Raw genomic sequence first — 72089 nt, forward strand, 5'->3', positions numbered from 1 at the left:
CAGAGTATTTTCTTACAGCAGGGATGGCTTTGAGACCTGATAAGATGTTGCCTGCTGAGCGTCTGAACATAGCACCTTGGAGGCTCGGAAGAAAAAGACTGTTCCTGCAAGTTTGTGTTCTCTTTTATTTCATTGTAACTTCCAGCCGCCTATTTACAAAGATCATTACACTCCCCGCTGTCTCCCGCTTCCTCATTATGCTGCATGTTAACTCGTTACTTCTGCTGCATATATTTGCAAAGCTGCATGGGATTTGCAGACTTTTTTAGACGGATAATAAAAAATAAATAAGAAAGACACTTGTACGCCTATTACGGTAAATTACGTATTCCCTACATGTCCTTTTTAATTAAAAAAAAACTTGACTTTTATTACCTTATATTGTCTTATTTTAGCAATATCAGCAAATCATGGTACGTGCCAAATTTATTAGGCATTTCAGACAACTTTTTGCAGTAGTAAGGCTGAAATGCAGCAAATGTCAGTTCCTTTATGTTATTGTCAGCAGATCTTTACCTATGAAAAACTTTTTTAGAAGTAAAGATCTGATTATCTAGATTCTCTTTTTACTGCAATGCTCCTTTTAAGCAGTTTTTTATTTTCTCATTGTCATTTTGTTTTTATTTCATTTTTTGCACATTATTATGGGGGCAGCCATCTTTCATGAATAGTTTTTAACAGCATTTAGTGATATGCTTCACAGCAGGACCAGTGGACATAGACAACAATGGTTCATCAAGAAGATAGAAATGAAAGGATGCACTCACCCGGGGTCTTGATAGCAGAAGACTTAATTACATCAACGGTATATCACGCAGGCGGGTAGGCGCAGAGGAGCAACCTTGCAGCAACAAGCTGTTTCCTGCGCACAAGGCACACTTCTTCAGGCTGATCAGCAGCCTGAAGAAGTGCGCCTTGTGCGCAGGAAACAGCTTGTCGCTGCGAGGTTGCTTTTCTGCGCCTACCCGCCTGCGTGATATACCGTTGATGTAATTACCGTATTTTTCGCTGTATAAGACGCACTTTTTCTTCCCCAAAACTGGGGGGAAAAATTTGGTGCGTCTTATACGGCGAATACACCCCTATCGCGGCGGTCCCTGCGGCCATCAACGGCCGGGACCCGCGGCTAATACAGGACATCACCGATCACGGTGATGCCCTGTATTAACCCTTCAGACGCGGCGATCAAAGCTGACCGCCGCACCTGAAGGGAAAGTGACACTAACCCGGCTGTTCAGGTGAGCTGTTCGGGACCGCCGCGATTTCACCGCGGTGTCCCGAACAGCCCGACTGAATAGCCGGGTTTGTGCTTACAGGACACCGGGAGGGACCTTACCTGCCTCCTCGGTGTCTTCTCCGTTCAGGTATCCCCTGTATGCCGGCGCTCTCCTTCCTCGTCATCACGTCGTCGCGTACGTGCGTCGGCGTGCATAACGACGTGATGGCGGCGACGGAGAGCGAGGATACCCAGCCAGCAGCAGAGACGTTCCAGAGCGACGGGGACACGGCGACAGCGATGGAGCGACATCCAGGGCAGCGGTGACGGGTCCGGAGCGGCGGAGACACGTGAGTATTACCATCTCCTGCAGTGGTCTTCAATCTGCAGACCTCCAGATGTTGCAAAACTACAACTCCCAGCATGCCCGAACAGCCAACGGCTGTCCGGGCATGCTGGGAGTTGTAGTTTTGCAACATCTGGAGGTCCGCAGGTTGAAGACCACTATTGGGTTCAAAATCTTTATTTTTTTAGATTTTGCCCCTAAAAATTGGGTGCGTCTTATACGCCGGTGCGTTCTATAGGACGAAAAATACGGTACCGCATATACTCGAGTATAAACCGAGTTTTTCAACACGATTTTTCGTGCTGAAAACACCCCCCTCGGCTTATACTCGAGTGAACTCTCCACCCGCAGTGGTCTTCAACCTGCGGACCTCCAGAGGTTTCAAAACTACAACTCCCAGCAAGCCCTGCATCGGCTGTCCGGGCTTGCTGGGAGTTGTAGTTTTGAAACCTCCAGAGGTCCGCAGGTTGAAGACCACTGTGGCCTTCGATATCATCCAGCCCCCTCTCACCCCCCTTTAGTTCTGTACAGTACTCACCTCCGCTCGGCGCTGGTCCGGTGCTGCAGGACTGTCCGGTGGGGAGGTCGTCCGGTGGGATAGTGGTTCCGGGCTGCTATCTTCACCGGGGAGGCCTCTTCTAAGCGCTTCGGGCCCGGCCCCAGAATAGTCACGTTGCCTTGACAACGACGCAGAGGTGCGTTCATTGCCAACGTACTTCTGCGTCATTGTCAAGGCAACGCCTCTATTCCGGGCTGGAAGCGCGGAGAAGAGGCGCCACCGGTGAAGATAGCAGCCCGGAACCACTATCCCACCGGACGACCTCCCCACCGGACAGTCCTGCAGGACCGGACCAGCGCCGAGCGGAGGTGAGTACTCAGAACTAAAGGGGGGTGAGAGGGGGCTGGATGATGTTGAAGGCCGCAGTAGTCTTCAACCTGCGGACCTCCAGAGGTTTCAAAACTACAACTCCCAGCAAGCCCGGACAGACGGTGGCTGCCCGGGCTTGCTGGGAGTTGTAGTTTTGAAACCTCTGGAGGTCCGCAGGTTGAAGACCACTGAGGGCGGATGATAAGAGGATGATGAAGGGGGGGTGTGGGATGATGAAGGGGGGGTGTGGGATGATGAAGGGGGGGTGTGGGATGATGACAAGAGGATGATGAAGGGGGGTGGGGATGATGACAAGGGGATGATGAAGGGGGGATGTGTGGGATGATGATAAGGGGATGATGAAGGGGGGATGTGTGGGATGATGACAAGGGGATGATGAAGGGGGGATGTGTGGGATGATGACAAGGGGATGATGAAGGGGGGATGTGTGGGATGATGACAAGGGGATGATTAAGGGGGGATGTGTGGGATGATGACAGGCGGTGATGATGATGAGGATGCTAATGACGGGTCTGGATGATGACGGGGGTCTGGATGATGACAGGGGGGGATGATGTATTTCCCACCCTAGGCTTATACTCGAGTCAATAACTTTTTCCTGGGATTTTGGGTTGAAATTAGGGGTCTCGGCTTATACTCGGGTCGGCTTATACTCGAGTATATACGGTAAGTCTTCTGCTATCAATCCCCCCGGGTGAGTGCATCCTTTCATTTCTATCTTCTTGATAAACATTTCTTGCTACTACCGAGTGAATTGCACCCCCTGAACCACATGGACTGTGTGACTTATTTGCACATTGTTTGCTGGGATCTGTGATTATTGGACAGTGGTGCCGGACGACTATTCTCGCTATTTGTCTATAGACAACAATGGACTGTAGCTGTTCCATTGAAACGAATGGGAAAAGTGTCTGAATATGCTACAAAAACAGGGTAAAGAATTGGCCCAGCAGTAAAAAAAAAAACGAACACCATAGTCCATTCGGTTTGGGTGCCAAAACCCTGTATTCTACAATGAAGGAACCATTTTGTTATGGGGTCCCTTTCTTCCATATTTGCCACTGTATCCCATAGTGTTAATAAGCCACCTGTATAGATAAAGAAGATTGTTGTATAATTGGGGCTTGGAAAAGAAGAAATGTATTTTTGTATTTGTGCCTGACTGAAGGCTGTAGTTCTTACTGAAAATTAAAGACAGGAGAAGTCTGGTTCAAATTTTACTTTTTTGTCCCCGTCTCTGACTGCCACGTAACCAACCCTTAGGTTGCTGACTGGTGAATCCCGGAACAAGGGGTGCGGTGATGTGCTTTCCTTTATCACATCTGTCGATGAAGATAAATGTGAGTACAGTGTAGAGTTGCAGCCTGTATTGCAGGATTGTAAACATTTTGGCTATGTTCACACTGCTGCTGTGCTCTGCTAAAGGGAGCTCCATTACCCGGTCTGTTGGAAGGACAGGAGTTGAGGGGAGGAAAAAAAAACTGCATGCCTGTACTTTTTTGATCACTCAACTCCTGTTAAATTTCAGACACCCGATAAACCCCCTTTATGTCAATGGGATCAGTCGGGACTCGACTGTGTCAGTTTTGCTCTAACCCGTTTAGGGTCCATTCTGAACAAAACAAAAACAGCCAAATGGGTTGGAGCACAATGGCAGTGTGAACCTTGCCTTAGCCCATATATGCCGTGGCTGCCTCTAAGTAAGTGAGGAGCCAGGATTTATGCTACAGATTAAGCAACTTGCCCACTAAGCTGTAATGCCTGCTGTCCATTGGCGTAACTATAGGGGGTGCAGAGAGTGCAATTGCACTCAGGCTGAGGAGCCACAGGGGGTCCATAAGGTCTCTCTTTCCTACTTGAGGAGATCAGTACCATAAATGGAGCATTGTGGTTGGGGACTCTTTTATCGATTTTGCATTGGGACCCCTCATCTTCAAGTTATGCCTCTGCTAGTGTCCAATGGGGACTGTTGGACAGATCCTGTGTCATTGTGCAGTGACTGAGTAGCATAACTAACATTGGAAATTAAAATACAGCCTAGAAAGAAACAGAAACAAAAATGCCGGGGTGCTCCCTAGTGTAGTATTATAAGGGGGTAGAAAATGACCCCGTCACCACACCTATGGTGTCGCACTAACCTTTTTAAGTTGTGCAATTGGGTAGGCACATGTGGTGCCTTGGGGGGTGTATGGCAGTTGGGGTGTTGCTGTGAGGTATATCACGGTTATAATTAACTCTTGTCAGTCGTGACGCCAGGGTGAGGGTTAAATACTGTATGGCTTGCCCTATCGCCACCCTTCCCAAGAGCGATAGGTAGATGCAGAATAAAGTATTGTCCACAACCAGAGCTTTGCTGAAAACTTGCGTAAACTTTACTGAAGATTTTCTGTAACATACGAACATGAGCAACAGTCTTTGTAACAGAGTCTATGAACAGCTCAGCTTAGATTGACAGTTGGCTGGGACTTGAGTAAGTTCCTCAGCTTGTAGGGATTTAGTATGCGCAGATCCGCTGTATTTAGGGTTATGTTTAGGTCCAGGGTCCTTGCCGATATTTGCGGGGAAATTTAGAACTCACTAACTGATTCAGCCGAGGTCGCAAGGCTTTGGCCTAGTAATTGTTGTTGAAAGTTGCGGAGGTCCTACCTTATTCAGTGACAGCAACCCAAGAGAGAGAATAATGGCCGCAGCTCCCTTATATGGGCAGGGGCTGGCCGTTCCAGAATTGGTCCAGGCCATCTGTCAATCAGCCTCACAAAGTATTGTGGGTATCACATGGCCTATGAACCTCCAAAGGTCCTTCGCGTTAACCATAGAGACTAAACCTCGTCACATGACCCGCAGGTCCTGCAATGCTAGAGCAAGGTAAGTACACTTTTTATATACATTTATTTACATTTACCTAAATAATATATTAACTATTTAAGGGGTGACTAGGGGAGGACTAGACCTGAGGACCCCACGGTTCCTAGGAACTCGGACTTTGGAGACCCTTACCGTACAAAACTCTATGGTAGGCTGATACAGTCTTCTGCTCAATGGCCTCTATCCGCATTCCCGAGGGTATGAAATATAAAATTGTAGTAAGCAGAAGAGGAAAAAACGGGGTCTTGATAGAGCGCTACTGCTTATACAAGAATACTCAAAATGCCACAGATGGACAGGACAATTTATTTACAAACAATTGCTGGACAACGCCTTTGTGAATAAATTGTCCTGTGCATCTGTGGCGTATAGAGAATTCTTCCACAATACAGGCTAGGTATCAAATTTTGAAGATGTTGTTGTTGTTGTTTTTGTTGTTTTAACCCCTTAAGGACGGACCAATTTTTTACCTCAATGACCAGGCTCTTTTTTTTTTATTTGACATGTATCTCTTTAAATAGTAATAACTTTAGAATGCTTTTTCTGAGCAGAGCGATTCTGAGATAGTTTTTTTGTGACATATTGTACTTGATATAAGTGGTGCATTTTTGTTGACACATGAAGCATTTTTTGTGAAAAACTGGAACATTTCTGGCGTTTTTTTTTTCATGGTGTATACTGTGCGGTAAAAGTGATGTTATATTTATTCTGTGGGTCAGTACGATTATGGTGATACCCATTTTATATGGCTTTCTATGTTCTTTTTCGTTTTCTGAGCAAAATTATTTTTCTGCCATTCATTTTCCAACAGCCGTAACTTTTTTATTTTTCGTCCGGCGCCATTGAGTAAGGGCTTATTTTTTGCGGGATGAGCTGTAATTTTTATTGGTATCATTTTTGTGCTACATGCTACCTTTTGATCTTTTTATTCCGCTATTTGTGCCAAAACTGGAAAATGTCGCGCTTTTTTTGATGTTTTTTTTTTTTTTTTTACGGCGTTCCCCGTGCAGGATAATTTACATTTTTGTTTTATAGTGCACATCATTAGGGACGTGGCAATACCTATTATGTATTTGATTTGTGTTTTTGATCTTTTTTGGTGATAATACAGGGCTTTTATTGGGAAAGGGGCATTTTTTTTATTTTAGTTTTTACACTTTTATTGAAGAACTTTTTATTTTATGTTTTACACTTTTTACAGGTTATACTATGCTGCAATACATTTGTACTGCAGCACATCAGGATCGATCACGGCATCTAGGGGCTTAATGCTGCCGGGACCGTCGCGATCGCGGCTCCGGCAGCTGCGGCGGGACTCCGGCCGTGATTAACAGCCGGGTCCCGTTGCCGATCTCCTGCGCTGCCCGCGCAGTGCCGGAGATCGCTAAGACGTATGCTTTTGTCCAATTGCGCGAACGTGTCGGATGCTTGGACGTATGCATACATCCTATAGCGGGAAGGAGTTAAGATATGATAGAACTGAAGTGCTGTAGCTCCAGTGTTCTAGAAAACAATTTAAAAATGACAAGAAATTGATACTGTTGTAAAATAATTGGATAATGATTTGACTTTTCACTATAAAAAGCATAACCTTTATTTGCCAAAACCTCTTTCTTTCTTTTTAATTGGTTGCTATGGGTTATCGCACTTAGTGTAGCAGTACAACAATGTTTATAAATGTCTCATTATGCTGCTAATCTGTTTTCCTTGGATGCCCAATGTCCCTGCCCTGGGCAATGCCAGCCCTTTCAAATGAGCTCCAGTCTAGAATGAGCTACTCTAACAATGTATTTGCTTAATAACTGGATAGCCGGTCAATTGCAAAATACACTTTCCTGCATAGCAATGTGGATTTAATATTTAATGTAATATACACATAAATACAGCTAAACTCTCAGCTTCTTCCATAGCCTCTTATTTAATACTATTGAATTGTGTTCTTTGTTACACAGCAGCATACATTATTATTCTTGTTTTTTTTTACAGTAAATCGACTCTAATGCTGGCGGGGTAATTGTTTGGATTCAGCAGACCTCTTTATATAAAATGTAGCCAGGAAAAAAAAAATCTCAATGATGTGTTTTATATATTTTTCATATAAATTTACTATTGATCCCTTCATTACAGATAGGGCTGATTCTCATTTGCCATTCAAAATTCAATTTGCACTCTCTGAATAGGTCATAAACTTTCCTAAAGTTCTGCTTTGGCACATACTCTCTAACATATAAATATGTTCTAAATTTTGTTAATAACATGTGAAGAAACAGGAATCAATATTTTAATGACTTTCTAAATCCTACCTAATGAGCTCCAAGCAATGCTAAACAGTAGTTATTTCCCTCTAGAACAATGAAGGTTACAGGATATACGTCCATCACATTATACAGTAATCCATGCAAACCTCTCAAAAACACTCAATACTTTAGCAAAAGGCTCTGCAGTGTCTTACTGGGCTTAAAGAAAAAAATGCTACGCAAACAGAGAAAAATTACTTCTACAGCAAACCAGGGTAAATTGACTCCATGTGTGCCAGGAGGGTCCTTATCGGTTGCTTCAGGTTTAAAGTATACCTGTCGCAAACAAAAACTTTTGATATAATGTAGATAATACCATTATATGTATATTTGTAGTATACATTGATTATAAAATGTGTATATTTTTGGGTAAAAAAATGCTGTCCCTGCAGCTATTGCCTGTGTGTCTCTATGAGGAGTCCAAATACAGGAAGTGAGTGCAGGAGAAGAAGGGCTCTGCGCAGGCTCCTGGCTTGTCCTCGGTGTACAGAGCCCTGCTTGTCCTCGGTGTACAGAACCTTGCTTGTCCTCGGTGTACAGAGCACTGCTTGTCCTTGGTGTACAGAGCCCTGCTTGTCCTCGGTGTACAGAGGCCTGCTTGTCCTCGGTGTACAGAGCCCTGCTTGTCCTCAGTGTACAGAGCCCTGCTTGTCCTCAGTGTACAGAGCCCTGCTTGTCCTCACTGTACAGAGCCCCGCTTGTCCTCAGTGTACAGAGCCCAGCTTGTCCTCAATGTACAGAGCCCCCCTTGTCCTCAGTGTACAGAGCCCTGCTTGTCCTCAGTGTACAGAGCCCCGCTTGTCCTCAGTGTACAGAGTCCTGCTGTTCCTCAGTGTACAGAGCCCTGTAACAGTGGTTTCCAAACTGTGACCCTCCAGATATTGCAAAACTACAACTCCCAGCATGCCCAGACTGCCTTTGGCTGTCTGGGCATGCTGGGAGTTGCAGTTTTGCCTTCCTAGTGGTTACCACAGTAAAGATTGTTTTACTTTCACTCCACCCCCCCCCCCCACTGTCGATTCCCTACCTGATCCTGCAGGCTCCAGCGAAGATCCCAGGTCCCCAGGCATCTTCTCCTGCAGGTACGGCCTCCATCTTCTTCCCAGATCCCCTCGACATACAGGGGCGGGCAGAACGGGGGTTGCCATGGCAACCCCCTGTCCTGCGCTGCCATTGGTCAGAACTCTGTTCTGACTAATGGCAGGGGATAGGAGGAGATCGCAGCTTTGCGACCTCACTCCTATCCCTTAGGCTGATCGGGGCTGTTGCTGACAGCTCCGATCAGCCCTATTTTCCGGGTGATCGGGTCACCAGAGACCCGATCAGCCCGGAATTGGAGAAAATCGCATGTCTGAATTGACATGCGATTTTCTCCGATCGACAACATGGGGGGGTCTCAGGACCCCCCTGGGCGATGTGCCGGGGTGCCTGCTGAATGATTTCAGCAGGCATCCGGCTCCTGTCCCCAACCGGCTAGCGGTGAGGACCGGATTTCCCACGGGCGTATGGATACGCCCTCGGTCCTTAAGGACTCGGAATGCAGGGCGTATCCATACGCCCTGTGTCCTGAAGAGGTTAAAGGGGTATTTCAGGCAAAAACTTTTTTTTATATATATATATATATATCAACTGGCTCCGGAAAGTTAAACAGATTTGTAAATTACTTCTATTAAAAAATCTTAATCCTTCCAATAGTTATTAGCTTCTGAAGTTTTTTGTCTAACTGCTCAATGATGATGTCACGTCCCGGGAGCTGTGCATGATGGGAGAATATCCCCATAGGAGCTGGACAGTGAGTCATCAGAGAGCAGTTAACAGAAAACAACAGCTCAACAAACAACAGCTCTCCTTCAGACGCTAATAACTATTGGAAGGATTAAGATTTTTCAATAGAAGTAATTTACAAATCTGTTTAACTTTCCAGAGCCAGTTGATATATAAAAAAAAGTTTTGGCCTGTAATACCTCTTTAACTTTAGTACCAGAAAACAATGGTACAAAATGTATACAATAATTGCAATTTACTAGTGTTTTATGTGGTTTTTGTAAATCGTTTTTGTGGATTTTTTAGTATTTATAGACTGCAGACTTTTTGCAGGGAAACTTTTTCAATTTCACTGGTTAGATATGGTTGCAGTTCCCAGGAATACTTTGATTTGTATGCAGCATAAAGGACTGCAGCTGTAGATCAATTTAAACCTGCAGTCACCATACAAAATGGCTCCATTTATCCCTAGTCTAAAGCTCAGTGTTAATTTCTTCTTTCAGGTCTTACAATATGGGGAAAAATGTACAAAAACACACCAAAAGCTGCCCATATATATTAGATGTGAGACAAATCCATGATTGGCCAACAGTTTTCTCTGCCAGACACCTATAAATACAAAAGGATGAGGCATGTAGAAATCCAACTACCAGATCCTTCTCTTCCCTGTTGTCATCTGTTTGGGATAGTCAGAAAGCCATCATAAACATTAGATGGTTATACGGTCCCAACAAAATATCAATACTTGTCAGCCGTATTTCTCCCTACAAAAAGTGATGGCAGCAAAGGGCAGCATTAATGATCAAGCAACCATTCCCGTAGCCTTCCCCGTTTTAGTTACGGAACTGTTTAAAGGGGGAAGTCCAGGGAACTGAACTTATCTCCTATTCTCTGCAGTCAGACTCCCCACGATCTCCTGTACGGGGCCCATTCTCCCACCCTTGGAGCAGAGAGGTCCCCGCCTTCCTGGATGAACGTAAGTAACAGCCCGCTCACCTGAGGCTGAGGTGGGACATCGCTGCGGCGAGTGATTGGCTGAGCGGGTCATCATTTGCCTTTGTCCAGGAAGGTGGGGACCGCTCTGCTCTGAGGATGGACCCATTACAAGAGATCGTGGGGGGAGCACCAAGGGTTTGATCTCCCGCAATCATTCATTCATTCCCCATCCGTGGGCAGGGGATAAGTGTCTTAAAAGTTCAGTTTCCAAAACTATCCCTTTAATGGGCTCTGTAAATAAGTGCCGGTCTACAATATCAGCGCTTGTTTTCACAGCAGTTCAGGCTGTCAAATAGGGCCTTTATGCAGAATATGCATCTTGGCCAGGAACCTCAAGCTAGATTTTATAACAATGCTTATTCCTTTCAGAAATCAATTCTATTGTCCCAATGTCTGTAGAGGTTCCTTTTACATGAGCCAACTATCGGCTGAATGAGCATTGGTAAAAGCACCTGTACCCAATAATCGGCCCATGTAAAATGGCCAGTGGTAAATTGATGAATGAAAAAACACTCATTTGTCCTCTGATCAGATCTTTTGTATGCCTATTTACATTATCATTATTGGCCACAAATCCCCTCAAGTGGGCAATGGATGGGCGGCTATCAGTGATTAAACGGCAAATACCACAGCCTTTAATGTATTGAGCCACGTGATAGCTTATTAATCTGGTACCGATCCATAGGTACATGTCATTGTGCAGCCCTTGACCTGTGTAAAAAGGGCCATAAAGGGTATTCCCATCCTAACTAATGTAGTTAAACTTGTTAACTTGTATGGCACATCAAGTTAAATATCTGTGCAAATATATTCATTTAGAAAATGTGCCTCCTTTTTCTTATCTAATTCTGTGCATTTCTCCGCTAGTTAGAAGCTCATGGTCAAGGCTACAGACCACTCTAGAAGAAGTGGTTGGGTTGGCTTTCAGAGTGCTGAAGAAGTGATCTGTAACCTGGACAACTAACTGTCTAGAAGGGGAAGGAAAGGAGCAGGAATATCAAAAAGAGTTAAATTTGTTAAACTTGACATGTCCTGCAAGTTCAACTATGCTAGTTGGGATGGGAATAATCCTTTAACCCAGTTCCGCCAACCAGCTTGTGTTATTCTTTTACTACTAGATGTATATTCAAGTTTTACCATAACTGTGAGTTTTATCAAAGTTTTTCATGAGATTGTGTGATAAAAGATTACTTTTATGAATATTAATCTAACATTTCTCTGGAGTTTCTTGCATTTTTCTTTCTTTATACATCCATCTGTTTCCAAGTAACTCATTTGCAAATGTTAAGTATAAACTCTTATGCACTTAAGTTATTTATAGCTTTAAGAGTTAGTTACAAAAAAAAAAACTTTGTTACTCTTATTAATGAGACATTAAAGGGGTTATCCAGAAATTGAAAAACAAGCTGAATTCTTAGAAAAAAAAAACAAAAAAAAACCCTGTCCTCAGGTTGGGTTTGGTATTACAACTTAGCTCCATTCATTTCAATGGAACTGAGCTGCAGAACCACACTAAACCTGGAGACAGACGTGGCGTTTTTGGAAGAAATCATTTCTGTTTTTCTATTCCTGGATAACCCCTTTAAGAATCTACTATCACCAGTGTTTCATATAACCCTCCTTGGAGCTATGGCCTCTCCTGAAGTGACTGTTTTAGTAACTACTTTTATTCCCCTATTTAATCATTCTAGAGAGTCTTTTCTTATAGTCCTGTGTTGTTTTGTCACAGTTATTCTTACTAGAAATGTATGACTATATTGTCAACTGGGTGTTACCAAGTGGCGGTGTGTTCTTACATTGTCTGAGCATATCCAATCAAAACTGAAAGAGACTGTGCAGAGACACGTTCAGGGCTCAAGTCCTGCAGGAACTCATGGGAACAGAGTTCCTGCACTTTTTCCACAGCAGGAACGCAGTTCCCATTAGCAGGTGTCCTGCAGGACCAGCCCTTAAAGGGGTACTCTGCCTTTAGACATCACATCCCCTATCCAAAGTATAGGGTATAAGATGTCTGATCGCGGGGGTCCTGCTGCTGGGGACCCCTGCAATCTCTGCTGCGGCACCCCAGACATCCGTTGCACGGAGCAAGCTTCGCTCCATGACGGATGACTAGTGATGTGGGCAGAGGCTCATGACGTCACAGTAATGCCCCATCAATAAAATTCTATGGAAGGGGGTGTGATGGCCATCCCGCCCCCTCCCATAGACTTGCATTGAGGGGCTGTGACGTAACGAGCCTCCAGCGCTACACCCAACGCTCTAAACGAACGCCGAGTGCCGCAGGGAGAATGTGGTGGTCCCCAGCAGTGGATAGGATATAAGATGTCTATAATGGAAATCTTGGGTGAGTTCCCACACTTTTTTTCCCAGGACTTGACCCCTGAACACGTCCCCAGCTGGTAACACCCAAATGTCTATTTCGGCTTCTAAAGCTGTAAATCATATGATTAGCCTGATGACAGATCTGTGGATATAGCTCTGGTATACAGTATATTATACTGTTCTTTAACCCCTTAACGACACCGCACGTGAATGTACATCCTGGGGAGCTGGTACTTAACACACACCAGGACGTACATTTACGTCCTATACATTACCGCGAGCATCGGAGCTATCAGCAGCAGGGACCTGCCGGTAATGGCGGACATCTGCGATCGCGGCATCTGCAGCATTGCGGACACTAAAATGGATGATCGGATTGCCCGCAGCGCTGCCGCGGCGATCCGATCATCCAGAACAGCAGATGGAGGTCCGCTCACCTGCATCTGCTGCCTTCCACTGGTCTGCGATTAAGCAGACGAGAGCAGAAGATGACCGATAATACTGAACAGTGCTATGTCCTATGCATAGCACTGAACAGTATTAGCAATCAAATGATTGTTATAAATAGTCAATAACAAAAACTTTTTATATAATGTAGATAATACCATTATAAGTATGTTTGTCATATACATTGGTTAAAAAAAATTGTATATTTTTGGGTAAAACAAAATGCTGTCCCTGCAGCTATTGCCTGTGTGTCTCTGTGAAGAGTCCAAGTACAGGAAGGAAGGGCAGAACAAGCAGAGGTCTGTGAAGGCTCCTGGCTTATCAATCATCCTGATCTCTAAGCCGGGACTGTGTCATAGAGCCTAAGTGCACAGACTAGTCCCTATGGGTACTATTAAAGTGTAAAAGTAAAAGTAAAAGAAAAAGTTTACAAAAAAGTTTAAAAAAAATTGAAAAACCCCCTCCCCCAATAAAAACGTAAATTGTCCCATTTTCCCTATTTCACCCCCAAAAAGTGTAAAAAAAATATATTTTATATACATATTTGGTATCACCGCGTGATTAAATATCCAAACTATTAAAATAAAATGATAATGATACCTTACGGCGAACGGCGTGAATGTTAAAAAAAAAAACGTCCAAAATAGCTGCTTTTTTATAACATTGTATTCCAAAAAAAATGTATAAAAAATGTATTAAAAGTTTATATGATAGCAATAAAAATTACAGATCACGGTGCAAAAAATGAGTCCTCAAATGAGCCCTTAACTTTTTCATTTTTATACGGAAAAATGAAAAAGTTAAAGGTCTTCAAAATAGGGGGATTATAAACGTACTAATTTGGTTAAAAAGTTTGTGATTTTTTTTAAGCACAACAGTAATAGAAAAGTTTGTTATCATGGGTATCATTTTAATCCTATTGACCCAAAGAATAAATAATACATGTCATTTTTACCGTAAATTGTACGGCGTGAAAACGAAACCTTCCAAAATTAGCAAAATTGCGGTTTTCTTTTTAATTTCCCCATACAAATAGTATATTTTTTTGGTTGCGCCATACATTTTATGGTAAAGTGAGTGATGCATTACAACGGACAACTGGTCACACAAAAAACAAGCCCTCATACTAGTCTGTGGATGAAAATATAAAAGAGTCCTTAAGTCCCAAATGGGCTGAGTCCTTAAGGGGTTAACTCTAATTTTAAATATTTAAGATTTGATTTTTCCTTCCTTTTTCACCACCATATGTTAGCTGTAGCATAAATATTTTAATTCTAAAACTTCTGCGTAAAATCTTTATACAGTATTTTTGTAAGATGATTCTATATTTAGGTGTCAAGCAATAACACATGGCTCGATAACGTAACTAATGTATAAGTGCACCATGCGCTCTCATTTGAGGCAGCACTGTTTGACAGTTGTGTTATATTTGCAGCAAGTGCGGAATTAAACTGAAGTATATTTTCCATGAATGTGGGAACCCACTGTAGCTATACCCCAAAATGAGCAGTACATTTTTTTTTATTAAAGTGTACCTGTCAATAACAAAAACTTTTTATATAATGTAGATAATACCATTATAAGTATGTTTGTCATATACATTGGTTAAAAAAAACTTGTATATTTTTGGGTAAAAAAAAAAAAAAATGCTGTCCCTGCAGCTATTGCCTGTGTGTCTCTGTGAAGAGTCCAAGTACAGGACGGAAGGGCAGAACAAGCAGAGGTCTGTGAAGGCTCCTGGCTTATCAATCATCCTGATCTGTAAGCAGGGAGTGTGTCATAGAGCCTAAGTGCACAGAGCCCTGCTTGTCCTAAGTGCAGAGAGCCCTGCTTGTTCTCAGTGTACAGAGCCCTGCTTGTTCACAGTTTACAGAGCCCTGCTTGTCCTCAGTTTACAGAGCCCTGCTTGTCATCAGTGTACAGAGCCCTGCTTATCCTCAGTGTACAGAGCCCTGCTTGTCCTCAGTGCAGAGAGCCCTGCTTGTCCTCAGTGGACAGAGCCCTGCTTGTCCTCAGTGTACAGAGCCCTGCTTGTCCTAAGTGCACAGTGCTTGCTTGTCCTCAGTGTACAGAGCCCTGCTTGTCATCAGTGTACAGAGCCCTGCTTGTCCTCAGTGTACAGAGCCCTGCTTTTCCTCAGTTTACAGAGCCCTGCTTGTCCTAAGTGTAGAGAGCCCTGCTAGTCCTCAGTGTACAGAGCCCTGCTTGTTCTCAGTGTACAGGGCCCTGCTTGACTACAGTATACAGAGCCCTGCTTGTCCTCAGTGTACAGAGCCCTGCTTGTCCTCAGTGTACAGAGCCCTGCTTGTTCTCAGTGTACAGAGCCCTGCTTGTCCTCAGTGTACAGAGCTCTGCTTGTCCTCAGTGTAAAGAGTCCTGCTTGTCCTCAGTGTACAGAGCCCTGCTTGTCCACACTGCACAGAGCCCTGCTTGTCCTCAGAGTACAGAGACCTGCTTGTCCACATTGTACAGAGTACTGCTTGTCCTCAGTGCACAGAGCCCTGCTTGTCCACCATGTACAAAGCCCTGCTTGTCCTCAGTGTACAGCGTCCTGCTTGTCCTCAGTGTACAGAGCCCTGCTTGTCCTCAGGGCACAGAGCTCTGCTTGTCCACAGTGTACAGAGCCCTGCTTGTCCTCACTGCACAGAGCCCTGCTTGTCCTCAGTATACAGAGCCCCGCTTGTCCTCAGTGCACAGAGCCCTGCTTGTCCTCCGTTAACAGAGTCCTGCTTGTCCACAGTGTACAGAGCCCTGCTTGTCCACAGTGTACGGAGCCCTGCTTGTCCTCACTGCACAGAACCCTGCTTGTCCACATTGTACAGATTCCTGCTTGTCCTCAGTGTACAGAGCCCTGCTTGTCCTCAGTGTACAGAGTCCTGCTTGTCCTCAGTGTACAGAGCCCTGCTTGTCCTCAGTGTACAGAGCCCTGTTTGTTCTCAGTGTACAGGGCCCTGCTTGACTACAGTATACAGAGCCCTGCTTGTCCTCAGTGTACAGAGCCCTGCTTGTCCTCAGTGTACAGAGCCCTGCTTGTCCTCAGTGTACAGAGCCCTGCTTGTCCTCAGTGTACAGAGTCCTGCTTGTCCTCAGTGTACAGAGCCCTGCTTGTCCTCAGTGTACAGAGCCCTGTTTGTCCTCAGTGCACAGAGCCCTGCTTGTCCTCAGTGTACAGAGCCCTGCTTGTACTCAGTGTACAGAGCCCTGCTTATCCTCAGTGTAAAGAGTCCTGCTTGTCCTCAGTGCACAGAGCCCTGCTTGTCCTCAGTGCACAGAGCCCTGCTTGTCCTCAGTGTACAGAGCCCTGCTTGTCCTCAGTGCAGAGAGCCCTGCTTGTCCTCAGTGTGCAGAGCTCTGCTGGTCCTCAGTTTACAGAGCCCTTCTTGTCCTCAGTGCAGAGAGCCCTGCTTGTCCTCAGTGTACAGAGCCCTGCTTGTCCTCAGTGTATAGAGCCCTGCTTGTCATCAGTTTACAGAGCCCTGCTTGTCCTCAGTGTACAGAGCTCTGCTTGTCCTCAGTTTACAGAGTCCTGCTTGTCCTCAGTGTACAAGGCCCTACTTGCCCTCAGTGCATTGAGCCCTGCTTGTCCTAAGTGTACAGAGCCCTGCGTGTCCTCCGTGTACAGAGTCCTGCTTGTGTTCAGTGTACAGAACCCTGCTTGTGTTCAGTGTACAGAGCCCTGCTTCTCCTCAGTGCACAGAGCCCTGATTGTCCTCAGAGCACAGAGCCCTGCTTGTTCTCTGTGTACAGAGCCCTGCTTGTCCTCAGTGTACAGAGCCCTGCTTATCCTCAGTGTACAGAGCCCTGCTTGTCCTCAGTGTACAGAGCCCTGCTTGTCCTCAGTGCACAGAGCCCTGCTTGTCCTCAGTGTACAGAGCCCTGCTTGTCCTCAGTGCAGAGAGCCCTGCTTGTCCTCAGTGTACAGAGCCCTGCTTGTCCTCAGTGTACAGAGCTCTGCTTGTCCTCAGTTTACAGAGTCCTGCTTGTCCTCAGTGTACATAGCCCTGCTTGTCCTCAGTGTACAGAGCCCTGCTTGTCCTCAGTGCAGAGAGCCCTGTTTGTCCTCAGTGTACAGAGCCCTGCTTGTCCTCAGTGTATAGAGCCCTGCTAGTCCTCAGTGTACAGAGCTCTGCTTGTCCTCAGTTTACAGAGTCCTGCTTGTTCTCAGTGTACAGAGCCCTGCTTGCCCTCAGTGTACAGATCCCTGCTTGTCCTCAGTGTACAGAGCCCTGCTTGTCCTCAGTGCACAGAGCTCTGCTTGTCCTCAGTGCACAGAGCCCTGCTTGTTCTCTGTGTACAGAGCCCTGCTTGTCCTCAGTGTACAGAGCCCTGCTTATACTCAGTGTATAGAGCCCTGCTTGTCCTCAGTGTACAGAGCCCTGCTTGTCCTCAGTGTACAGAGCTCTGCTTGTCCTCAGTTTACAGAGTCCTGCTTGTCCTCAGTGTACATAGCCCTGCTTCTCCTCAGTGCACAGAGCCCTGATTGTCCTCAGTGCACAGAGCTCTGCTTGTCCTCAGTGCACAGAGCCCTGCTTGTTCTCTGTGTACAGAGCCCTGCTTGTCCTCAGTGTACAGAGCCCTGCTTATCCTCAGTGTATAGAGCCCTGCTTGTCCTCAGTGTACAGAGCCCTGCTTGTCCTCAGTGCACAGAGCCCTGCTTGTCCTCAGTGTACAGAGCCCTGCTTGTCCTCAGTGTACAGAGCTCTGCTTGTCCTCAGTTTACAGAGTCCTGCTTGTCCTCAGTGTACATAGCCCTGCTTGTCCTCAGTGTACAGAGCCCTGCTTGTCCTCAGTGCAGAGAGCCCTGCTTGTCCTCAGTGTACAGAGCCCTGCTTGTCCTCAGTGTATAGAGCCCTGCTAGTCCTCAGTGTACAGAGCTCTGCTTGTCCTCAGTTTACAGAGTCCTGCTTGTTCTCAGTGTACAGAGCCCTGCTTGCCCTCAGTGTACAGAGCCCTGCTTGTCCTCAGTGTACAGAGCCCTGCTTGTCCTCAGTGTACAGAGCCCTGCTTGTCCTCAGTGCACAGAGCCCTGCTTGTCCTCCCTCACTTCCTGTATTTGGACTCATAGGCAATAGCTGCAGGGACAAAAATGTACACATTTTTTTTACCCATGAGTATTACAAATATACATATAATGGTATTAAATACATTTTATAAAATGTTTTTGATAATAACAGGTACACTTCAAAATTAAAAGTCTTACATAGAAGTTAGAAACGTTGTCCTAGTACATTTGATGGGTAAGAAGGTCCAGGATACTTTACCCTCTATGAGCCAGCATTTAATTAACTTTGTAAGTTACTATTGAAATTTCTACTACTGCATATGCTTTGGCCAATCACATAAAGTTACTGTGACAACCAGCACTTCTTGATTTCATCACTCAGTCTGAAAATTTTAACTCTGCGACTTCTGACACTCACTGACTGACTGTTTTAGAGCCTTGTGTCTGCCTTTAACATTTAACAGTAATGTGATTCCACTTAGCTCAAATGTCTTCCTTAAAGGGGTACTCCGGTGCTTACACATCTTATCCCCTATCCAAAGGATAGGGGATAAGATGCCTGATCGCGGGAGTCCCGCAGCTGGGGACGTCCGCGATCATGCACGCGGCCCCCCCGTTTGTAATCAGTCCCCGGAGCTTATTCGCTCCGGGTCTGATTACGATCGACCGCAGAGTCGGTGGCGCGTGATGTCACACCCGCACCCCCGTGTGATGTCACGCTCCACCCCTCAATGCAAGCTTACGGGAGGGGGCGTGATAGCTATCACGCCCCCTCCCGTAGGCTTGCATTGAGGGGCGGAGCGTGATGCCACACGGGGCGGAGGCGTTACGTCACACGCCGCCGACCCTGCGGTTGCCGGTAATCAGTCCCGGAGCGAACACGCTCCAGGAACTGATTACAAACTGGGAGCCGCGTGCATGATCGTGGGCGTCCCCAGCGGCGAGACTCCTGCGATCAGGCATCTTATCCCCTATCCTTTGGATAGGGGATAAGATGTGTAAGCACCGGGGTACCCCTTTAACTTGGATTCCCATCTGATGATGTTCATGTGAGGATGAGAGAAGTTTGACTTATATCGAAGAAATAAATACCCTTCCTCAATGTGACATAATACAAAAAGATTTAAAGATGATAATTGTAATATTGGTACCCTCCATTTTAAGTTTATTAATGAAATGAGCAGTCTCTTGGTAGTGAAAATGTTCTGTGGTAGCCCTTGGGGGGTGTATGGTAGTTTGGGTGTTGTTTAGGTAGATGAGGGGTTAAGGTTAACCCTATAGTTCGTGACGCCAGGCTGAGGGCTAGTATGCTGAGGTAATTCTCCGGCCTATCCCAGTAACGATAGGTGCATGCATAAAACGACTGAAGGTCCACAAGGTATTTGAACTTGAACTTGAATAAAATTTACTTAAATGCTTGCCGTACTTCCAATGAACAGTAACAGTCTCATGCAAACAGTCTCTATATAGTTCAGTGACTGACAGTGGTTGCGGACCTTGAATAGTAATACAAGTCTCTGAATTTAGGGTAATTTGCGAAGATCCGCGGATTTAGGGGATAGATAAGGTCAGGTGATCTTGCAGAGTACTTAGGGATTGATACACTAGATAATACCATTATAAGTATGTTTGTCATATACATTGGTTAAAAAAAACTTGTATATTTTTGGGTAAAAAAAAAAAAAATGCTGTCCCTGCAGCTATTGCCTGTGTGTCTCTATGAAGAGTCCAAGTACAGGACGGAAGGGCAGAACAAGCAGAGGTCTGTGAAGGCTCCTGGCTTATCAATCATCCTGATCTGTAAGCAGGGAGTGTGTCATAGAGCCTAAGTGCACAGAGCCCTGCTTGTCCTAAGTGCAGAGAGCCCTGCTTGTTCTCAGTGTACAGAGCCCTGCTTGTTCTCAGTTTACAGAGCCCTGCTTGTCCTCAGTGTACAGAGCCCTGCTTGTCATCAGTGTACAGAGCCCTGCTTATCCTCAGTGTACAGAGCCCTGCTTGTCCTCAGTGCAGAGAGCCCTGCTTGTCCTCAGTGTACAGAGCCCTGCTTATTCTCAGTGTACAGAGCCCTGCTTGTCCTAAGTGCACAGTGCCCTGCTTGTCCTCAGTGTACAGAGCCCTGCTTGTCATCAGTGTACAGAGCCCTGCTTGTCCTCAGTGTACAGAGCCCTGCTTGTCCTCAGTTTACAGAGCCCTGCTTGTCCTAAGTGTAGAGAGCCCTGCTAGTCCTCAGTGTACAGAGCCCTGTTTGTTCTCAGTGTACAGAGCCCTGCTTGACTACAGTATACAGAGCCCTGCTTGTCCTCAGTGTACAGAGCCCTGCTTGTCCTCAGTGTACAGAGCCCTGCTTGTCCTCAGTGTACAGAGCCCTGCTTGTCCACACTGCACAGAGCCCTGCTTGTCCTCAGAGTACAGAGACCTGCTTGTCCACACTGTACAGAGTGCTGCTTGTCCTCAGTGCACAGAGCCCTGCTTGTCCACCATGTACAAAGCCCTGCTTGTCCTCAGTGTACAGAGTCCTGCTTGTCCTCAGTGTACAGAGCCCTGCTTGTCCTCAGGGCACAGAGCTCTGCTTGTCCACAGTGTACAGAGCCCTGCTTGTCCTCACTGCACAGAGCCCTGCTTTTCCTGAGTGTACAGAGCCCCGCTTGTCCTCAGTGCACAGAGCCCTGCTTGTACTCCGTTAACAGAGTCCTGCTTGTCCACAGTGTACAGAGCCCTGCTTGTCCACAGTGTACAGAGCCCTGCTTGTCCTCACTGCACAGAGCCCTGCTTGTCCACATTGTACAGATTCCTGCTTGTCCTCAGTGTACAGAGCCCTGCTTGTCCTCAGTGTACAGAAAGCTGCTTGTCCTCAGTGTACAGAGCCCTGCTTGTCCTCAGTGCACAGAGCCCTGCTTGTCCTCAGTGTACAGAGCCCTGCTTGTCCTCAGTGTACAGAGCCCTGCTTATCCTCAGTGTAAAGAGTCCTGCTTGTCCTCAGTGCACAGAGCCCTGCTTGTCCTCAGTGCACAGAGCCCTGCTTGTCCTCAGTGTACAGAGCCCTGCTTGTCCTCAGTGCAGAGAGCCCTGCTTGTCCTCAGTGTACAGAGCTCTGCTGGTCCTCAGTTTACAGAGCCCTTCTTGTCCTCAGTGCAGAGAGCCCTGCTTGTCCTCAGTGTACAGAGCCCTGCTTGTCCTCAGTGTATAGAGCCCTGCTTGTCATCAGTTTACAGAGTCCTGCTTGTCCTCAGTGTACAAGGCCCTGCTTGCCCTCAGTGCATTGAGCCCTGCTTGTCCTAAGTGTACAGAGCCCTGCGTGTCCTCCATGTACAGAGTCCTGCTTGTGTTCAGTGTACAGAATCCTGCTTGTGTTCAGTGTACAGAGCCCTGCTTCTCCTCAGTGCACAGAGCCCTGATTGTCCTCAGTGCACAGAGCTCTGCTTTCCTCAGTGCACAGAGCCCTGCTTGTCCTCTGTGTACAGAGCCCTGCTTGTCCTCAGTGTACAGAGCCCTGCTTGTCCTCAGTGTATAGAGCCCTGCTTGTCCTCAGTGTACAGAGCCCTGCTTGTCCTCAGTGCACAGAGCCCTGCTTGTCCTCAGTGTACAGAGCCCTGCTTGTCCTCTGTGTACAGAGCCCTGCTTGTCCTCAGTGTACAGAGCCCTGCTTATCCTCAGTGTATAGAGCCCTGCTTGTCCTCAGTGTACAGAGCCCTGCTTGTCCTCAGTGCACAGAGCCCTGCTTGTCCTCAGTGTACAGAGCCCTGCTTGTCCTCAGTGCAGAGAGCCCTGCTTGTCCTCAGTGTACAGAGCCCTGCTTGTCCTCAGTGTACAGAGCTCTGCATGTCCTCAGTTTACAGAGTCCTGCTTGTTCTCAGTGTACAGAGCCCTGCTTGCCCTCAGTGTACAGAGCCCTGCTTGTCCTCAGTGTACAGAGCCCTGCTTGTCCTCAGTGTACAGAGCCCTGCTTGTCCTCAGTGCACAGAGCCCTGCTTGTCCTCGGTGTACAGAGCCCTGCTTGTCCTCAGTGAACAGAGCCCTGCTTGTACTCAGTGTACAGAGCCCTGCTTGTCCTCAGTGTACAGAGCCCTGCTTGTCCTCAGTGTACAGAGCCCTGCTTGTCCTTAGTGTAAAGAGCCCTGCTTGTCCTCAGTGAACAGAGCCCTGCTTGTCCTCAGTGAACAGAGCCCTGCTTGTCCTCAGTGTACAGAGCCCTGCTTGTCCTCAGTGTACAGAGCCCTGCTTGTCCTCAGTGCACAGAGCCCTGCTTGTCCTCCCTCACTTCCTGTATTTGGACTCATAGGCAATAGCTGCAGGGACAAAAATGTACAAATTTTTTTTACCCATGATTATTACAAATATACATATAATGGTATTAAATACATTTTATAAAAAGTTTTTGATAATGACAGGTACACTTCAAAATTAAAAGTCTTACATAGAAGTTAGAAACGTTGTCCTAGTACATTTGATGGGTAAGAAGGTCCAGGATACTTTACCCTCTATGAGCCAGCATTTAATTAACTTTGTAAGTTACTATTGAAATTTCTACTACTGCATATGCTTTGGCCAATCACATAAAGTTACTGTGACAACCAGCACTTCTTGATTTCATCACTCGGTCTGAAAATTTTAACTCTGCGACTTCTGACACTCACTGACTGACTGTTTTAGAGCCTTGTGTCTGCCTTTAACATTTAACAGTAATGTGATTCCACTTAGCTCAAATGTCTTCCTTAAAGGGGTACTCCGGTGCTTACACATCTTATCCCCTATCCAAAGGATAGGGGATAAGATGCCTGATCGCGGGAGTCCCGCAGCTGGTGACGTCCGCGATCATGCACGCGGCCCCCCCATTTGTAATCAGTCCCCGGAGCATATTCGTTCCGGGTCTGATTACGATCGACCGCAGAGCCGGCGGCGTGTGATGTCACGCCCGCACCCCCGTGTGATGTCACGCTCCACCCCTCAATGCAAGCTTACGGGAGGGGGCGTGATAGCTATCACGCCCCCTCCCGTAGGCTTGCATTGAGGGGCGGAGCGTGATGCCACACGGGGCGGAGGCGTGACGTCACACGCCGCCGACCCTGCGGTTGCCGGTAATCAGTCCCGGAGCGAACACGCTCCAGGAACTGATTACAAACGGGGAGCCGCGTGCATGATCGTGGGCGTCCCCAGCGGCGGGACTCCTGCGATCAGGCATCTTATCCCCTATCCTTTGGATAGGGGATAAGATGTGTAAGCACCGGGGTACCCCTTTAACTTGGATTCCCATCTGATGATGTTCATGTGAGGATGAGAGAAGTTTGACTTATATCGAAGAAATAAATACCCTTCCTCATTGTGACATAATACAAAAAGATTTAAAGATGATAATTGTAATATTGGTACCCTCCATTTTAAGTTTATTAATGAAATGAGCAGTCTCTTGGTAGTGAAAATGTTCTGTGGTAGCCCTTGGGGGGTGTATGGTAGTTGGGGTGTTGTTTATGTAGATGAGGGGTTAAGGTTAACCCTATAGTTCGTGACGCCAGGCTGAGGGCTAGTATGCTGAGGTAATTCTCCGGCCTATCCCAGTAACGATAGGTGCATGCATAAAACGACTGAAGGCCCACAAGGTATTTGAACTTGAACTTGAATAAACTTTACTTAAATGCTTGCGGTACATCCAATGAACAGTAACAGTCTCATGCAAACAGTCTCTATATAGTTCAGTGACTGACAGTGGTTGCGGACCTTGAATAATAATACAAGTCTCTGAATTTAGGGTAATTTGCGAAGATCCGTCCGGATTTAGGGGATAGATAAGGTCCGGTGATCTTGCAGAGTACTTAGGGATTGATACACTCACGATTCTGAATAGATCAGCCGTTTCCGCAAGGCTCGGGCCTAACTCACTGCGGAAGATAGCTGCGCAGATCCTGCTCGTTTGAGAACCCGGGAACAAGAGAGATGCTTACTGCTTGGCTGCACAGGAACAAGAGAGAGAATCATGGCCGACGCTCCCTTATATGGGCAGGGGCGGGTTATTTTTATTGGTCCGAATATCTGTCCCTCACCATCACAAAGCATGGTGGGTGCAATATGTCACAGGGACCTCCAAAGGTCCTTAAGCAAAAAAACATAGAGTTTACCTAATCACGTGACCTGCAGGTCCTGCTATGCTCCAGACAGGTAATTAACTAGTTATATACATTAGTACTATTATATTTACATAAATCCTGAATAAACTATTAGTTTAATGACTATCTAGATGAGAGGTGACAAGGGGCAGACCAGACAAAAAGGACCCGACATCCTAGGGACTCTCGCTATGGGGACCTATACACAGGTACCATATAGGATTTGATAGCGGGACACCACAGTTCCATATCTGGAAGACTATGAACTGACATAAAGTACCTTAGATATTTGAGGTCTAATCTATCTCTAAAGTCCCAGATTCTAAGAAAGCCTTTATTCACCAAGAGATAGAGGTGGGTGCTAATTATAGAAGAAAATCAGGGTTCTTAAAGGGGTACTCCATTGCTAGACATCTTATCTCCTATCCAAAGGACAGTGGATAAGATGTCTGATTGCGGGGTTCTGGCCACCGTGCAGACATCCGGTGAAATTTTGTTCAGAACGCTGGGCTCGGGAGGCCGTGGCCGTGACTTCACGCCACTCCCCCTTGTGATGTCATGTCACACCCTCTTCATTCATGTTTATGGGAGGGGGCGTGATGGTGGTCCTGCCCCCTGCCATAGACATGAATGGAGGGGGTGTGGCATAACATCACAAGGGGGTGTGGTGTGACGCCACAAATGAGTATATTTGATACCCCTCATTTATGAAATAGTTGTATTCTAGACTCACCTTTTTCTTCTGTTGGGTAAGCACTTTCCCACGTAGGCCAGTTTCTCCATTTTTCATTATATTTAAATAATTTTGACATATTTTATGGCCAGTTTCTGTAAAGCACCTTTGATTTAGGATTCAGTTCTATTAACACTTGCATAAGACAGAATCAATTAGGGAAGGAGGTCAAGGCACATCTGCACACATCCTTGATTATGATGTCTTGGTTATATCTATGGCTTCATCTATCTTCTGCTTACTTGTGCCATTATCATTTGACCTTTTGACTTCTCTTTTGCCTACTGTCATTGCTCTCTCTTTCCTCTTATCAGACACTATCCTGGGCAGTGTTGTTCACAGAAAATAGAAAGATTCATAGCAAAGATCAAAACTGAACAGGACAGTACGTGATTTAGTTATTCATAACCTTTTTGGAAGATTCTCATCTTGCACATTTTCTCAGCACCCAGTAGTAAAATGGAAGGGACCAACCAAACATTTGGTCTCCTCTTTCTTTATCCCCCCCATAGTATTACATACGATGTTTCTATGTTACATTCGTTCTTGGTCCTTGTAACTGCATTCATACCTCCCGGAATTAGATAAAGTGAAGCTTTTTTAGCTTTGTGCTTCAAGTTAGTCTGTGCCAAATAATTGCGGTATTGATGTCCTACTAACCTAAATAGCAATTGTAGAGTTGGCCTCCCAACTCTCTGTGCCCCAGAATTACTGATGTCACCTCAAAGTGTCTCTTAGTGAGATTTATCAAGAGGGAAGGAAACTGTCTCAGATTAGTGACCCAGACTCTCGTGTTGCATGTCCATGACTCTGGTTTGGATAATATGAGACAATATTCTTCCTGCCGAATGAAAGCTAATTTACATATATTTTCCCATGAGCCGTTGCCTGCATGTTCTCATACACCATTTAGGACTCTGTAATGGGAAACAGTCGTCGGCTTACATGATAATTTTGTTTCAATAGTTTTAACTTAACATGGCCATTAACATTACATCTCTTTATCGATCTACCATCTATTTCTCAGTGATTATCTGAATATTGTTCTAGTTTATGTAGATAAAGGAGAACTCCACCCAAATTAAATTACCTTTATATAGCTGCACATGATAAAGTTATATAACTTTGCAATGTACACGTGTAATCTTTGCTGAGCACATACCCTGATTCATAGCTTTTCCTCCAGGCAGGAAGACCAGTAGTGCTTTGTTGAGTGTAGACGATATGTCACTTTGCAATGTCACACTCCCTTCTCCCCAGCTCTCAGAGAGCCCAGAGCACTACAGTGTGTGATCATCTGTGACTGGCTGAGGTGCACACACCTCCCTCATATATATTCACTGCTTCTATACCCATGTGACCTGCTCAGCTCTCTGAAGACAGCTCCTCTTGCTGCTCACACAGAAAACAAGTGCAGGGGCTGATGGTCTGTGTAGTTTTCTGCAGCTCTCAGCTCCCTGCACAAACCAAGTACCTGTTTTTTTAAAGGCTGTTTATGGGGGGCTATGGGGGTTCGATTTTGAAACAAATCAGCTGGCATGCCTTGTGGAGTAATGGTGAGCACATCTACACATTATTTTTTTCTTATTATGTAAATTTTTATGTTTATCACCTTTGGCTAGATATCTCCTTTAACAATGCTTCCATACCATGATACATAAGCATATGGCATATATATACCATACAAAATCAGATTGCCAGCTAAATCTTGACTGATTAATTCATCCTGTGTCTCTAGCGTTCTTAAATACTGTCACTTTAACCGAAAAAGATGAGATTTTTGTTGTTTTTTTCTTCTGTAACCAGAATAACAATGGGGACAAATACAAAACATCTTGATGACTGATAATGAGAAACATGGCTGATATTTAGATCTCAAGCCCTCTGACATCAATATATCCTCAGAACAAATCTCGAAACCAAATGAGGAAAATGTTAGACATCAACTCATGGATCAGATTATTTCACTTCAATTAGAAATGACAAAGGGATTTTAATTATTTTTCCTCTACTAAGTACATCAAAACAATCCAGCAGAACAATGGAAATACTTTGTGTATTTATTAAAGCCACAAAACTTGTCAACTCTGTTAATAATTAAGAAGCCTTTTGGGGAGCGTATTGTTGCCCTTAGATAGACATCCCACCACGAAACTCATTCCCCCATGCCATATGGGTGGCAGACACCTCCCCCAACGCATTCCAGGACACGGTAAAAAAAAACGCAAAAGCATTGCAATATTATAAAACAGTCTAATGACCTCAGCCGGATCGAAAATAAAGAAACTTTTATATGTTAGTAAAAGCAAACTTTTACAAAAAAAATCTAAATCCTTTAAAATTTAATTGCCCCCTACAGGATACACTTTTCAATATATTTTCCTACATCTTTTCAGAGCGTACTTGGAAGAAGAAGAGACATTTTCCCTTATCACTTAACCCTACTGACATGTTTAAGAATCCTACTGGTATAAAGAATAAAAATTGTAATGCATTTTATAAAAGCTTTCTTAAAAAAAAAAAAAAAGTAATTAATCCCAGAGAATGATCTAATACTAGCAGGACGTGATTGGCCTTTTCACATTAATAACTTTCGGCTGAAGCATAGGTATGGAACTGTAGAAATTAATTTGAAATATCATTTTAGGCAAAGGGATACATAATTTACTTTGCTTGGCTCCACAGACATCAGGTGGAAAGCGGTGGTGATGAATATTTTAACATACAAAACGTTATTGTGAGCCGCGTGTGGCATAAATATAACACCTGCCAAATGTAATAATTCACTAGTGTTAAATCACTGTATAGAAAGGGGTACTCTGCCCACAGACATCTTATAAGATGTCTGATCGTGGGGGTTCCGTCACTGGGCGTCTGTGACGCACCCAGCATTCCAAACAGTATGTTTAGAATGCTGGCTTTCTGTGGCCAAAGACGTGCTGTTAGACCACGCCCCCTCCATTCATGTCTATGAAGGGGGCGTGACGGCTGTCACGCCCCCTCCCATAGACATGAAAGGAGGGGACGTCACATCACATCACACCACGCCCCCTCGGGACGTCACAACCCCTCCATTCATGTCTATAGTCTCTATTCTTGTCTCCGGCCACGGAAACCCAGCATTCTAAACATACTGTTTTGAATGCCGGGTGCTGCACAGAGATCGCTGGGGGTCCCTTTGGATAGGGGATATGATGTCTGTGGACGGAGTACCCCTTTGCAACATATTGTTCTTTAAAGGGGTACTCCGCCCCTAGACATCTTATCCCCTATCCAAAGGATAGAGGAAAAGATGTCAGATCGCTGGGGTCCCCCTGCTGGGGACCCCCGGGATCACTGCTGCAGTACCCCGCTATCATTACTGCACAGAGCGAGTTCGCTCTGTGTGTAATGACTAGCGATACAGGGGATGGAGCAGCGTGACGTAATGGCTTCGCCCCTCATAACATAACCGCCCACCCCTTAATGCAAGTCTATGGCAGGGGGCATGAAGACAGCCACGCCCCCTCCCATAGACTTGAATTGAGGGGGCGGGCCATGACGTCACGACGGGGCAGAGCCGTGATGTCCCAATGCTCCAGCCCCTGTATTGCCCATCGTTATGCGCAGAAAGAACTCGATCTGTGCAGTAATGATAGCGCGGTGCCGCAACGATGATCCCGGAGGGCCCCCACAGCGGGACCCCGCGATCTGACATCTTATCCTCTATCCTTTGGATAGGGGATAAGATGTCTAGGGGCGAAGTACCCCTGTAACTACTTGCTGTACTCTACTCCCTGTTGGCATCTCACTGGTCTTTGATTCCAGCTGTTCCATGGTAAGCAGTCCAGCCTGATCACCATAGATGACTTTTGTGTATCCTACCTGCTTCTCAAGACATTGTCTAAACCTAATTTAAGGACCTAATTTTTACTATAAGCTTACTTGAGGGATCAGGTTACATGCTATAAATCAATAATAATTATAAGTAGAAAAAAAAGAAGAAACACTAGTGCATAAGGATACTACACAAAATAATTAATGGACAACTGCAGCGTTATTACACTTATTACACTTATCCCCTATCCACTGGATAGGGGATAAGTTTTTGATTGCGGGGCCTCCGACCGCTGGGACCCCCCACGATCTCCTTTTTGCCACACTATGCCCGCCCATCTTCTGCATATTGAATATATGCAAAGAACTTAATTTGCCTACTAGCAACAAGGGCAGTATCTAGAAACAGGATTTTAGTAAGTATAACATAATTGTATTCAGGTTCATCTGCACTATAACCCAGTCTATTAGGTTTTGTGTAGGTGAACAGCCTGTCAGTTTCCTTTTTAAGGCTTGTCCTGTATATAAATGGAAATGCAAAAAGGAGCTTGAGGGCATCCATGCTGAATATGTACAGTAAGCATTGCCTGTCTAGTCAACAAAGTTCTTTTTCAAAAGACTTTGATATTTTGATTCTTTGACCTGATAATTATGACCTGGATTCTGTTTAGTTCCCCTTCTACAACCTTATTCTTTCGTATTGCATTTGCCTGATTATTGCCAATCACCTGCCCAGTGATCTGACCTTTTGATTAACAAACTATGAATCCATTCTCCAATTCTGCTTTGAGGTTGAATAGCATTTACAAGAAGTGTAAATCACAGTCAACACCGCAATCGACCACTTAGTTCTGTTAATTCTACTTTGACACCTAATAAACTTTCATTTCAAATTCATTAACTTGGCCCTGAGGCCAGCAAAACTTCAAGATGCAAACTAAAAAAGCTCCAAAAGTAAGACTTATTTGTTGATTGTGTAGTGAAATGCATGTCTTGGTTGGTTTATGTCTAGTAGAACCCCTTAGGGTACACAGAGGTTGTAGGTGTATCATGGCTCTGGTGCATAAGGTTGACCAATGACCCACAATGATCCATATAATCATCTTGAGCTGCCTATGAAGATGTGACAGAACCCAGAACATGGATAGACCCCTAAACAGCCTTTCCATTACCCTCTCCACAAGTTTGAACTTTGCATTCACATTTATACAATAGCTATTGAATGAGGGAATAAAAAAGAAAAACGGGGAGCTCCCTTGGGTAGTATATCAATAGGTGTGCATCCCACCACCACTCCAAAGTAATATACTGACCTGGTAGAGTTCTGCTAACAATAGGCACAACTCTATGGAGGGCTTGAAGAATAAACCATGAACGAGCTGCAGCACTCAGACCCAATCCCTTACCTTATTGGAGCAGATTAACAGCCCATGGATGCAAACTAAAAAAGCTCGAAAAGTAAGACTTATTTGTTGATTGTGTAGTGACATGCATGTCTTGGTTGGTTTATGTCTAGTAGAACCCCTTAGGGTACACAGAGGTTGTAGGTGTATCATGGCTCTGGTGCATAAGGTTGCCCAATGACCCACAATGATCCATATCATCATCTTGAGCTGCCTACGAAGATATGAAAGAACCCAGAACATGGGTAGACCCCTAAACAGACTTTCCATTACCCTCTCCACAAGTTTGAACTTTGCATTCACATTTATACGATAGCTATTGAATGCGGGAATAAAAAAGAAAACAGGGAGCTCCCTTGTGTCACATCTCAATAGGTGTGCATCCCACCACCACTCCAAAGTAATATACTGACCTGGTAGAGTTCTGCTAACAATAGCCACAACTCTATGGAGGGCTTGAAGAATAAACCGTGAACGAGCTGCAGCACTCAGACCTAATCCCTTACCTTATTGGAGCCGATCAACAGCACATGGATAAATGGTAAGAAGCAAAAAATAGGTCTTCGAGGTGCTGCTCAAAACTGGCATAACCACAACCACATGCAATGCACAGGACGACAGTGATTTTACTAGGTATATAGCTGGATAATGCATTTTGGCACAAAATGCGTCCCCTTCGTGACATCATGCCACGCCAGTCATATCAATGTGAGGGAGCGTGATGGCTGTAGACATGAATGGAGGAGGCGTGGGGTGACATCACGAGGGGCCATGGTGTCACATCTCAATAGGTGTGCATCCCACCACCACTCCAAAGTAATATACTGACCTGGTAGAGTTCTGCTAACAATAGGCACAACTCTATGGAGGGCTTGAAGAATAAACCGTGAACGAGCTGCAGCACTCAGACCTAATCCCTTACCTTATTGCTCAAATAATGCCACGCCAGTCATATCTATGTGAGGGAGCGTGATGGCTGTAGACATGAATGGAGGAGGTGTGGGGTGACATCACGAGGGGCCATGGTGTCACATCTCCAGTCTTGGAAACGGACTGAAGCAGCACCTGGCACAGAATGCTGAGTGCTGTACGGAGATCATGCGGGGAGAGGGAGTTTCCCTTCGACAAGACCCCTGCAGTCAGACATCGGATAAGGGATAAGCTGTCTATGGGCAGAGTACCCCTTTAATTCAATTTTTGTCTCTTAGAATTTATCTATTTTATACGGAAGGGAATTGGCGCTGCATGTCAGGTATATTGATATTGTATGATAGTACATTACTGACATTACCTGATTGTGCTGGCACAGTAATATTATTACTGTAGGTATTTGGTCCACATCTCCTGTACCAATGGCATCTAGTGACGTCGCATCTATGGCCCAAGTTATCTGCAGCGAAGGTGCCCTAGTTGGACAATGCAATAAAATTACAGAACAAAAAGAACATTAACTCCTAAACAAAATGACTTTTCCTTAGATACAACCTGTAGACTGACAAGCAGCAACAATTGATGGATTCATTAAACCATGGCTTAATTCCAAGTCAATAAAAATCGAAACCGGATACCAATCAAATAAGGAGTAGTATTTGCCGAAGCATTATTCTCATTTCAAACACACACAAAAACAAATAAGGCTCCAAATTTTTTAGGAGAACATTCAAAGGTGCGGACATGAATTATTTACAGCTTCCCTATTGCAAAACATTAAATAAAATTGTGGCGCTCCGCTGTGAAGTCTGCTTTAGCTTTAATTATAGCTTGGAATTACCCATCTGTGTGTGGTAACATTGCACTTGAAAAGGATATTCTTCTTGGGCAATGAATTCCCTGTTGAGAAAAATCATTCCTAAAATCCCAGGCCTTGCAGGCTCAGCTTTATAAGAGAAGCATTGGAGGCATTATCAGGGGATGCGAGAATCCAACGACGCATGTCGTATTTTATATAGTTTTACGAAGCCACATAGTGTTTTTTGGCAACGGGTGGAGGGTTTCTTGCCAAAATTAATAAAGTAAATTATTAAAAATAAATCAGTTTTTGTTTTACAAAAGAGATGGATTGTTTTGCCAGTGTTAGACACTATTGTTTTTTGGTCGGTAAAATGGTCTGACTTATGTAAATTTAGGCCCAAAATAACATCACAGGATGTAATCTTTGTGTCTACACTTCAGCGAATGATTCAAGGCAGAAAGCGAATGTAGTTGCAAATGTGTAACTGTATATTGTTTATCATTCTCAATAGTTTATTTAATGCAGTATTTCTCAACTCTAAGTCCTCAAGACTCCCCAAACAGGACATGGTATGAGGATATCCTATGCAAAGGACACCTGTGACCTGTGGTGATGCCTGATGCACTGACCAGCATCATATCACCAAGAAATGCTAAGAAAATACTGAAAAGATGAGCTTGAAGGACTAGAGATGGGAAACTTTAACTTAAAGGGGTACTCCCGTGAAAAAAAGAACCTGTGTATGGTGTCAAAAAGTAATTCAACTTACTTATAGAATGTTCTTAGCCATAGTGCAGAGATCTCTCCATATCAGCTTGTAGCTGTGATGTCACATCACGCTCTCTGAGAAAGAGCTCCCATGCCTCCCCCCCCCATTCCCCCTGGTCTGCTAGGAAGAGACCACTGATGTGAAGAGGAAAGTTCATATTGCTACTCTTTAGATTTTAAGGCAGCAGGAATTCTTTCTTATATAAGACAGCAGTGAACCTGTTCTGACAAAAACTATTGTGACTGAGAAAGGCTTGCTACTGCCTTAAAAGCTAATGAACAGTAATATGAGCCCCCCCTTCACATCATCTTATGTCCTAAGCACACAGGAGGGGAGAGTAGATTGCATTCAGAGAGTATAACATGATGTTAAAGCTACAAGCCAGACTAAACAAAAACAAATTCATCCCTCATGAGTCTCAGGGCACTCGAACAATCTATACCAATACCCCTTGGAGGTCAAACCCCCCTCGGGGACTAATACCTGTTACTAGGGTCTTACTAAATACAGTCTTTATTGATATGCACTAAAATTATAAAATGAATAGAGTTTATTACACAGTGTGTTAAAATGATCAGAGTACTCTTATGCAATGGCTAGCTATTAAGAATATGTTAATGGCCAAATTGACACCCTCCTGACCGTAGCTATTTGTTAGTCAGAATATCACACTCACTTCAAATCTGCTTGCTCAATTGTTGCTGCAATATTTGGAGAGGCACTGACAGGGGTCCATGCACTTGCTCACGTTCACATACATTCATTGATTGTTCATGAATCTCTCACACCCCATATATTAGGGGATGGTGGGGGGGGGAGGTTTCACCCTTCACAACGCCGTGCCTGAGCCTCTCTCGTCCTTTATTAGATGTTCCTAATGCTTGGTACTATTAGTGGGTGCAATTATGGCTTATTTCTTTTAATTTTTATGCTGCTGCAAAGAGTGCCTGTCTAAAATCACCAGCCTCCTGACCAACAAATAGCTACGGTCAGGAGGGTGTCAATTTGGCCATTAATATATTCTTAATAGCTAGCCATTGCATAAGAGTACTCTGATCATTTTAACACAATGTTTAATAAATTCTATTCCCTTTATAATTTTAGTGCATATCAATAAACACTGTTTTTAGTGAGATCCTAGTAACGGGTATTAGTCCCCAAGGGGGGTTTGCCCTCCAAGGGGTATTGGTATAGACAGTAATAACATTATATTAGTAAGTGTCTTTATTATACATGTTGACACCGTACACAGGTTGTTTTTCGCTGGACAACCACTTTAAAGGGTGGAAAACTTTTGTTTTTAAATCAACTGGTGCCAGAAAGTTAAACAGATTTGTAAATTAAATATAGAAGAGATGTAGAAAATCAATCTGCACTCACCGGTCTTCTTCAGCAATAAGTGTCTTTAATGCAAATACTCACATACAAAAATAGCAGTGGGGGAGAGAGGGATCAATACAGGGGGGGTATTAACCTCCGGTGACAGAATCTGTTTCACTCGTTAGACGAGCTTCATCTGGCCATGATAGTCTGGAGCGTATGTTCTTATACAGGTGATCGGCTAGTCCTGATTGCTCAGGACAGCCTCCCTGTTCTGACGTACTAGATGGGAAGGATTCTGTCTCTCACCATTGGCTGTAAGTCGTCATTTTAGGTATATGTCAGTAGAACTTAGCATTCACATTTCAAATACAAAAACTATAATATAAATAAGTGAAGACAAAGATGTGTATTTTAAAAACAAGGCTCATAGTCTACCTTCTCATTCAGGCCAAGAGGACCTGCTGCTGACGTATGGATGATCCAGTATGTCTCTCTTTGAAGCAAATACCGGTCCAGGTTTATTCCAGGTCTACACTTAACCTTCTCTATGCCGGCAAATCTAAGTTGGTCTGTTTTGCCCCTGTGGGCTTCAACCACATGGGCGACTTTCATGGTCCGGAATGAGTACCAATGTTCTCTAATCCTGGCGTTAAGTTGTCTTATCGTCTTCCCAATGTAATAAAACCCACAGTGGCAAAAGACCACATAGACCACATATTTTGTTCTGCACGTAATTAAGTCTGACACTGTATGAGTAACAGAACCCATACTCATGGTTTTAAATTCTGCATTATACTTACAAAAATGTACAGGATTTGCATGCATAATTCCCTTTTGGGGTAGACTTCTCTAACCAAGTGAGAACCATGAAAGGAGCTCCCCGTCTTATCGCCCATGTGGTTGAAGCCCACCGGGGCAAAACAGACCAACTTAGATTTGCCGGCATAGAGAAGGTTAAGTGTAGACCTAGAATAAACCTGGACCGTTATTTGCTTCAAAGAGAGACATACTGGATCATCCTTACGTCAGCAGCAGGTCCTCTTGGCCTGAATGAGAAGGTAGACTATGCGCCTTGTTTTTAAAATACACGTGTTTGTCTTGCACTTATTTATATTATAGTTTTTGTATTTTAAATGTGAATGCTAAGTTCTACTGACGTATACCTAAAATGGCGACTTACAGCCAATGGTGAGAGACAGAATCCTTCCCACCTAGTACGTCAGAACAGGGAGGCTGTCCTAAGCAATCAGGACTAGCCGATCACCTGTATAAGAACATACGCTCCAGACTGTCATGGCCAGATGAAGCTCGTCTAACGAGTGAAACAGATTCTGTCGCCGGAGGTTAATACCCCCCCCTGTATCGATCCCTCTCTCCCCCACTGCTATTTTTGTATGTGAGTATTCTGCATTAAAGACACTTATTGTTGAAGAATACCGGTGAGTGCCGATTGATTTTCTACGTCTCTTCTATATTGGATTATTGTACTTTCTCATATCAGTCAGAGCACCCCGACTTTCTCAATAGACTGTTTTTCCTGAATCAAATATCCTGGTCCATCATATCCAGTTGGTCAGTCGAAGCAGTGCCGGACACATTCTCCATTTTGCTAGATTTGTATATTATTTCTATTAAAAAAAATCTTAATCCTTCCAGTACTTTTTGGGGGCTGTATGCTACAGAGAAAATGCTCTTCTTTTTGGATTTCTATTATGTCATGACCACAGTGCTCTCTGTTGACCTCTGTTGTCCATTTTATGAACTGTCCAGAGCAGAAGAAAATCCCCATAGCAAACATATGCTGTTCTGGACAGTTCCTAAAATGGACAGCAGAGGTCAGCAGAGAGCACTGTGGTCATGACATAATAGAAATCCAAAAAGAAGAGCATACCCCCCGTAAGAAACACACCGACGTCGGGTTATGGATAACTGTCTTTACTGAGCAGGTGCAAATTGTACAACACACACAGTATGGAGCAGAGTATAAGGGATGCAGTGTAACCCTTGGGAGCCCTGTTGCCTTTCTGGGACTTATGGTTGTCACGATGCCGGCTGGCAGGTAGTGGACCCTCTGTGCCAGAGAGGGATTGGCGTGGACCGTGCTAGTGGACCGGTTCTAAGCCACTACTGGTTTTCACCAGAGCCCGCCGCAAAGCGGGATGGTCTTGCTGCGGCGGTAGTGACCAGGTCGTATCCACTAGCAACGGCTCACCTCTCTGGCTGCTGAAGATAGGCGCGGTACAAGGGAGTAGGCAGAAGCAAGGTCGGACGTAGCAGAAGGTCGGGGCAGGCAGCAAGGATCGTAGTCAGGGGCAACGGCAGAAGGTCTGGAAACACTGGCAAGGGACACACAAGGAACGCTTTCACTGGCACTAAGGCAACAAGATCCGGCAAGGGAGTGCAAGGGAAGTGAGGTAATATAGGGAGTGCACAGGTGATAACTCTAATTGGAACCACTGCGCCAATCAGCGGCGCAGTGGCCCTTTAAATCGCAGAGACCCGGCGCGCGCGCGCCCTAGGGAGCGGGGCCGCGCGCGCCGGGACAGAACAGACGGGGAGCGAGTCAGGTAGGAGAGCCGGGGTGCGCATCGCGAGCGGGCGCTACCCGCATCGCGAATCGCATCCCGGCTAGCAGCAGGATCGCAGCGCCCCGGGTCAGAGGACGTGACCGGGGCGCTGCAGCGGAGGAGGTGAAGCGAGCGCTCCGGGGAGGAGCGGGAACCCGGAGCGCTCGGCGTAACAGTACCCCCCCCCTTGGGTCTCCCCCTCTTCTTGGAGCCTGAGAACCTGAGGAGCAGACTTTTGTCAAGGATGTTGTCCTCAGGTTCCCAGGATCTCTCTTCAGGACCACAACCCTCCCAGTCTACTAAAAAAAAATTTTTTCCTCTGACCTTTTTGGCAGCCAAAATCTCCTTGACCGAGAAGACGTCCGAGGAGCCGGAAACAGGAGTGGGAGGAACAGATTTGGGAGAAAAACGGTTGAGGATGAGTGGTTTGAGAAGAGAGACGTGAAAGGCATTAGGAATACGAAGAGAAGGAGGAAGAAGAAGTTTATAAGAGACAGGATTAATTTGACACAGAATTTTGAAAGGACCAAGATAGCGTGGTCCCAACTTGTAGCTAGGGACACGGAAGCGGACATATTTAGCGGAGAGCCATACCTTGTCTCCAGGGGAAAAAACGGGGGGAGCTCTTCTTTTCTTATCCGCGAACCTCTTCATGCGTGAAGAAGCCTGTAAGAGAGAATTTTGGGTCTCTCTCCATATAATGGAAAGGTCACGAGAAATTTCATCCACAGCGGGCAGACCAGAGGGCAAGGGGGTAGGGAGGGGGGGAAGAGGGTGACGGCCGTACACCACGAAAAATGGGGATTTGGAGGAAGATTCAGAGACCCTGAAGTTATACGAGAATTCGGCCCATGGAAGGAGATCTGCCCAGTCATCCTGGCGAGAGGAAACAAAATGTCGCAAATAATCACCCAGGATCTGGTTAATTCTTTCTACTTGTCCATTGGACTGGGGATGATATGCAGAGGAAAAATTTAATTTAATCTTGAGTTGTTTACAGAGAGCTCTCCAGAATTTAGACACGAATTGGACCCCTCTATCCGAGACAATCTGCGTAGGCAACCCGTGAAGACGAAAAATGTGTACAAAAAATTGTTTAGCCAACTGAGGCGCAGAAGGAAGACCAGGAAGAGGAATGAAATGTGCCATTTTGGAGAATCGATCAACGACCACCCAAATAACGGTGTTGCCACGGGAAGGGGGTAAATCAGTAATAAAATCCATACCAATCAGAGACCAAGGCTGTTCGGGGACAGGCAGAGGATGAAGAAAACCAGCGGGCTTCTGGCGAGGAGTCTTATCCCGGGCACAGATAGTGCAGGCTCGCACAAAGTCCCCAACATCCGTCTCCAGAGTTGGCCACCAATAGAAGCGGGAGATGAGTTGCACAGATTTCTTGATGCCCGCATGACCTGCGAGATGGGAGGAGTGACCCCATTTGAGGATTCCGAGGCGTTGGCGTGGAGAAACAAAGGTCTTTCCTGGAGGAGTCTGTCTGATGGAGGCAGGAGAAGTGGAGATCAGGCAGTCAGGTGGAATGATGTGTTGCGGAGGGAGATCAACTTCTGAGGCATCCGAGGAACGAGAGAGAGCATCGGCTCTAATGTTCTTATCGGCAGGACGAAAGTGGATCTCAAAATTAAATCGGGCAAAGAACAGAGACCACCGGGCCTGGCGAGGATTCAGCCGTTGGGCCGACTGGAGGTAGGAGAGGTTCTTGTGGTCGGTGTAGATAATAACAGGAAATCTTGATCCCTCCAGCAGATGCCTCCATTCCTCAAGTGCTAATTTAATGGCTAGAAGTTCTCGATCCCCGATGGAGTAGTTCCTCTCCGCTGGAGAGAAGGTCCTAGAGAAAAAACCACAAGTGACAGCATGCCCGGAAGGATTTTTTTGTAGAAGAACAGCTCCAGCTCCTACTGAGGAGGCATCAACCTCCAATAGGAAGGGTTTGGAAGGGTCAGGTCTGGAGAGCACGGGAGCCGAAGAAAAGGCAGACTTGAGTTGTTTAAAGGAGTCTTCTGCTTGAGGAGGCCAGGACTTGGGATCAGCATTTTTCTTGGTTAAAGCCACGATAGGAGCCACAATGGTAGAAAAATGTGGAATAAATTGCCTGTAATAATTGGCGAACCCCAAAAAGCGTTGGATAGCACGGAGTCCGGAGGGGCGTGGCCAATTTAAGACGGCAGAGAGTTTGTCTGGATCCATCTGTAGTCCCTGGCCAGAGACCAAATATCCTAGAAAAGGAAGAGATTGGCATTCAAACAGACATTTCTCAATTTTGGCATAGAGTTGGTTGTCACGAAGTCTCTGAAGAACCATACGGACATGCCGGCGGTGTTCCTCTAGATTGGCAGAAAAAATTAGGATATCGTCCAGATATACCACAACACAGGAGTATAATAGATCACGAAAAATTTCATTGACAAAGTCTTGGAAGACGGCAGGGGCATTGCACAGTCCAAAGGGCATGACCAGATACTCAAAGTGTCCATCTCTGGTGTTAAATGCCGTTTTCCACTCGTCCCCCTCTCTGATGCGGATGAGGTTATAGGCGCCTCTTAAGTCCAATTTAGTGAAGATGTGGGCACCTTGGAGGCGATCAAAGAGTTCAGAGATGAGGGGTAAGGGGTAGCGGTTCTTAACCGTGATTTTATTAAGACCGCGGTAGTCAATGCAAGGACGTAGGGAGCCATCTTTTTTGGAGACAAAGAAGAATCCGGCTCCGGCAGGAGAGGAGGATTTACGGATAAAGCCCCTTTTTAGATTCTCCTGGACGTATTCGGACATGGCAAGAGTCTCTGGGGCAGAGAGAGGATAAATTCTGCCCCGGGGTGGAGTAGTACCCGGGAGGAGGTCGATAGGGCAATCATAAGGCCTGTGAGGAGGTAGAGTCTCAGCTTGTTTTTTGCAGAAAACATCCGCGAAGTCCATATAGGCCTTGGGGAGACCGGTTACTGGAGGAACCACAGAGTTACGGCAAGGGTTACTGGGAACCGGTTTTAGACAGTTCTTGGAACAAGAGGACCCCCAACTCTTGATCTCCCCAGTGGACCAATCCAGGGTTGGGGAATGAAGTTGAAGCCAGGGAAGTCCAAGGAGAATCTCCGAGGTGCAATTGGGGAGGACCAAAAGTTCAATCCTCTCATGATGAGATCCGATGCTCATAAGAAGGGGCTCCGTGCGGAAACGTATGGTACAGTCCAATCTTTCATTATTTACACAATTGATGTAGAGGGGTCTGGCGAGACTGGTCACTGGGATGTTGAACCTGTTGACGAGAGAGGCCAAAATAAAATTTCCTGCAGAACCAGAGTCCAAGAAGGCCACTGTAGAGAAGGAGAAGGCAGAAGCAGACATCCGCACAGGCACAGTAAGACGTGGAGAAGCAGAGTAGACATCAAGGACTGTCTCACCTTTGTGCGGAGTCAGCGTACGTCTTTCCAGGCGGGGAGGACGGATAGGACAATCCCTCAGGAAGTGTTCGGTACTAGCACAGTACAGGCAGAGGTTCTCCATACGGCGTCGTGTCCTCTCTTGAGGTGTCAGGCGAGACCGGTCGACCTGCATAGCCTCCACGGCGGGAGGCACAGGAACAGATTGCAGGGGACCAGAGGAGAGAGGAGCCGAGGAGACGAAACGCCTCGTGCGAACAGAGTCCATATCTTGGCGGAGTTCCTGACGCCTTTCAGAAAAACGCATGTCAATGCGAGTGGCTAGGTGAATAAGTTCATGTAGATTAGCAGGAATTTCTCGTGCGGCCAGAACATCTTTAATGTTGCTGGATAGGCCTTTTTTGAAGGTCGCGCAGAGGGCCTCATTATTCCAGGACAATTCTGAAGCAAGTGTACGGAATTGTACGGCATACTCGCCAACGGAAGAATTACCCTGGACCAGGTTCAACAGGGCAGTCTCAGCAGAAGAGGCTCGGGCAGGTTCCTCAAAGACACTTCGGATTTCCGAGAAGAAGGAGTGTACTGAGGCAGTGACGGGGTCATTGCGGTCCCAGAGCGGTGTGGCCCATGACAGGGCTTTTCCGGACAGAAGACTGACTACGAACGCCACCTTAGACCTTTCAGTGGGAAACAGGTCCGACATCATCTCCAGATGCAGGGAACATTGGGAAAGGAAGCCACGGCAAAACTTAGAGTCCCCATCAAACTTATCCGGCAAGGATAAGCGTATCCCAGGAGCGGCCACTCGCTGCGGAGGAGGTGCAGGAGCTGGCGGAGGAGATGACTGCTGAAGCTGTGGTAGCAACTGTTGTAGCATAACGGTCAGTTGAGACAGCTGTTGGCCTTGTTGCGCAATCTGTTGTGACTGCTGGGCGACCACCGTGGTGAGGTCAGCGACAACTGGCAGAGGAACTTCAGCGGGATCCATGGCCGGATCTACTGTCACGATGCCGGCTGGCAGGTAGTGGACCCTCTGTGCCAGAGAGGGATTGGCGTGGACCGTGCTAGTGGACCGGTTCTAAGCCACTACTGGTTTTCACCAGAGCCCGCCGCAAAGCGGGATGGTCTTGCTGCGGCGGTAGTGACCAGGTCGTATCCACTAGCAACGGCTCACCTCTCTGGCTGCTGAAGATAGGCGCGGTACAAGGGAGTAGGCAGAAGCAAGGTCGGACGTAGCAGAAGGTCGGGGCAGGCAGCAAGGATCGTAGTCAGGGGCAACGGCAGAAGGTCTGGAAACACTGGCAAGGGACACACAAGGAACGCTTTCACTGGCACTAAGGCAACAAGATCCGGCAAGGGAGTGCAAGGGAAGTGAGGTAATATAGGGAGTGCACAGGTGATAACTCTAATTGGAACCACTGCGCCAATCAGCGGCGCAGTGGCCCTTTAAATCGCAGAGACCCGGCGCGCGCGCGCCCTAGGGAGCGGGGCCGCGCGCGCCGGGACAGAACAGACGGGGAGCGAGTCAGGTAGGAGAGCCGGGGTGCGCATCGCGAGCGGGCGCTACCCGCATCGCGAATCGCATCCCGGCTAGCAGCAGGATCGCAGCGCCCCGGGTCAGAGGACGTGACCGGGGCGCTGCAGCGGAGGAGGTGAAGCGAGCGCTCCGGGGAGGAGCGGGAACCCGGAGCGCTCGGCGTAACAATGGTACTTTTCACCCACTTGAAGTACAGAGATTCGAGATTTGAGACTTGAAGATATCCCATGCTGACTAGGGTTCTGAGAAAGTCCAATTATAAACACCGCCAGAGCTTGACTCACCACTGTACGGGCAACTCTTGCAGAATGGCGGGGCTGACTTGAGAAGATATTTTCTTTAGGCTTCCCTCCACACATGTCTTCCACCTCTTTTCCACACTGTAGCTCAGCATAAACTCTGATCTTAGACTGGGAAAACTCCTCCCCCCTACGCTATATACTGGGCAATTTAGGGGTTTTCATTGGGCAGGCAGGGTCACCTGGTTAACACTGCATCTCTTGCTTAAAGGTACAGTACATAAATAACATAATAAATATAACAAATATAATGAATACAATAAAGTGCATGAACATAATGAACATAGTAAACATTTTAACAGTGGGCCCCACACAGGAGCAGCAGGCATGCCCGAGGAGATCCGCAGCTCTCCGGACAGCCTTTGCTGCTGGACACCACACTGCCGTAGGATATACATATACTCTAGACCAGTGGTCTCCAAACCTTGGTCCTCCAGATTGAGCAAAAACTACAACTCCCAGCAAGCTTGGAGTTGTAGTTTTGCAACATCTAGAGGGCCACAGTATGGAGACCACCACTCTCTAGACCAGTGGTCTTCAACCTGCGGACCTCCAGGTGTTGCAGAACTACAACTCCCAGCATGCCCGGACAGCCGTTGGCTGTCCGGGCATGCTGGGAGTTGTAGTTTTGCAACATCTGCAGGTCCGCAGGTTGGAGACCACTGCTCTAGACTATTGCTGGCTGATAGAAAACTGCCCATGGGCGGTAATGAAGGAGTTAAACGTACAGGGCTGGGGTTCTACGACTTTGCAGTCAGAAGTTACTCAGTTACTTTTCTTTTCTGTTTTTGCTATTTCACAGTTGTTACAAAACCTGGAGCCAAAAAAAAATCTTCTCATTTGCAATTAATTTACTGACATTGCTCAATAAAAAAAAAAAATGTCAGGTCTCACGTTGGCTTCCTCGCTAAACAACACGTAATCTCTAACACATTTCTTGGTAGGAGCAAATGACATTCCGCAAGGAAAATAATCCAAGAAACCTAATCAAAATAACAGGACTTAACACTGTTGTTTTTGGGACTATAAACTGTTTGGATATTTAGAATAATGATATTTTCAGCTTCCTTCTCTATTATGAAATCGAGTATTTTTAAGTCTCTGATGGGGTCAGCATTATTTATTGTAATAACTCATTTCTAAGTACATGAATGCAGTGGAAGACCCCCCCGGTGCTTAAATATTAGTATATTAAATGCATATACTTATGTGTCTATGTGCGCCCGGATTGATACGTCTGATGGTTTTGAATCGTAATATTTTTGGTCGAATTTTTGTTTGTTTTAGATTTTTCCAAGCTTTTCGATGACATCATTTTCTTCATGCCTCTGATTTGATACGTTTTTTATTCCCCCCGGCTATGGAATCATAGTTAAATAAATACATACTCTCCGAAAGTTCAATCAAAATAATGTGCAGTTAGATGACACATGAAAGCCACAAAAGATGTGCGAAGCTATCATTAGCCTCCAGCAGATACCAACTCCATGACAGTGACTGGCAACTTCTGCGTAAACTATTTAAACAATATTATTTTTTTTTTTCTGTTTCTACCTTTTTTTTTTCAATCCGTTCAGAAATAGAGTCTTGTAAATAAGGTACGTTCTTTATTCCAGACCACGGTTTATGAATAGTGACATTGGCAGCCCCGGTGGTTTGGGAAGATCTGTGCTTTACAGGGAACGTTTGGAGATGCATCAAGACGTTTAGGCTTATCCTGCAATCCTCCAGCCACATCAGTAGGCCTTTGTACTTCTCTTTGATGTTATTTATACAAGTCGCACAAGATGATTTCAGATGAATTTTTTTTTTCCACATTGTATCAATGTCAGTATAGTCTCGCCTAGGAAGAAGTGTCATGGAATCAGACAGCTCGCCGTAGATGCAGTTCTATTGAAATGAATGTTAAAAGTAATGAAAAATCCAAACATCCAATCAGTAAACTGATTATAGGGCTGCCCTTTATTGTTTATTGCACAGCGCCATTGTTACGCAGAGCGCTCCGGGTCCCCGCTCCTCCCCGGAGCGCTCGCAACATCTTCGCTACGGCAGCGCCCCGGTCAGATCCACTGACCGGGTGCGCTGCGATACCGCCTCCAGCCGGGATGCGATTCGCGATGCGGGTGGCGCCCGCTCGCGATGCGCACCCCGGCTTCCGTACCTGACTCGCTCTCCCTCGTTCCTGTCCCGGCGCGCGCGCCGGGTCTCTGCGATTTAAAGGGCCACTGCGCCACTGATTGGCGCAGTGGTTCCAATTAGTGTTTTCACCTGTGCACTCCCTATGTATACCTCACTTCCCCTGCACTCCCTCGCCGGATCTTGTTGCCATTGTGCCAGTGAAAGCGTTCCCTTGTGTGTTCTTAGCCTGTGTTCCAGACCTCCTGCCGTTGCCCCTGACTACGATCCTTGCTGCCTGCCCCGACCTTCTGCTACGTCCGACCTTGCTTCTGTCTACTCCCTTGTACCGCGCCTATCTTCAGCAGTCAGAGAGGTTGAGCCGTTGCTAGTGGATACGACCTGGTCACTACCGCCGCAGCAAGACCATCCCGCTTTGCGGCGGGCTCTGGTGAACACCAGTAGTGACTTAGAACCGGTCCACTAGCACGGTCCACGCCAATCCCTCTCTGGCACAAAGGATCCACCTCCTGCCAGCCGGCATCGTGACAGTAGATCCGGCCATGGATCCCGCTGAAGTACCTCTGCCAGTTGTCGCTGACCTCACCACGGTGGTCGCCCAGCAGTCACAACAGATAGCGCAACAAGGCCACCAGCTGTCTCAACTGACCGTGATGCTACAGCAGCTACTACCACAGCTTCAGCAATCATCTCCTCCGCCAGCTCATGCACCTCCTCCGCAGCGAGTGGCCGCTTCAGGCCTACGACTATCCTTGCCGGATAAATTTGATGGGGACTCTAAGTTTTGCCGTGGCTTTCTTTCACAATGTTCCCTGCACTTGGAGATGATGTCGGACCAGTTTCCTACTGAAAGGTCTAAGGTGGCTTTCGTAGTCAGCCTTCTGTCTGGAAAAGCTCTGTCATGGGCCACACCGCTCTGGGACCGCAATGACCCCGTCACTGCCTCTGTACACTCCTTCTCGGAAATTCGTAGTGTCTTTGAGGAACCTGCCCGAGCCTCTTCTGCTGAGACTGCCCTGCTGAACCTGGTCCAGGGTAATTCTTCCGTTGGCGAGTACGCCATACAATTCCGTACTCTTGCTTCTGAACTATCCTGGAATAATGAGGCCCTCTGCGCGACCTTTAAAAAAAGGCCTATCCAGCAACATTAAAGATGTTCTGGCCGCACGAGAAATTCCTGCTAATCTACATGAACTCATTCATCTTGCCACTCGCATTGACATGCGTTTTTCCGAAAGGCGTCAGGAGCTCCGCCAGGATATGGACTTTGTTCGCACGAGGCGTTTTTTCTCCCCGGCTCCTCTCTCCTCTGGTCCTCTGCAATCCGTTCCTGTGCCTCCCGCCGTGGAGGCTATGCAAGTTGACCGGTCAAGAGAGGACACGACGCCGCATGGAGAATCTCTGCCTGTACTGTGCCGGTACCGAACACTTCCTGAAGGATTATCCTATCCGTCCTCCTCGCCTGGAAAGACGCACGCAGACTCCGCACAAAAGTGAGACAGTCCTTGATGTCAACTCTGCTTCTCCACGTCTTACTGTGCCTGTGCGGATATCTGCATCTACCTTCTCCTTCTCTACTATGGCCTTCTTGGATTCCGGATCTGCAGGAAACTTTATTTTGGCCTCTCTCATCAACAGGTTCAACATCCCGGTAACCAGTCTCGCCAGACCCCTCTACATCAATTGTGTTAACAATGAAAGATTGGACTGTACCATACGTTACCGCACGGAGCCCCTTCTAATGTGCATCGGACCTCATCAAGAAAAAATTGAGTTCTTGGTCCTCCCCAATTGCACTTCCGAAATTCTCCTTGGACTACCGTGGCTCCAACGCCATTCCCCAACCCTGGATTGGTCCACAGGGGAGATCAAGAGCTGGGGTATCTCTTGTTTCAAGGACTGCCTTAAACCGGTTCCCAGTACTCCCTGCCGTGACCCTGTGGTTCCCCCTGTAACCGGTCTCCCTAAGGCCTATATGGACTTTGCTGATGTGTTTTGCAAAAAACAAGCTGAGACTCTACCTCCTCACAGGCCTTATGACTGTCCTATTGACCTCCTCCCGGGCACTACTCCACCCCGGGGCAGAATTTATCCTCTGTCCGCCCCAGAGACTCTTGCTATGTCTGAGTACATCCAGGAAAATTTAAAAAAGGGGTTTATCCGCAAATCCTCCTCTCCTGCCGGAGCTGGATTTTTCTTTGTGTCCAAAAAAGATGGCTCCCTACGTCCTTGCATTGACTACCGCGGTCTTAATAAAATCACGGTAAAGAACCGCTACCCTCTACCTCTTATCTCTGAACTCTTTGATCGCCTCCAAGGTGCCCACATCTTTACCAAACTGGACTTAAGAGGTGCTTATAATCTCATCCGCATCAGGGAGGGGGATGAATGGAAAACTGCATTTAACACTAGAGATGGACACTTTGAGTATCTGGTCATGCCCTTTGGCCTGTGCAACGCCCCTGCCGTCTTCCAAGACTTTGTTAATGAAATTTTTCGTGATCTCTTATATTCCTGTGTTGTTGTGTATCTGGACGATATTCTGATTTTTTCTGCCAACCTAGAAGAACACCGCCAGCATGTCCGCATGGTTCTTCAGAGACTTCGTGACAATCAACTTTATGCCAAAATGGAGAAATGTCTGTTTGAATGTCAATCTCTTCCTTTCCTAGGATACTTGGTCTCTGGCCAGGGACTACAAATGGATCCAGACAAACTCTCTGCCGTCTTAGATTGGCCACGCCCCTCCGGACTCCGTGCTATCCAACGTTTTTTGGGGTTCGCCAATTATTACAGACAATTTATTCCACATTTTTCCACCATTGTGGCTCCTATCGTGGCTTTAACCAAAAAGAATGCCAATCCTAAGTCATGGCCTCCTCAAGCAGAAGACGCCTTTAAACGGCTCAAGTCTGCCTTTTCTTCTGCTCCCGTGCTCTCCAGACCTGACCCATCTAAACCCTTCCTATTGGAGGTTGATGCCTCCTCAGTAGGAGCTGGAGCGGTTCTTCTACAAAAAGATTCTTCCGGGCATGCTGTTACCTGTCGTTTTTTTTCTAGGACCTTCTCTCCGGCGGAGAGGAACTACTCCATCGGGGATCGAGAGCTACTGGCCATTAAATTAGCACTTGAGGAATGGAGGCATCTGCTGGAGGGATCAAAATTTCCAGTTATTATTTACACCGATCACAAGAATCTCTCCTATCTCCAGTCTGCCCAACGGCTGAACCCTCGCCAGGCCAGGTGGTCTCTGTTCTTTGCCCGGTTTAATTTTGAAATTCACTTTCGCCCTGCCGATAAGAACATTAGGGCCGATGCTCTCTCTCGTTCCTCGGATGCCTCGGAAGTAGAGCTCTCTCCGCAACACATCATTCCTCCTGACTGCCTGATCTCCACTTCTCCAGCCTCCATCAGGCAAACTCCTCCAGGGAAGACCTTCGTCTCTCCACGCCAACGCCTCGGAATCCTCAAATGGGGTCACTCCTCCCATCTCGCAGGCCATGCGGGCATCAAAAAATCCGTGCAACTCATCTCTCGTTTCTATTGGTGGCCGACTCTGGAGACGGATGTTGTTGATTTTGTGCGGGCCTGCACTGTCTGTGCCCGGGATAAGACTCCTCGCCAGAAGCCCGCTGGTCTTCTTCATCCTCTGCCTGTCCCCGAACAGCCTTGGTCTCTGATTGGTATGGACTTTATTACAGACTTACCCCCATCCCGTGGCAACACTGTTGTTTGGGTGGTCGTTGATCGATTTTCCAAGATGGCACATTTTATTCATCTTCCTGGTCTTCCTTCAGCGCCTCAGTTGGCAAAACAATTTTTTGTACACATTTTTCGTCTTCACGGGTTGCCCACGCAGATCGTCTCGGATAGAGGCGTCCAATTCGTGTCAAAATTCTGGAGGGCTCTCTGTAAACAACTCAAGATTAAATTAAACTTTTCTTCTGCTTATCATCCTCAATCCAATGGGCAAGTAGAAAGAATTAACCAGGTCCTGGGTGATTATTTACGGCATTTTGTTTCCTCCCGCCAGGATGACTGGGCAGATCTTCTACCATGGGCCGAATTCTCGTATAACTTCAGAGTCTCTGAATCTTCTTTCAAATCCCCATTTTTCGTGGTGTACGGCCGTCACCCTCTTCCCCCCCTCCCTACTCCCTTGCCCTCTGGTTTGCCCGCTGTGGATGAAATAACTCGTGATCTTTCCACCATATGGAAAGAGACCCAAAATTCTCTCTTACAGGCTTCATCACGCATGAAGAAGTTTGCTGATAAGAAAAGAAGAGCTCCCCCCATTTTTTCTCCCGGAGACAAGGTATGGCTCTCCGCTAAATATGTCCGCTTCCGTGTTCCCAGCTACAAATTGGGACCACGCTATCTTGGTCCTTTCAAAATTTTGTGACAGATTAATCCTGTCTCTTACAAACTTCTTCTTCCTCCTTCTCTTCGTATTCCTAATGCCTTTCATGTCTCTCTTCTTAAACCACTCATCATCAACCGCTTCTCTCCCAAACTCATTTCTCCTACTCCTGTCTCCGGTTCTTCTGATATCTTCACCGTTAAGGAGATACTGGCCTCCAAAAAGGTCAGAGGTAAAACTTTTTTTTTAGTGGACTGGGAGGGCTGTGGTCCTGAAGAGAGATCCTGGGAACCTGAGGACAATATCCTAGATAAAAGTCTGGTCCTCAGGTTCTCAGGCTCTAAGAAGAGGGGGAGACCCAAGGGGGGGGGTACTGTTACGCCGAGTGCTCCGGGTCCCCGCTCCTCCCCGGAGCACTCGCAACATCTTCGCTACGGCAGCGCCCCGGTCAGATCCACTGACCGGGTGCGCTGCGATACCGCCTCCAGCCGGGATGCGATTCGCGATGCGGGTGGCGCCCGCTCGCGATGCGCACCCCGGCTTCCGTACCTGACTCGCTCTCCCTCGTTCCTGTCCCGGCGCGCGCGGCCCCGCTCCCTAGGGCGCGCGCGCGCCGGGTCTCTGCGATTTAAAGGGCCACTGCGCCACTGATTGGCGCAGTGGTTCCAATTAGTGTTTTCACCTGTGCACTCCCTATGTATACCTCACTTCCCCTGCACTCCCTCGCCGGATCTTGTTGCCATTGTGCCAGTGAAAGCGTTCCCTTGTGTGTTCTTAGCCTGTGTTCCAGACCTCCTGCCGTTGCCCCTGACTACGATCCTTGCTGCCTGCCCCGACCTTCTGCTGCGTCCGACCTTGCTTCTGTCTACTCCCTTGTACCGCGCCTATCTTCAGCAGTCAGAGAGGTTGAGCCGTTGCTAGTGGATACGACCTGGTCACTACCGCCGCAGCAAGACCATCCCGCTTTGCGGCGGGCTCTGGTGAACACCAGTAGTGACTTAGAACCGGTCCACTAGCACGGTCCACGCCAATCCCTCTCTGGCACAGAGGATCCACCTCCTGCCAGCCGGCATCGTGACAGCCATACATTTAGTTGTGGCTGTGTATGGTACTGCTGCTCAGTCCTCGCATACCTATCATTCAATAAAAATAAAAAAAAAGACACAAGGTTCACACGGCTTAGCTTACCTAGCATGGTTTTGCTGTTGATTTTCATTTTTCTCACTTTGTCCCTGTTTTAGCCAGTCTGCGACAAACATGTGCAGTTCGTTTTGTTACAAATAGATTTTCATATGAAAATTTACTCATTCAGACAGTCAGGTCCCCCCCAAAGCTACGAACAAAAAGTATTCATGTACTAGCAGAGTATTCAACATTGCCCAACATTGTCTTCCTATGCAAACCTTGTGGGAGAGGAAAAGCAACAATGATGTTCTTGTCCTCGTATCCCGTCCTTATATCTCAACCTCATATCCTGACCTCATATCTCGTCCTTGTATCCCAACCTCATATCCTGACCTCATATCTAGTCCTTGTATCCCAACCTCATATCCTGACCTCATATCTCGTCCTTGTATCTCAACCTCATACCCTGACCTCATATCTAGTCCTTGTATCCCAACCTCATATCCTGACCTCATATCTCGTCCTTGTATCCCAACCTCATATCTCATCCTCATATCCTGTCCTCATATCTAGAGATGAGCGAACTTACAGTAAATTCGATTCGTCACGAACTTCTTGGCTCGGCAGTTGATGACTTTTCCTGCATAAATTAGTTCAGCTTTCAGGTGCTCCGGTGGGCTGGAAAAGGTGGATACAGTCCTAGGAAAGAGTCTCCTAGGACTGTATCCACCTTTCCCAGCCCACAGGAGCACCTGAAAGCTGAACTCATTTATGCAGGATAAGTCATCAACTGCCGAGCCGAGAAGTTTGTGACGAATCGAATTTACTGTAAGTTTGCTCATCTCTAGTCATATCCCATTAACATATCTCAACCTCATATGCCGATCTTATATCTTGTATCCATACTTCAAATCCAGTCCTTATATCTCGAGCTCATATCCTGTCCTCATATCCCGTCCTCCTATCTCGTCCTTGTATCCGTACCTCATATCCCGTTCTTATATCCCATCAACTTGCTAAGAGTTGTAGTTTAGCAAAAGCTGGAGGCACACTGGTAAGGAAACACTGTGATAGATTGTAGCAATGGTGAGGGATTTTATACAAAGGTAGCAGCTGCAAGCAATATGGCGTTAGTGTGACATTAAGATACCTCTCAGAGCTGGGTAGGGGCAATTAAAAAATTTGTATGTAGGCGACAATTTATACACACATCACCATTCAACATTTGCCAGGTGCTCTCCAACTGACCCAACCAATGTGTACAGTGACCTGGAGGTGAGCGGTGATGCTGTATGCAGCGCTGCTCACTCACTTTATTTTCTGAGCTGGGCGCTGTGCACCTGACCCAGCAAGTGTATACAGTGGCCCTGAGGTGAGCAGTGATGCTGTATGCATTGCCTTTCACTCACTAGATAGAAACATAGAATGTGTCGGCAGATAAGAATCATTTGGACCATCTAGTCTGCCCAATAATCTGAATACTATGAATAGTCCCGGGCCCTATCTTATATGAAGGATACCTTATGCTTATCCCATGCATGTTTAAACCCCTTCACTGTATTTGCAGCGACCACTTCTGCAGGAAGGCTATTCCATGCATCCACTACTCTCTCAGTAAAGTAATACTTCCTGATATTATTTTTAAACCTTTGCCCCTCTAATTTAAAACTATGTCCTCTTGTGGTAGTTTTTCTTCTTTTAAATATGCTCTCCTCCTTTACCATGTTGATTCCCTTTATGTATTTAAAAGTCTCTATCATATCCCCTCTGTCTTGACTGGGCTCTCTGCCCCTGGCTGGGTGAATGTGTGCGGTGGCCCATAGTGCAGTGATGCTGCATTCATCGCCTCTCACTTTCCCCATATGCTCGACTGGGTATTCTCCACACTGTGCTGGCAAAGTCAATTGAATGCTGCTTAGTGTACAGAAGCTGAGAGTCCGGTTTTTGACAGGAGACCCTTCTCCTGTATGTACTTTCTATGTTGTGCTCTGCTAATAGCGGTGGCTTATGGCTAGTACCCTGAAGTCAGGGTAACAGCAATGTACTCTTCTTGCACAAGGATCCTCTGTTGTTGTAGATATGAAAGAGTTTCCTTGGAGGAACATGGGGTCTGTACTGTCCCTCTGTATACTGTATACTGTCCCACTGTATATTTTTGTCAGAACACAAGTTTGTCATGCTCCATTGGCCTTTTTTTATGTTCAGAGCTACCCTGACTTACATGCATTGTATGTGCAAAAGTCCCTGCAATATATATAATCACTTGATAGGATGTTCATATTAGGCTTATGGACACCATATTTGACTTCTCCGTGTCTGGCTTACTTGATTGACCATCCATCTTGGTTTCTTAAAGAGTACCTCATCAAACAATATTTTCTAAACTAACTCAGATCATATTCCCTAACAACTCCTACCACCTCTCCTGCCCTTAAAAAAAATTCTGAGCTTTAAAAAGCTGTGTATCACACCTCTCCCCTTGCTCCCATTGTGTGAGCTCCCGGCAGGAGAAAGTGGGTGTTCCGCAGCAGGCACAAGGTCACTAAAGCCTGTGAGAGCTGTGCCTCACCATGTCTCGCGTGCACTTCCTGAGCTTGGTCTCCTGCCAGGCCAGGAGGAGACCAAACTAACTGTTGTTGTTGACTTGTGGCAGGGAATTGAACAGAGCCACCTAGTGGCCGTTTTTTCAATCACATTAAAAACAGATAAAAGTTTGAGAATTTTAACAGCAAGTGTCTTATTATTACACAAGGAACAATATATTAAAAGTTTAATTTGGTGACAGGTACTCTTTTACCTTTTCTCTCCCATTAAACCAAATTCCATGCGTTGCTATGGTTTTGCATCTGCTCGTAGACTCCCTGACCAATGTTTGTCCAGTGTTCCTTGTGGTTTCTTTAATCTACGCCTCGTAGAGTCATCCCATCTGTTCCAAAGACGTCTCCGTTGTGACCAAAAATTCCTATCTGAGCGTTACATAACGTTGATAGTTCTAACATATTTAACAGCCCTCTGACTTTTAGGTCTAGCATTACTTCTAATGTGTTGCGAATGATGAAGAGTATGTTCTTCAACATCCCTGGGAAATAGTATTTTAATTACAAGCCGATACATACGTGACTAGATATTACACTTAAATAGAGGCTGTAAAAAGAAAAATGTAGGCCCCGAAATGTGCATTTTAATTAATCACCACCAAGATCTTATTTCACTCGTGTGTGGAGTCCATATGGCTCCGTTTAGCAGATGAATCAGGCATACAGTGAAGTTCTTGTTCCACATGTCTCTTCATTGTCGTTAACAAGTGGAACCTCCCAATGTTGTACGAAAGGAAATGGTACAATTCCTCTGCTGTATGATGAATCCAGAGTAATTACGATCCTTCTGTGAATATACAGTACTGTATCTATCTCCATTACTCTCATAATTCTGTCTAGTCAAGATTGTTAATCAGCGAGTGTTCCCCACAATGCCCCCATTTGATGTATTAGTTACAGTATAGAATCTTAATCATGGCTTTCATCTAGGCCGAGAGCTTCGAAGGATCAGTAGTCAGCCCTACATGGCTGATAGTAGTAAAAAAAACGTCATCATCATGTACTTCAATGTGAGGATGCCGCTGCTGCTGTTCCTACCTCTTTCAGGCATAACACTGGCAAAGGGAGTGAAGTGTTTGACACCTGTAAACAGGTGTTTGCTGTTGGAAAGCCATGGCAAGCTGGTGGCAAGCTGGCTGCATAGCTTGTCCCAATAAAAATTTTATTTAGCTTACTTCTTGGAAGCTGAAAAAAAATTCCCCCATTCTGGCTTTATACGGAGAGTCTAAAAGTGTGGCTATCCAGTACTTTTCCCTTCATGTGCACAATATGTCAGTGTCAACAGGCAGTGGTGGACTAGTGGTAACTGTAGTCATTGGACAGCAGACATTAGTAAACTAGTGGTAGCTGTAGACACTAAGCAGCAGGCATTGGTGGACTAGGGGTAGCTGTAGGCACTAAACAGCAGGCATTGGGGGACAAGTGGTAGCTGTAGCCACTAAACAGCAGGCAGTGGTGGACTATTGGTAGCTGTAGCCACTAAACAGCAGGCAGTGGTTACTAGGGGTAGCTGTAGCCAATAAACAGCAGGCATTGGTGGACTAGTGGTAGCTGTAGCCACTGGGGAGCTGGCATTAGTGGATCAGTGGTAGCAGCAGCCAGGCCTTGTGATGTTGATTCATGTAGATATGTAAAGTTGTAATTTATAAACTCTGTCCCTGGCTATGCCTTACTTTCTGTTTGCAGAGCTGCAACAGGATTGGTTTCTCAAAATAGTAAAGAAATAGTTTCTGTAAACATTGAAAAGTTGTAAAAAGTCCCCCTTTTGGGAATTGCAACAGAATTGATGTTTCAAAAGAAGAAGCCGAAAGAAGAAATATCTTTTTTTATAAAAATCTGAAAAAATCATCCCTTGGTATAGGATCATGGCAGGTTGTGTATATGTAGGCCTATCTGGCAGTAGAAGCAGCAAGGGTCACAGACCGGTGGTAGTATAAGTAGCCAGCAGACAGCAGGCAGTGGTAGACTGGTGGTAGTTGTAGTATCCAGAGGACAGCAGACAGTGGTGGACTGGTGGTAGTTGTAGTATCCAGAGGACAGCAGACAGTGGTGGACTGGTGGTAGTTGTAGTAGCCAACAGACAGCAGGGGAAGTGGACTGGATCTTTTGCTTGCTGCATGCTTACTGGCAGAGGACATGGCAGGGGTTCTCTTTCCTCTACACCATCCTTTTCCAATCATAAAGATTATGAAGAGGTTTTCTGTTTTTTGGGGTGATTTGTCACTCACCAATTAGTCCAGTGGTAGTGAAATCGCTAGTCAACTTTCCCTTTTTGTTAAATCCAGCTACCATTGCTCTGTTTTTGCTAAAACCCAGAAGAAACAGGTAACATGGCATAAAAAAACTTTTTGTTTTTTAAAGCCAGCTAAAAATGCTCTATATTTGGTTAAACCTAGAAAATACAAGTAAAACACAGGTCAAATCACTGCACAACTACACAATGCTTCGCTCAAATTGCTTTGTCTTGTAGTGTGAACATTTTCTATGGCCTTGTTGTGCAGTCAAACTGTTGGGATTTGTGGTGTAGCAACTGGACACAGTAATTCAGGTCACTGATAGCCCACTGCACTATGCACTGTATCAAATCTCTTTGTATTTTAGTATGAAATCTTTCTGGGATCTGAAGTTTCACAGTGAGTTCTTCTGTGCACTGCTCACGGCTCAGCTTTCTCTCCAAGATGACAGCCGCAACGCAATGCATAGGGTTTTATCAGTCTCTTAGGCCTACCCCTATTCTGTCTCCTGATTTGGCTGGGAGCTGTATGCAAATAAGTAAGTAAGTTGGTTCTGCGGTTTGGATCGCTTATCTCTACTCTTTACCCACCAATCTACTCTCTTAATCGGACTTGGATCAATATCCTTCTCAGTAGTCCTTGTGTAGTCACCTTATTCTGGTCACTCTAAGTGAAGATTCACACTACTGAATCTCTGCCTGGGAAACATTCCGGTTGGCTATTCTGTCTGTTAAAGTCACCAACTGAATCAGTCGGCACTAGGTCCACTCGAACATGCTCTATCTCCATAGACAGCAATGCATATCCGAGCAGATTCCACCGAAAGAATAAACATGACTGTCACGTACAGCCCACACGACCTGGCATACAGACACGTCCACGCCTCTCTGAAAAGACTTAGCGGACAAAAAAAAAAACACAAAACCAACAGATTATTTACTCTTATATTCTAACACTAAGCTGCCACCTTGGCGCGTTCACTCTCGGCTCCGTTGAGCATGCTCTGTCCTCTTATGAGCGAGTGACACAACTTAAATACACACTGTCTGTAGGTCCCCTTGTCTTCCCTGCACACATGACCTCAGCTGGGAAGGTATAGGGGTACTCTGCTTCCACGCTCACTTTCACACACACCTACCACAATAGGTCCTAAAATGAGCTACACACACCCCAAAAGCAGTCCACATGCCTACACACAAATACGCTGCCACCATCTATCAGTAGGCCGATAGAACGCCTCAGTTCATACACAGATTCTTACACTTTATGACACCGAAACTATGGTAACAGCACGAGTCAAATTTATAAACTGATATAACTATGTAAGCTATAGGTCTACAGGTTTGTTAGAGCATACAAGGCTACGCATTAAAGTTATGGCTTTAATGTACATAAAGGGTACAGTACTTAGTTACAAAAAGAGTTAAAGAAACAGACATACAAAATGTGCAAAAACAGTTATACAGAATAAAAGGGAATAAAAATCAAAAGAGTTTCATACTTAACGTCATTGAGTAAAGTTCTAATAAGTCCTGGGGCCAAGGAAGAAAAATAGCGGCACAAGTCCATTCAGAATGGGCCCCAAACTTGTAACAATTAGATAGTGTTGGACCACCACTTTTATGGGTGCAGCAGGGAGTTGGGTTAGGAGGGGTCTCCACCTTGTTCTTAGATCAGCCCACAGGGAGGGAACATTATCCCACCTCCCAAATCTCCCAACTTCCTTTCAATCACAGATGATGATAGTCCATAAATCATAACTCCCATGGTACCCAAAGGATATTACACAGATGGGAGTACAATCATTGATCGGGTGACGCACATTTTGACAGGATACATGAAGGGGTTATGATAGACACAAAGGCAGGGGTACATACAGCTTAATCTATGGGTACAACAGGCTCATGTTTGGGTTCTACAGACAGCCTAATGTTCGGGGATCATGATTCTGGGGGATTTATAACTATGGCTTTAAGTTGGTACCAAACTGGCAGGATATGCACGATTAACCCAATCAGCAAACTAGCTGTCTTGAGGCTCCTCACAGCCAGGCAGGGGCGTTTTCATATGGGCCCCGGATCTCACCTGCCCCAGCCCCATACTTTTTAATCTTTTTTTTTTTTCATGCCGGCCGCTGTGTCTTCTTCTGCGAGGTCCCCTTCTCTGACGTGCAGACCTCGCTCAGGGACAGCGCAGTGCCGTTTTTATGGCACTGCACCGATCCCCCGGCGCCAGGTATATTATGCCGGGGCAGGGATAAAGCTACTTAAGAGTAGCAAACGTCCGTGGCATGTGCACAGGCACGCCCCGGACGTCACCGACACATCCCTGCCCCGGCTGTTCCCTCCGGAGCTCTGAGCTGCTTCTGCCTGCCACGAGCTGGAGGCCCTTCTGCTCGCCACGACCTGCTGCAGCCCGGCAGCGGTGATCACAACAAGGTAAGTGTAAAGAATTGAGGGGTCGAAGGGTTGGGGGGGAGTGGGGGCTGGGGAGGGTGCAAAGGAGTGGGGGCTCTGGGGGGTGGGAGCAAAGGAGTGGGGGCTGGGGGGGGGGTGCAAAGGAGTGTGGGCTGGGGCGGTGCAAAGGAGTGGGGGCTGGGGAGGGTGCAAAGGAGTGGGGGCTGGGGGGGGTGCAAAGGAGTGGGGGCTAGGGGGGGGGTGCAAAGGAGTGTGGGCTGGGGGGGTGCAAAGGAGTGGGGGCTGGGGGGTGCAAAGGAGTGGGGGCTGGGGGGGTGCAAAGCAGTGGGGGCTGGGAAGGGTGCAAAGGAGTGGGGGCTCGGGGGGTATAAAGTAGTGGGGGCTCGGGGGGGGTGCAAAGGAGTGGGGGCTGGGGGGTGCAAAGGAGTGGGGGCTGGGGGGGCTGTGGAGGGGGTGCAAAGGAGTGGGGGCTGGGGGGCATGTGGGGGGTGCAAAAGAGTTGGGGCAGATGGGTCTGGGAAGGGGCAAAGGAGTTTACAGGAGGGTACAGGGGGCAGAGGAGTGTGAAAGTACAGGCGACAGAGGTGTCTGAATCAGAGCACCTCCAGCTGTTGCAAAACTACAACTCCCAGAATGCCCGGACAGCTGTTTGCTATCTGGGCATGGTGGGAGTTGCAGTTTTGCAACAGCTGGAGGCACCCTTGGTTGGGGAAATACTGACCTATACTATATACTACTATATAGTCCAACATACTGGGAGTTGTAGTTTTGCAACAGCTGGAGGCACCCTTGGTTGGGGAAACACTGTCCTATACCATATACTACTATATAGTCCAACATGCTGGGAGTTTTAGTTTTCGTTTGGGGCAGCTGCAGAGCCACAGGCTCTATCAGGGCATGCTGGGAGTTGTAGTTAGTAAAATAAAATAAAAAAGTCAAAAAAGGTCAAAAAGTCCCATCAAAACAAAAATGTTCCTGTTAAAAACTACAGATTGGGCGCAAAAAATGCCTCATACAGGACATCGTATAAGGGGAAATAAAAAAAAGTTATAGGGGTCAGAATAAGACAGAATTTCCCCCACATGTCTATCCTGTGATGTCAATCATATATAATAAATTTTGCAAATTAGCATGGCCGGTATTTTTTTTTGTAAGAAAGTCTAAAGGGGGACTTGGGGATCTGGAGAGTGGAGGGGTCCAAACGAGGACTTAGGGGTCTGGAGGAGGCAGATGTGGAAGAAGTGGGTAGAGATGTGTTTGGGGGGACTTAGGGCTCATTATGTCAAAAATTATGTGCGGCCATATTAAATTCAGGATGCAAAACAATAACCTCCAAGAAACGTAGAACTCAGGCGCTGAAGGACCAGGCAGGGTAGAGACAATAAAACATTTATTCCCAGTATGCAACGCGTTTCGCGCATGTGCGCTTCATCAGGCTTCCTGGATGCCAGGTGAAGTGCACATGGGCGAAACGCATTGCATACTGGGAATAAATGTTTTATTGTCTCTACCCTGCCTGGTCCTTCAGTGCCTGAGTTCTATGTTCCTTGGAGGTTATTGTTTTGCATGCTATATCTTGTGGAACGGCAGCAGTGGACCATTGGACCATGCACAACTTTTTCTGGTAAGCGCTATTTTACACCTAGTGTCTTACATTGATTTGGCAATATTACACCATGGAGCGCTCCTTCTTTGTCTTCATATTAAATTCAGGGGTATAGTGGATGGTAGTTTTATATTCAGGGGTGCAGTGTGTGGCAGTATTATATTTAGGGGTGCAGTGGATGGTAGTCTTATATTCAGGGGTACAGTGTGTGGCCATATTATATTAAGGGGTACTGTGTGTGGCAGTATTCAGGGGTACAGCATGTGGTAGTATTCAGGGGTACAGCGTGCGGTAGTATTCAGGGGTACAGTGAATGGTAGTCTTATATTCAAGGGTACAGTGTGTGGCCATATTATATTTAGGGGTATTGTGTGTGGCAGTATTCAGGGGTACAGTGTGTGTTAGTATTCAGGGGTACAGTGAATGGTAGTCTTATATTCAAGGGTACAGTGTGTGGCCATATTATATTTAGGGGTACTGTGTGTGGCAGTATTCAGGGGTACAGTGTGTGTTAGTATTCAGGGGTACAGTGGATGGTAGTCTTATATTCAGGGGTACAGTGTGTGGCAGTATTATATCGGGGGTACAGTGGTTGGCAGTATTATATTCAGGGGCAGAGTGGTTGGCAGTATTATATTTGGGGGGTACAGTATTTGGCAGGGTTATAATAATTATTGTCTTTATACAGAGGATGAGGATCTGCTGACAGAGTGAGGAACCAATGATGTCCGGGCGTCAGACGTCACCTCCGGAACGGAGCGCCCGCTGCCTCTGTCCTCTGCTCCGGGGCCTCGGCGTCTCCCGGTCAGACGTACTGACCGGGAGCGCGGGTCTCACAGTGGCAGAGACGCGGCTAGCGTGGCAGCTGGTCCCCGCTCACGCGCCGCTTCCCTGTTCGCCTTACCTGCTCCCCGTGCGGCGCTCTGCTCTCCTGGTTCCCGGCTGCTCTCTAGGGCGCGCGCGCACCGGCTTCAGTAAATTTAAAGGGACAGCGCACCGGTAATTGGTGCGCTGGTTCCTCACCTCCCACTGGTCCTTCCCAATAAAAGGCACCTGCCCCTTCCTGCCCTTGCCGGATCTTTGTGCCTTGTGCCTTTGAGAAAGTGTTCCCTACTGTGATATTGCCTTGCCAGTTGCCGTACCCTTTGCTACCGTATACTCGCCTGTGAACCCTTGCTGCCTGCCCTGACCTCTGCTACGTCCGACTACGCTCTTGCCTGCTCCCTGGGTACCACGCTTTATCAGCTGCCAGAGAGGTCGAGTTGTTATTGGGGGATACGACCTGGTAGTTACCGCCACAGCAAGTCCATCCCGCCTTGCGGCGGGCTCTGATGAAAACCAGTGACTGCTTAGAACCGTTCCTCCTGTACAACCCGTGCAATTGCCTCTCTGGTCCAGAGGATCCACTACCTATTCTGCCGGTACGTGACAAGCTGGAAGAAGACCAGACATCTGGACCAACAGAGAAGAAGTCACTCAGGTCAGTAATTCATTGTCTGACTGTCCAATCACTGCTGTAGTCACTAATTCATTGTCTGACTGTCCCATCACTGCTGTAAGTGTCAGGAAAACTCTTATCGGGAGTTGCCTGATCTCTGGAGAAGAGTTTTCCTGACAGTAAGCCACTTGTATGTTCTGCAGTGATGATGGGTGACACTATACCCCAATCTGTGGTCTGACACAAAACTACAACTCCCATCATGCCTTAGACTATCCATACATGATGGGAGTTGTAGCTTTACAACAGCTGGAGAACAACTTGGACCAAGGTTATTTTAGACTATGCAGCCCATTTTATTTTGGTGGAGGTCCGACTGCTGGAACCTCACCAAAAAATAAATGGCCTGCATATTATAGTATGTCCGGGTCTATTTTTGGTCCCAGTCTGGCCCTGGCTGCCCGTGACTGCACAGGGGAAAGATCTACAAAGGATTTTTAAGTAAGTGTCCCTGCATGTACATGTGTGTGTGTGTATATCTGTGTGTCTATGTAATGTGCCTATGTATGAATATATAAAGTTCATGTGTGTGAGTGTGTATCTGTATAAAGGGTGTGTTTGTAATACAGGGGGGCTACTGTATAATAGGGGAACTGATACAATATACAGAGGGTACAACCAAGGAGCCTCCAGCTGTTGCAAAACTACAACTCCCAGCATGCATGGACAGCCTTTTTGCTGGGAGTTGTAGTTTTGCAACAGCTGGAGGCACCCTAGTTGGGAAAAAGTATAGGGTCCAATGTAAACCTATATACAGGGTAATAATTTCATACAATGACTTTACCAGCAGAACAATGAGTGCCGCTCTAGAGCTGTACTTACTATTCTGCTGGTGAGGTCACTGTGTACATACATTACTTATCCTGTACTGATCCTGAGTTATATCCTGTATTATACTCCAGAGCTGTACTCACTGTTCTGCTGGTGAGATCACTGTGTACATACATTACATTACTTATCCTGTACTGATCCAGAGTTATATCCTGTATTATACTCCAGAGCTGTACTCACTATTCTGCTGGTGAGGTCACTGTGTACATACATTACATTACTTATCCTGTACTGTTCCTGAGTTATATCCTGTATTATACTCCAGCCCCACCCACTGAGTGACCACGCCCCATTGTCCTCCTCCTTTTTGGCTCCGCCCTTGGCCACGCCTATGGCCCGTGCCCTGGATCTTTTAGAGGCCTAGCAACGCCCCTGCAGCTAGGTGCTAAGGGATATGTAAAGTAACTAACAACAGGTAGTCACAAGAATTCACCAGATAGTGACAAAAGATATGGAGGGAGACAAGATCAAACAGTAAAGGGGTATACAGCCAAAGAAAAATAATCACAGGTCAAGAAGATATATACATTTCAAAAGGGTGTCCCAGACAGTAGGGAGTCAGAGATATTCACCATATTTTCCCTAAAAATAATATCCTCAGCCTATATTCACTACAATGACAATTCTTTCGACCAAGTACAGAATTTGAATTTTCACGGTGGAAATGCAGCAATGTGCATGGTGCATGGAGTGTTCACCTGGATTTCTCTGGGCAGACATTCTATCGTGTGAATGTACCCTGGACTGGCACATTTCCCAACCAAAAGGTCCAACAAAGGCTCTCTGCTGCTCCACCCACCTTCCCACCACTTACACATACAGTGCTTCACTCTATGTAAAATTAGGGCAATTTAGTTAATTTAATTTAATGAGCAATATTTTTGTATTGAAGAGAAAAATAAACAATGAACCAAATGAATACATATAAAACCAATAACGCACCACGATTTTCAATTTCTTTTGAATATTAGAAATCATGTAATATTCCTGTGAATTTTATCCATTTCATTTACTACGAGAGATAAAATTGGCAATTTACATAATATAAATATTTAACCACTGGCTCTGTTACTGATGAGGAAAACATTTCCATTTATTACAAAAAGTTGTGATGACTTAGGAGCTTACAGAAGTGAACTACTGTGGGCTGCAAACTATCCAAACATCATAGGGTATTTATCAAGTCAATTCATGTTAATATTAAAGGGATTGCCTAACTAAGACAAGTTTTGCCTATATGCCCTATAAGTACCCCATAGAGAAGGGTGTCAAATAAATAATAAAGCGCCACCTCGAGATATTCAGGTATTACATGGACAGCCATTCTCTTAAATGGATACCAAGTTATTCTACTTGTAAAACATGAGGACTTATAACTGGACACACGGGAATCAACTTGATCACTGTGGTGACTTCCATTACCAGAGGGTTTTTCTTTGTTAGACTCTATGCAAGCGATGCAGAACAAACTATCCACAAAACTTTTGACATGTCTTAGAGACATGCCAGAAAGATATATCAGTGGGGGCCTACACACTGAGACCCCCACCAATCTCTAAACAAGCAAGCAGAAGAACTCAACTGATGCTGTGCCCATTGGTTTCCACTCAGCACTGATCTTGAAGACTTTCTATAAATTCTTACACAGCACGCTCAGCTTTCCAAGGAGGGCCAAACAAAGGAGCCTAGCCTTAGCTGAGTACTTCTGTCTACTCATTTTGGCTCTCCTACCCTTCTGAACGTCTGACACATCACTACATGTTACAGCATTATGCACTGCTCAAAAAAATAAAGGGAACACTAAAATAACACATCCTAGATGTGAACGAATGAACTAATCGTATGAAATGCTTTCGTCTTTACATAGTTGAATGTGCTGATAACAAAATCACACAAAAATGATCAATGGAAATCAACCCATAGAGGTCTGGATAAGGAGTCACACTCAAAATCAAAGTGGAAAACCACACTACAGACTGATCCAACTTTGATGTAATGTCCTTAAAACAAGTCAAAATGAGGCTCAGTAGTGTGTGTGGCCTCCACGTGCCCGTATGACCTCCCTACAATGCCTGGGCATGCTCCAGATGGAGTAACGGATGGTCTCCTGAGGGATGTCCTCCCAGACCTGGACTAAAGATTATGCCAACACCTGGACAGTCTTTGGTGCAATGTGGCATTGGTGGATGGAGCGAGACATGATGTCCTAGATGTGCTCAATCGGATTTAGGTCTGGGGAATGGGTGGGCCAGTCCATAGCATCAATGCCTTCCTCTTGCAGGAACTGCTCACACACTCCAGTCGCATGAGGTCTAGCATTGTCTTGCATTAGGAAGAACCCAGGGCCAACCACACCAGCATATGGTCTCACAAGGGGTCTGAGGATCTCATTTCGGTACCTAATGGCAGTCAGGCTACCTCTGGCAAAAACATGTAGGGCTGTGTGGCCCCCCCAAAGAAATGCCACCCCACACCATTACTTACCCACTGCCAAACCGGTCATGCTGGTGGATGTTGCAGAGAGCAGAACATTCTTCACGGCGTCTCCAGACTCTGTCACATCTGTCACATGTGCTCAGTGTGAACCTGCTTTCATCTGTGAAGAGCACAGGGCGCCAGTGTCAAATTTGCCAAACTGGCAAATGCCAAACGTTCTGCATGGTGTTGCACTGTAAGCACAACCACACCTGTGAATATCGGACCCTCATGCCACCCACATGGTGTCTGTTTCTGACTGTTTGAGTGGACACATGCACATTTGTGGCCTGCTGGAGGTCATTTTGCAGGGCTCTGGCAGTGCTCCTCCTACTCCTCCTTGCACAAAGGAGGTAGCAGTCCTACTGCTATGTTGTTGACCTCCTACGGCCTCCTCCACGTCTCCTCATGTCTGGCCTGTCTCCTGGTAGTGCCTCCATGATATGGACACTATGCTGACAGACACAGCAAACCTTGCCACAGCTCGCATTGATGTGCCATCCTAGATGAGCTGCACAACCTGAGCCACTTGTGTGGGTTGTAGACTCCGTCTCATGCTACCACTAGAGAGAAAGCACCGCCAGCATTCAAAAGTGACCAAAACATCAGCCAGGAAGCATAGGAACTGAGAAGTGGTCTGTGGTTATCACCTGCAGAACCACTCCTTTATTGGGGGTGTCTTGGTAATTGCCTATAATTTTCACCTGATGTCTGTTCCATTTGCACAACAGCATGTGAAATTGATTGTCAATCAGTGTTGCTTCCTGAGTGGACAGTGTGATTTCACAGAAGTGTCATTGACTTGGAGTTACATTGTATTGTTTAAGTGTTCCCTTTATTTTTTTGAGCAGTGTAGTAGCTATCAAGTAAAGGTTGTTCATTGTATACTGTGTATAATGACAAGTTATACAATTTTCATATATACTTTGTGCATCAATTATTCCAGGTTTTCAAGACCTTTGCTTTGTATCTGTGAATGTATAAGTGGTCTTTATTGTTTATTTTAAGATGAAAATTTGTACTGGTTATAAATGATCACAAAAAATGTCCACAAAGACAAACTCTACCTCTCATTTACCTGCATGCCTATAACAAAGATCAATAATCCATCACCAACCGTACAGACTGTTGTATTAAAATCTAGGTTGACCCAGTGAAATTAAAGGGTACCTCTCTTCAAAAAAACTTTTGATATATTATAGATTAATGTATGCAGAATAACTTTACAATTGCATGTTATTAAAAAATATGCTTCTTTCTATTTAATTTTCCACTTTGAAGAAATGACCACTAGGGGTCTCCCTACCAGTCCTGGCAGCAAGCATTTCAGACTCATGCTGGAGTCCTAAACACTACGAGCTGCCAGTCTGCTTTGTTCACAAAGGAGAACACTCAGAGCTGCCAGACTGCTTTGTTCACAGCCTGTTTGGCTGTGTACAAAGCAGGCTGGCAGCTCTGAGTGTTTAGGACTCCAGCATGAGTCAGAAATGCTTGCTGACAGGACTGATCGGGAAAAATACAAAAGAAAGAAGCATATTTTTCATTAACATGTTATTGGAAAGTTATTCAACATTCATTAATCTAAAATATATCAAAAGTTTATTTGATGAGAGGTACCCTTTAAAGGGATTATACACCATGAGGTGATTTTAGAACTTACTTTGCAGACAGTAATGGACATGCTTAGGAAGTATCTGTGCTTGTTTTGGGGCTAAATGGCTATGTTATGAGATTACCATAACACTGTGATTATCTTTTTGCGAACTGGATATTTCCTGTTTGAGTTCGTTCTCTCAAACTACATATCCCATAGTTCCTTGTTTGTTAGAGGTCACTTTCCTCCCTCCCACACATCCCCCACCCCACCCATTGAAACACTAATGAGCTGCATTCCATTCGAAAGACCAATGTTTTCTAACCTGGGTGTCTACAGCTGTTGCAAATTGATCTCCTCTCACCCAGCTGTTCGCTCCACCCATTAAAGCAGGGCAGGCTCCCTTTGCACACCTGACTAGTAATGTCATGTCTTGTCGCACTGCAACCTGGGAAAACCCGAGACCTGAGTAATTTTATATGCTGTTAAAAATAAATATTGGGGCAAAATCCACGTAAGAATTGTGGGACCACAATACAGGTACAGGCACTATATTATGAACTACACTAACTTTACAGACCCTGTAGCAGAGTCAAATAAAAAAAAATGCTGGAATATCCCTTTAATTGCAAATAATGTCATTTACCAACAGTACAAAAAGGCTGGAAATGTTTAGATTTTTTTCCCAAATATTGGTTTAATTGCAACGTTTAAACATGGACCTTGTGTGGTAGGTCATTGTACAAGGCCACCAACACTCATAACTGGGGCAAGACTAGCCTCAAGGGAATTTGGTGCAGAGGGGAACATGGTATGCTTAACACCAGATATCACTTCACTGGTACCATTGACTGTAGTCAAATATAACAGTAAAGGGCCAATGGCAGCTTGACCATTTCAAAACAAATCAAATGTCAGACTACCCCTTTATAAATTACTACGGGGGAAATGCATAACAAATAAAAGCTTTAAATATGAGAGCTGTGCAAATACCAATGTTAGTTCATCAATCTGTCAAGTTTCAGATATCATTGGACATGCGAGCATGACCCCCATTGGTCGCCAAATGTAGCATCACAATTTTTTCTGCTATGACATTTACATATAGCTTGCAATGTGTTAACATATTATCAGGAATACAGTAATAATTATAACAAATCTAATGTTGAAACATTGGAAAAAAAAATGCTTATGCAGGGATTTTCGTTCAGGAGAACATTGGCTATGAGACAGAAGTGCACTTATCACATATTTCATAATACATCATCCTCCTGCTCAGTGATCAGCAGTAATACGGAGAATTAGAATTGTCATTTGTGATGTCAAATATATGGTAATGCTATTTTATCTATAAGGATAAGGAATGCAAGTGTTCATCCTACATAATCGTACTTGACTCTAAAAGCACGCTAGGATGAAGGTGCTCACTAGATATTAAGATATTTCAAAAGCTCCGGAATGTTTGGAATAGAAGTCAGAAATTAGCGTGGTGATGCGCGAGATAACTTCAGCTCAACCAAATTTGAATCTTCAGACTCGGCTTCTGAACATGGGGAAACGGCAAATAATCACAATGTGGACAATACTAATGTTCCAGTTAACATAGCTGCATCTTGTTCACATACTGCATCTTCTTCCGGCACATCTGTAGGGCGGGCCGCAAGCATAGAACCCGAAAGACGCAGCCCACGTTACCGCAAGGAGAGGAAGAAGTCCTGTGCCTATCTTTAACATCTCGACCAAAATCTTATCTGCACAACAAATATCAGTTTTATCACGTGGACTTTCTATTTCACCTACTACAAAGTTTCATCTATTTCAGACACTCCTTGATGTCAATCGTTTTGTTAGGGGCATCACACTATGTAGACACTTTGATGGTGTTGGCAGCATGAGACCTTATAGTGGCTGAAAATTACATCGTGGAGGTGTTGGCAGCATGAGGAGACCATATAGTTGCTGAATGACACAGCTTGGATGTGGCTGAAGCATGTGGAGACCATAATGTGGCTGAATGACACAGCGTCGAGGTGTTGGCAGCATGAGGAAACCATGGCTGAATGACACAGATTGGATGTGGCTGAAGCATGAGGAGACCATATAGTGGCTGAATGACACAGTGTGGAGGTGTTGGCAGCATGAGGGGACCATATAGTGTCTGAATGACACAGCGTGGAGGTGTTGGCAGCATGAGGAGACCATATAGTGGCTGAATGACACAGCGTGGAGGTGATAGCAGCATGAGGAGACCATATAGTGGCTGAATGAAACAGGCTGGAGTTGGCAGAAGGAGGAGACAATAGGGCCTCACAATTTAAATTGAAGATGTATGGTAGATAGTGCTACCATAAACCTTTTAAGATAATGTCCCAGGCTAAGCAGCATCACTAAACCATACAGTTGCTGAATGACACAGCCTGGAGCTGGCAGTAGCATGAGTATATGTTACAATATGCGCTCCAGCCCCACACGCTGGCCGTGAGCGCATGGTCCCGTTACCTGCTGCTGCTGGCAGGATTGGGACTCGCATCGCGGGACATGCCCGCATGCGAGCCCCCGTCCGTCACTCACCTGGTGCTTCTCCTGCCCCCACCTCTGCCTCTCTGCTCCGGTGCGTGTGTCCCCGTCCCCTAGGGCGCCAGAGCTTTAAGATTTAAAGGGCCAGTGCGCTCATTAGTGTAATTCACCTGTGGTTCATTGAAAAATTCCTCCACCCTCCTCACTTCCCTGCCAGATCTTTGTTGCCTTGTGCCTGAGAGAAAGCATTCCTGAGAGTTGCCTTGCCATGTATCTGACCCTTTGTTCTGTGACTTGACCTTGCTCCTCTGCTGCCTGCCTATTGACCTCCTGCTATGTCCTGACTACGCTACTGTGCCGCCTGCCTTGACCTTCTGCTATCCTTACTACGTGCTACCTTATCCCTCCTGTTCCTCGCATCTCCTCAGCCGCCTATGTGGTCAAGCCGTGCCTGGGGTAGCGACCTGGGTAGCGACCTGGGTTCCGACCTTAGACGCTCCCTGGTACGGTCTGAGTCATCTGCCACACAGGTCAAGCACATCCACATCCACCGGAGTTCCTGTCTTCTGAAACGTGAGTGTTACAGTAGACACTAGGGCTTCACAATGCCTAAGATTAAAATATGAATTTTTACATTTAAATTAAAGATTTATGGCAGCTAGTGCTACCATAAAATTTTTTAGGCCCAGGCCCAGCAGCATCAATAAATATATATTGGCTAAATGACACAGCCTGGAGGTGGCTGAATCATGAGGAGACCGTATAGTGGCAGAATTGCACAGCCTGGAGGTGACTGAAGCATGAGGAGACCATACAGTGGCTGAATTACACAGCCTGGTGGTGGCTTAAGCATGAGGAGAAACCATATAGTGGCTGAATGGCACAGTGTGGAGGTGTTGGCAGCATGAGGAGACCATAATCTGGCAGAATGACATAGCCTGGAATTGGAATTTAAGGTAATGTCCCGGGCCCAGCAGCATCAGTAAACCATATAGTGGCTGAATGGCACAGCCTGGAGGTGGCTGAAGCATGAGGAGACCATATAGTGGCTGAATGGCACAGCATGGAGTTGGCGGCAGATGAGGAGACAATATGGCCTTACAATCTTTAAGAATAAAAGATTAATTTAGAAATTTCTATTGAAGATGTATGGTACCTAGTGCTACCATAAACATATATTGGTAATGTCCTAGGCCCCGCAGCATCACTAAACCATGTAGTTGCTGAATGACACAGACTGGAGCTGGCTGAAGCATCAGTAAACCATATATTGGATGAATGGCACAGCCTGGAGGAGTATGAAGCATTTGTAAACCGTATATTGGCTGAATGACACAGCCTGGAGGTGGCTTAATCATGGGGAGACCATATAGTGGCTGAATGACTGCCTGGAGTTTGTGGCAGCATGAGGATACCATATAGTGGCTGAATGAAAAGATGAATTTTTAAATTTCTATTGAAGATGTATGGTACCTAGTGCTACCATAAACACATATAGGTAATGTCCTAGGCCCAGCAGCATCACTAAACCATATAGTTACTTAATGACACAGACTAGAGCTGGCCACAGCATGAGTACACAAGAGGGCTTCACAACCTCTAAGATTAATTGATGAAATTTGAAATTTCCATTGAAGATGTATGGTACCTAGTACTACCATAAACATATATAGGTAATGTCCTAGGCCACGCAGCATCACTAAACCATGTAGTTGCTGAATGTCACAGACTGGAGCTAGCTGAAGAATCCGTAACCATATATTGGATGAATGGCACAGCCTGGAGGTGGCTGAAGCATCAGTAAAACATATATTGGATGAATGGCACAGCCTGGAGGTGGCTGAAGCATCTGTAAACCATATACTGGCTGAATGACACAGCCTGGAGGTGACTGAATCATGAGGAGACCATATAGTGGCTGAATGATTGCCTTGAGGTGGCTGAAGCATTTAGTGTCTGAATTGCACAGCCTGGAGTTGGCTGAAGCAGCATCAGGAGTCCTGACATTGACCCAGTGACAGAGGGGTGCGGTGGGTGGCTATACCAGTACACAGTGACGAAGGTGGGTGAAAAAAGGTCTGATACAGAGGAATGTTTGTAACTGTGGAGCAGCGCATTAAATTTGTTTGGCACTATCCATATTTGTGAAGTGTTGGTGTGGCCCCATGGTCAATCTACATCAGGCAATGGTGGTTGGAAATACTGGCTGATCCATGCCTGATTCATCTTCACAAAGGTCAGTCTCTCCACATTTTTCGTGGACGGACATGTTCTCCTTGGGGTGACTATGGCCCCCGCCACATTAAACACCCGCTCTGATGGGACACTACTGGCCGGGCAGGACAGATTTTCCAGGGCAAACTCTGCTAGTTGTGGCCACAAATCAAGTTTGACTGCCCAGTAGTCCAGCAGATCTTCAAAATGTGTTAGCATGGGCATGTCAAGGTATGCCACCACCTGCTGGTTCAGGTCCTGCTTCAGGTCTACCTGCTGATGATGAGTTGCTTCACTATGTGGGTGAAGAAAGCTACTCATCAGCGACTGTAGACTCAGGCTGCTGCCGATGGAGCAAAGTACTGCTCCTGCCACCCCACCCCTCCTCAGCAGGCATGGCAGTAGAAGGTGAGCACAGGTGGCCCCCCCAGTAAGACCTGCGAGAGGATGGACAATGGCGCCGATAGGCATCAGCCAACTGACTATGTAGGATGTCTCTGAAGTAGGTCAGTTTGTCCTCCCGCTCAGTGGGTGTGAAAAAGGTCCCCATTTTGTGCCGGTAGCGAGGGTCCAATAAGGTAGAGATCCAGAAGTCATCCAGCTGCCGAATGGTGACAATTCGACTGTCACTATGCAAGCAACTGAGCATGCATCGTGACATTTGTGCAAGTGACTCGGAGGGACTCCCTGCCTCCATCTCCACTGCATACTGCCACGGAGTGTCTGGGTCCTCTGTCTCGCCTTCCTCATAACCCTCTTGCTCCTCTGGCTCCTCCTGCTCCTCCTCTCCTGTTAGATCACTAGACTGTGCTCCACTGGGCCCCTCCCCTCCTCCTCCAGTTCAGCCCCCACAGGGCTCATGTGGCTGTGAGATGTAGGCGCCACGTATCCATTGCTCTGACCAGCCATCGTTTCCAACACTGATAGGATATGAAGCAGTGGAATGACGTCGTTCATCCCGTAATCCTGGCGACTTATGTATAATGTGGCTTCCTCAAAGGGCATAAACAAACGGTGGGTGTCACGTATGAGCTGCCACTGGTTCACATTGAAGATGGTCCAACATATACAGAGTGGAATTCCAACGTGTGGCAACGTCACAAATCAGACTATGTTGGGGGATACCATTCTGACGCTGCAGGTCAAGGAGGGTGTGCTTTGCGGTTTACGAGTGGCTGAAGTGCATGCAAAATTTCCTTCCCAAAGTTAGGATGTCTTGAAAATGGGGGGAACAACTCAGGGACCGCTTCACAACCAGATTGAACACGTGTGCCATGCAGGGCGCATGGCTCAGCCTTCCCAGTCACAGTGCACGCAAGATGTTCGTCCCGTTGTCGGTCACCATGGTATCCATTTCCAGTTTTTGTGGTGTAAGCCATGCTCCGATTTCTTTATGGATGACTTTTAGCAGTTCTTCCCCTGTGTGACTCCGTTCACCAAGGCAAACCATGTGAAGAACAGCGTGACACCACCGTGCCCTGCACTCATGGTATGCTGAAGGGCCACTGAGACTTGTCTGGGCAGTGGAGGCTGAGGACACGGTGGAGGATGAGGAGGCGCACACTGTCACAAGACCAACGGGCTGACAGCGCGGAGGAGGAAGCGGCGTTATCTGTCCAAGTTGATGTTGTGGCTGTGCAGGAACCACATTCACCTAGTGAGCTGTAAACGACATGTATTGTCCCTGACCATAGTTGCAGCTCCAGATGTCGGTGCTTCTGTGCACTTTGGTACACACCGACAGGCTCAAGGACTGGCCCACCTTCTCTTCAACAAAATTGTGCAGGGCTGATACTGCCTTCTTTCGCAAAGAAGTGACGGCTTGGCACTCTCTACCTTGGCTCGGCACAAGCCATCAGTTCTCTGAAAGGTGCAGAGTCCACCACTTGAAAAGGGAGGGACTGCAGCACCAACAACTTAGACAGGAGCACATTCAGCTTCTGCGCCTTTGGATGAGTGGGCGCATACTGTTGTCTCTTGGACACGGCTTCGCTGATGCATTGTTGGAGGAATGGCTGACTAAAAGTCGGAGGAGCAGGAGCATCGGGAGCAACAGAAGGAGGGTATGACACACAGCTCCCTTCAAATAGCTGACTAAAAGTAGGAGGAGCAGGAGCATCTGGAGCAACAGAAGGAGGGTATGACACACAGCTCCCTTCGGCAAAGGTGGTGGAGCCTTGGCTGGTTGAAAGAGGGAGTGGGGTGCCACTGGGTGATGCCGCAGGCTGGACCACTATATCAGAGCCATGGTTCTCCCAGGCCGCTTTATGGTGGGGAAGCATGTGTTGATGCAGGGCCGTGGTGCCAACATTGGGACCCTGGCCACGCTTCACCTTCTGCCGACATATCTTGCATGTGGCTATGTGAACCTCCTAGCCACAGCTTGATGAAAAACTGCCACACCGCCGAGTAGCTGATTTTTCCAACAACAGTCCGCACTAATTGACTGCTACTGGTGCCATCTCCAGGAAACCCTGTTCCACTAAATCCAGGGAAGGTAGGCTGCCGCAAGGCAGGTGGTCTCCCCAGGGCAGATTTGGCTCCAGAATTTCTACTTCTGCCACCATGCTGAATGCAAACCGTGCTACCGCCTTGCTGGCTAAGCTGATGTCTCACAGGCAACCTGCAACTCTCTTCTCCTGATGATGATGAAGCCCCTTCTGCACCCG

The sequence above is a fragment of the Hyla sarda genome, chromosome 5 (assembly GCF_029499605.1).
Source record: "Hyla sarda isolate aHylSar1 chromosome 5, aHylSar1.hap1, whole genome shotgun sequence".
Classification (NCBI taxonomy): Eukaryota; Metazoa; Chordata; class Amphibia; order Anura; family Hylidae; genus Hyla; species Hyla sarda.